Raw genomic sequence first — 68,170 nt, forward strand, 5'->3', positions numbered from 1 at the left:
TGATAATCAAAGTGCTATTCACTTGGCTAAGAATCAGGTGTATCGTGCTAGAACTAAACATATTGATGTAAGGTTCCACAAGATCAGAGAGTTGGTTGCATCTGGAGAGGTTTTGTTTCAAAAGGTACATACTGATGAGAATGCCGCTGATATGTTCACCAAGCCAGTTACGACAGACAAGTTCAAGCATTGCTTGGACTTGTTGAATGTTTCGAGTTGTTAAAGAAGTAAGGTAACCCAACCCACATTGAAGTTTCCAAGGGGCATGATATTCGCCAAGGTGGAGATTTGTTAGGTATGACTCATAAATATACCAGTAAAGAGGACAGGAGATGGAGCGGAGTGAGCGAAGCGAACATCAACTGTCCTTATAAAGAAAGTCTCGTTGTGAGGTTACGAATTATGTGGGTTGGGGGTGCGGGGGCGTAGCCCCGCGGTACGGTACATGGTTGATTTTGTAATTATGTACCAGTGTTTTCTATTATAAATAGAGATGTAACCTAGACCTAAAATATCATTGAATAAAACTTCTAGCGCCGCCTAGGCACCGAGGACGTAAGCACATTGCCAAACCTCGTAAAATTCTCGTGTTCTTTTGTTTTCTTTACCCGTTTTCGTCAACAATTACTCACCTCGTTTTTGGGTTTCACAACATAGAATTGCCGAGATATAACCGACGCCGACGAGCTGCCGAATGAGATTATATGGGAAGACGGCAACAAAGAAGAAGCCTTTGGTGGTGGTGAGATGTGGTTTTCTGTAATGCAAGAGTTCCAACTGTTCGCCTTAAGTTGTTTCATTTGCCTTTTAAAGTCTTCGTCCATCTCATGAGAAGCTCCGACGAATGAATTACCATTGATACATGGATTGCATGCATAGTTTTCAGAGGAGAAAAAGTGAAAATATATCATGCATAGTTTGTAGATGGAAGCTGAGTTTTCAGATAAGTATACCCGATGTTATTATCGCAAACACCTTCCTCTTCATTGTTTTATATATCCTCATGTTCCTCAAAATATAGCAGATCTCAAAGTTCCTGAGTGACCTGATGAATGGTAAAAAAATTTCAATATATATGGCTTGCCATAATTCTACTTTTTGTCAACAGTTTGGGTGTGAAGTTCTATTTCACACAGTGAGAATAACAACCAGTCAAAGTGAGAAAATTTTAGTTTAAAATGACATGTAATAACGCCATTAACAAGTTAACAACGAGGTGACCAAACAAGTTTATTCTATAAAATTCACTTATAAAATTGAAAAATTTTAAATTTGAGTGACCAAAATGTAAAAGAAAAAAGTTGAGTGATGATTTGTGTAGTTTACCCTAATTTCAATATTTTTTATTAAGTTAATACAATTACAAAATGAACGCTCAATCCCTATGTTGCACTCGATTAACTTTTATAAAATGCAATCAAACCAATAAGTTAAATTACAATTTATTTTTAAAAAATAAATATATTTGTGTCATAGAGCCAATAATGATTAAAATTGTTTAATTATTAAATTTAAAAAATCCATTAATCACAATTTATTTTCATAAATATATTGACGAAAAAACAGTCATAAATTATCGAACGCTGTGCGGGACCGTCGTGCACTAACCCATACAAGTATCGTGATTCAAAGTCAAAGCTACCGCTTTGTAGTCTGCAGTGCTACAAGACAATTCAAGAACAGTTGGCGGCCAAAACTACCAGCTAATGTTACAGCAAAAGAAAATTCAACTCTAACCTCAGTGAATGATACTTTTATAACCTCAGATATACGGCAACAATGTATTCGTTCCAATGAATGAAATACATAAGTTTTGTCCCTCATAAATTAGTGAAATCTTATTTTTAATGAGATGGAAGATAGCTTGAAATGCAGCAGATTATGTTTCTCAAGGTAAGTGGTGGCCAAACATTTGTATGTATATTGTTGGTTTGCATCATAAGTAACATCTGAGATCTTGCATTGAGCATCAGCAACTAGCATTCATTCACTAAGAGGGGTGAGTCTTTGTATTGTATGTGCATGATCATTTATTGGTTGAGTCGTGATTATGCTGCATTACAAGACAGGCCTACCAAAAGAAAGAAAGCATCAAATGTCACACACACTTCGTACGATCTCGTTTGTCATACATAACTTCTCATTTCTCTAAAGCTTGAATTTACGCTCCTTGCTATATAAATACTTTGGTTTTAACTATATTTTTACTCCATATACAAAGGTTTCAACCATTAAATGCAATGATCTTGATTTACATTATGTAAACATCATATGGATTTGTTGCTGCTAACAAAAATAATTGATTTGGATCGGTATCCAAGTTAACAGGCCGGGTTTCTAAATGGTCAACTTTGGTGAGCATTTTTATGCAACTTTTATTGAAGGTACCATGAATTGATACAAGTTCATCTCTTAATTTTAATGTTTTTTTTTCCAACACGGATTAGAATTACTTTCAACTGATATTTATCAGAAATCTTCATTGCTCAACATGAAAGAGCTTCAACCACGCAATCCATAACGAGACATGATTAACCAATACATTCCTAACTAGATAGTACAAGCTCTAGGAGTAGGAATCATTTTACAGCTAACTCGAGCCTTTACTGCTGGAGAGTTTTTTCTTTTCCAAAAAATAAAACGAGAACATTTAATCACGAATTTAAGCAAAATAAAGCACCTAACCCAGCAATTTTACACTTGGAACTAGGGTTGTAAATCAGACGAGACAGATCGCGAGCTATCGAGATCGACTCAATCAAGGCTCGATAAATACTCGGATCGAATGGACTCGACTTGAATTTTTAACGAGCCAAAACAAATTACTTGATATTCGACTTGAAAAACTTGTGAGCAGCTCGGAAATATAAAATATTAAGATTTTATTTTTTTTAAATAAATTATTAATAATATTAATATTTATATATTAATTTTTTTAAATATAGTAAGATTTTCATGTATTTAAGGTTCGAGTTTGAGTTTGAGGCTTTAATCGAGTTAAGTTTAAGAATTTTTTTTCATTTCGAGTTGCTCACGAGCTTCGGTTCAAGATTTCGAGTTCGGGTTGAGCTTGAAAAATTTAAACTCGCGAGTTTTCGAATCGAGTCGAGCTCGCTCATTTACACCCGTACTTGGAACAAAATATACTTAATGATCAGCTAAACGAGCACAATCGCTTCTAGAAAATTTCTTAGTCACTATGACATCCCTAAATACCTCCCATGAAGACATCCTAATTTCTTTTCAATAAGATCATGAATGGCAGCAAATCCTTTTTCGCTGATCCCTGAAACGAACATTTCATTTTTACAAGGATTGAACTGAAGACTGAACAACTTATAGAACTCTGTTAACACTCTCCATACACCAACAATTGAGAGATAATTTGCAAAAAAAAAAACCATTATATTAGGTAAATTTCTTCTCTCATACTCTGACCAAATCATGGCAAGCAAAATACCATGGACAACGCACATCTCTTTGATAAATTATCCAAAAAGAACATTATTTTCAGAAAATAGAATCCAGAATGTTATCCGAAGCTAAGTACCCTAGTGTTGTCTTAAATTTAAGTAAAAATATGGACATGTGGCATTTGGATCTTGGACACCAATTCCCTTTACTTTCCCCTAGAATCCTGATTTCCATGATCCATGGAGTCCAACCGAACAAAGCTAACAGAAACCAATGGAAATAAAGATAATATAAAAAATCTCAAGCAAAGCACTGAGTGGACCTCATGCCTTCATTAATTTTTACCTACCACCACCCAACCAAAGTAGCCACCCCCACTCTCTCTTTGGGCGTGTGTGCTTCATCTCTCTATTCGTCGGTATTGATAGTTTTTTTCTGTTTGCCAAAGAGATTATTATCATTATTATATTATTTACTTTTTGTTAGCAGCCACATATTTTTAGTGCATCCAGCTTTCACATTTTGTGAAGAAAAAAGAATGGGGGAGGGGTTGAAGATGCTAAACTGTAATCACTAGTAGTGTAAGCATAATCATTTTTTATATGAACATTTCAATTTCATTCTTCTAAGACCCAGAAACACTTCATATTTCAACAATGGACAACAGGAATTCCTTCATCTTCTCATGAAACTTGTGAAAGCTGAAGATATGGGTATAGTTCTTCGAGCTCATCGAAGAAATCATTCTCTTCTGATTTCGGCGTTGAGGTTGTCGTTATACGAGGGCAAGACAATGGCTCTTCATCCAACAAAAACCCCAGCGAGTCATGAGTTTTCTCTACATTCCCGATGAAAGAATCTTCATTAAATGGGGATTGTAAATAGTGAAAATGATCTTCACCTGCCTCTTCATTGCTGCCTTCGTTTTGCGGTACATCTGGCTCTTGTTCTGAAACATCCGCCACCACCTGTTCTTGCTTACAATCGTCACCGCGGTTGCTTTGGGGTTCTTCCGGAGACTGTTTTATGTCGGCGGATTCGAGATCAGGGCCCGGATGGTTATGGCTAGCGGTGTAAGTGATGATAAGCAACGAAGCATCAGTTTTGCATCTTTCTACTTGCTTCTTGGCCGAACAACCCTTTGATGTGCTGCACCTGTAATACCCCCTGCATGTACAAAACCATCAAAATATTGTGAGGAAGAAAATTGTGTTGAAGAAGAAGAAGACCTGGGATAAGGAGATCCTTTGATAGGCTTTTGCCCATATTTCCTCCACGACCATAAATCCGAAGGTGGCCCTTCGTTCTTCACCTTCCCACCATTTTCCCCGACCTTCACTGTAACCACAGTCCTCTCGACAACCTTCCTGGTAATTACAACATGAACAAAACTATGTTATTTCTAAACTTTAATTATAAGAAATCTTCCTATATATGCTATAGCTAGTCAGCAACCAACCTTCTTTTGGATGCCTGAGTTTCATTTGGTTTAAGTTCTGAATCACCTGAAGCCATGGATTCCAATTCTGGAGGGACAAGACCGGCCATCTACACTTTCTGATCTTATATCATGCCAAAATGATCAAATGAGACAAGCAGAGCTGTTTGGAGATTTAACAAACAAAAGTTAAAGGGGGAAGTTAGGCAATAGGACATAAAGACCCAGCAACTTGCTTTCTTCTCAATCATGTCACTCATTAAATAAAAAGTTATCGGCAACAATGCAGGAATCGCCACTAATATTTGAATAAAAAGTTGAAGGGGGTAAATTATAGTATTTGATTACTTCATTTAAATTTTGTATAATTTATTTTAATAGAATTCAGAAAACGTAAAATTTATTAGTTAATTTTGTTTTTATTTAATTAAAATATAATCATTGAATTTTAATGTAACATAATGAATTTATAGAATTAAAATGGTAAACTACACAAATAAACACTAATATTTGAATAAGTTTCTGTTTGCCCCACTAAAGTTTCAAAATTAACTGGTTACTAAAAACATCAAATAGGTCCTTAAAAATGATTTTATGCCCAATTTATCTCAAAAGCTTTTTAAGTTTCCTAATTTTGTTCAGTTTGTGTATATATATAAATTTTAAAAATAAAACTTATAAATTAACTTTTTGGACATGAAGCAATCGAATATTTCGAATGACAAACAAAAAAATTCGAAAGCTTTTGGAATAAATCAGATATAAGATCATTGTTCAATGACCTATTTGATATTGTATTGACCAATTTATTACTTTTGAAACTTTAGTGGAGAAAAAGAAAATTTACTCAAACATTAGTGACTATTTGTATAGTTTATCCTTTTTAATTTAATAAATTAACTATTTGTGTAGTTTATTTTTTTTAATTTAATAAATTAACTATTTGTATAGTTTACCCCTTAATTACCACGTCTTAATCAATATAAACGAAAGTGGAGGAATATTATGTTTTTCAAATTCAATAAAAAATATACAAAATTTAAGCAAAAATAATCCATCCTATAATTTACCCAAAATAAACCATCGAGAAAGCTACGGCATATAAATGAGTTAGATATTTTGGGAAATGCCGGGGCCCATCCTCCACTTGATCGGTTTGGGCCAAGCTTTCATGTTCCCACACACAATCAATATTTAACAATAATCCAGAAATCCCATCTTTAAACTCTAAATAAATAATTTGTCTTTGTTCTTAATTCATAATAAATTCAAGAATTCAAACTAAAACTTATGTATTCTATCCATTTGTTTTTAATTTAAAAAATTAATAAATCTTAACCTTTTAATATTTAAAAATTCTACAGTTTAGTATTTATTCTTTTCCAAAATTGCTCGTCTTCCCCCTTAATTTTTATATTGCTTAGAATTAATCTCAATGTCTTGTATAGTGTTGAATTTGGACATTGTTTCTATTGTTCTTTGTGATACACCATGCAGGAGAGTTGCGAATAAAAATTATATGTAATTCGTTTTTTTTTTATCATACACTTAGAAGATATCAAATTTTATAATTCGTTAATGCTTTTAAAGCACTGAATGCAAGTTACACTGATTGTAGATCAATCTCATTTTCAGGTCTTAGGTTTTATTACACATGCACTTTTGTAGCGTTGTAAGTCAATCTTGATCAACCATATAATTGGTTAATATTCATTGATGAAATATTTTTATCGATGCTTTATGGTAGAGTACAGTTATCCATTTGCTGTTTTGATATGACAAACTCGTTTGATTTGAGTGTCGTAAAAAATAACTAATTGATGGATTTTTTAAATATCAAAAGTTAAATTTGTTGAATTATTTTGAATTAAAACTAAATTCATAGGATGTACAGGCTTTGAGATTGAAATTATTATTATACCATGTCATGTTAGACTTCTATTTTGATTTAACAACAACATGTTTGTAATAATATTTTAGTTGAGTGACTATATTATAGTTTTTTTTTACATTTTGACCTGTTTATAATTGAACTAATAATTTAGTGGCCTAAAGTATATTTACCCGTGAATTATTTGAAGAATATTGTTTGGTAGATGTCATGTAAACGACTAACGTACCCAATAACTTTAATTTTTTTTCCGAGAAACGTAGCCAACACCTTTCAGGCCTGAATTTACAGGTCAAGCACTGCTACTTTAGAGTCTGATATTTCTTGCCGTCGAAGTGGTTCACCTTCTATTTCAGAGTTTTTTATATTTTGGGGGACATAACTTGCTTTGCAATTTCAATTTTTAATTAATATCACATATATTCAACGCTAACCAAAATTCACCAGTGGTAGAGATGCCCATTTCTTTGACAAGTTCATTCTCCGGCGGGTTAACGTTTCCTTTACTATCGATGGTAATTAAACCGGTAGAGATTGAAATCATTTAAATATAGTAAACGACATTCAAGTAGATGTGTTTTTTGGAAATATAAGTGTATAAAATAATAGTTAGTTAAATACAAATACTAATTCATACGTACAATATTGCATGAATAAAAAAAACTAAGAGGGCCTGGAATAAGATTCCATGTCTTGGTGTCAACTAATTCAAACTATCTGGACGTGGCAACCACTCTATCTTCTTCCTTTCGCAACTACAAATAAATCCATTCTCATAGATGGATCTATATGTTCCTCCGTCACACAAACAACCCAGTTTTTCATATTCCTTCCTTTTGGCTACCGAGAAAAAATCATGGGGTGGAAGAATTTATATCAGAAAGCTACAAATTTCCTGACCCCGAAAGAATTCTTTCACCTCCTGACAATCACCATACTCAGCCTCTTAATTCCCCTCTCGTTCCTCCTCGTCGCCAGGCTTTCATGCCTCAGCTATATCTTAACAGCCATCGCTTCAAATCCTTCATCTTCCCCATCGTTTCTTTTGTCTTTCTACTTCTACACCAACCCAGCTGTTCTATATGTTGTTGTTTCAATCCTTAGCATCGCCACTCTTCTCCATGCCTTGACTGGGAAAATCAAGTTTGCAAGCGACTCACAGGAAGCTGTTTACAGGCCCCGTTTGTTCACCTCCTGGCTCGTTCTATGTACACTGCAGGTTTCCGTCGGATTCGGGATTGAAGGAAGCATAGCATTAGGAATCGACGGCGCCGGTTTCGGCGTTGAGAGGAGTCTGTTCAGTAGATTAATATTCTTCTTGGGTTTGCATGAAACAATGTTTTTCTGGTTTAGAACGGTGGTGAAACCGGTGGTAGATGACACTGTTTTTGGGGCTGCAACGCCGGAGAGGTGGGTTCATAGGGCGGCCATTGCCGTGAGCGTCGGCAACTTGTGGTGGTGGAAGCTGAGACATGAAGTTGAGTCGTTGGTGGTTGTGGCGGAAGCTAAGAAGGAGCTGTCGATGGAGATTGAGATGGCCGACTTTGTTGGGTGGTGGTTGTATTACTTGACTGTCACAATTGGAATGGTTAGAGTTGTCAAAGCACTGCTCTGGCTTGGAATTGTGCTGCTAAGGAAAAACAGAACGGATGGAACCGGGGAGGAAGATAATCAAGACAAGGTCTAAGTTTCATCCTTTCTTAATTTTTTGATTAATTATACAAAAAAAATACCTCGATTAAAATACCAATAATTGTTTTATTACAACCAATTGACTTTTTAAACATTTGCTTTCATTATTTGGACATAAATCCATTAATTAACTGTCACTAGTTGTCGTTGATAACTCAAAACATATGAAAATAGATGTTTGAACTTTCAATTAAATGTGTTACACGAACTGTAATAATTCTCAATTATCAGTACAAAGGAATTCTTTCTCCTTCATTAAAATTACAGAGGTTGTATTTTATTGTGAACTCTAATATTGTATTTGTATTTACGGCCGCTTTTATCCATGATGTTACATTTTCAAACGTAAAGGAACTAAAATATTCTTTTTGACTGGATGAACTGAAATGAATTTTTGTATAATAAAAGATATATAAAATATCTTTTTATTGTAGTGGGATTAAAATGAAATTTTAAATATAATGTAATTATATTAATATAATTTAATCATTAAAATCCTAAGAATGCCAGATTTTCTAAATAAATCTGATAATTGTTTTCATTTTGAGATACATGGAAACGTGGGAAAAAAATACAAAAGTAACCAATTGAAACATGAAAAATCGATTAAAGAACAAACTCAACAATGGCATGTGTCTTCTTGGGGTCCCCATACCAAACATATGGTTAAGATAAACCTTACCATCTTTCACAGTCGCCGCCGTGGCTAAACGATGCATAGGACCTTTGAACTTGGCCACAACAGAAGCCGTTTCCCATCCATCGGAGCACTCCGCCAATCTCCCCAAAGGGTTTCCAGCGGCAACCACAAGCTTAGTAGGAGAAATCAGCTCCAGACCATCACCGAATGATAGCGGACCTCCAGCAACTTTGATCAACTTCACTTGGTTTCCGTTGGTTCAATCTTACAACAAATCGCCACTCAAAGTATGATTCACGATCAAGTAGCCATCGGGATGGTAAACGATGCAGTTCAACCCAAATAAAATTTCAGGATGGGCACATGTCTACCCTAATATGAATGTCGATCCGCCACTTACCCTACCCAAAGCACCACAAATAAAAAAAATCGACGGTAACAGGATTCAACCAGGCTTAGACGAATACAGTTCAAAGTTTGTATTCCTTAATTTTGGTTGGATGAATATTGAATTTGATTATTGTTACAGTTACAGTTGGTGAAAATGTTTAAAAACACATACCACGGCCGCTGAGCTTGGTTAGGAAGTGCCGATCCCAGGTGGACAAGTCATAAGCGGCGAGCGCGCTATATCGGTTACCGAGCAAGTCGGCTACGGCGACGAGCAGCCGGTTTATGGGACGGTCAAGGGCGATACCTAGGGAAGCATTTCGGTCAAGTCAAAGTCTTTTACGACCGGGACCTCTTTTAGTATGACGTCGTTTGTATAATTATCAGGGACGTGGATTTCCCCGACGCCGCCTTCCATGAAAGAGACGAGTAAACGACGGCCCTGATCGTCCCACTTGGCGCATTCGCGCATGAAACCGGCGCTGTGGTAGCGGAAAACGTGGCGGTCAGTCTCTTCACGTTCTTGACAGATGATGTAAGCGATGGGAAGCGCCGATACGATGAAAAGGAAGACAAGGAACCTTGCCGATCAAAACCGAAGCGCCATGGTCTTTGTTTCTTTCTTTCGGTTCGACAATGAATTGTTCGGTTAGGGGGTTGGGTAAAGAAATAACTAAAATGAGTTTAAGCAAGGCTCATTATACATAGTATTAATATATTTTTTCAACCACCAATAAAATTATAACAAATAATATTTAATAACGTCATTATTTGAACTTATCAGTATCACATGAATTGTTTAATTGAACACATATATTAATTTCAATATTCAGTTAAACTAATAATGTGATACTGATAAATCGAAAAAATTAATTGTTTGCTTAATAAAAATAAAAGGAAAGAAGAATGGATATAAGTAGATTAGGTTGGGTGGATAGATAAGGTTGGCGAATTTCAATATTGTGGATGAATTTCGGTGATATACCAATTAAAATGAAAATAAAATCATTGGGTCAATAATTCTACCCTCTAATTTTCATGGGTTGAAGGCTTGAAGCCGAACCGCAAAATCTTATTTAAATAAATACTCAATTATGTATGTAACTTTCTTTTTATTTTAAAATAAATCATTATTATTTAATAAAACCCCATTCTCCCTATTCTCAAATTTTTTTCAGTTAAATTATTAAAATTTAGGTAGGTAAACGGACCGAATTTTCGATGAATAATCCTTGAGTTGTTCGATAGAAAGTTAGTTTATACTTGTTTATTTATTAAACGAATAAATATGAAAAAGATTTTATATTCGTTTAATTAAATGAACGGATATGGACAAAAGACTCGTTCTATAATCTGTTCGTTTATGTTTGTTTATATTAAGTCTAATCTCCAAGCCATTTAAAAATTAAGACCTAATAAATTTTAACCTTTTATCGGTTAATATTTTAAAATTCAACTAGTTTTAAACCCAAATAAAAACCCCCATATCAATTAATGAAAATATAAACCCCTAAAATTATTTGGAAAGAAGAAACTCATCTCATATATAAATCCAATTAAATTTATGTACGTTCGTTTACATTTGTTCATTTGTTTTCATTTATCATTTTAATGAATAAAAATGAACGAACACGAACAAAAAATTTGTTCGTTTAGTTGTTTGTGTTCGTTCATTTGTTCGATTAAAGTTGAACGAACGAACATGAACATACTCTTGTTCATGTTCGTTATATTCGTTTACGGATCTATTAAAGTTGTATGTTTGAGTTATATAATTTAAAATTGTAAATTTATTAGTTTTAATCTTTTTAATTTAAAAAGGAAATCAAAATTAATTCCGAATTCTTTAATATCCGAACGAATAATGATCGATCTTTGCTTTTGTAAGTATATTAGGTTGCACCACCTAGAAAAGGAGGATTTCATTTCAAGTGGAAACCACCAAGAGAGGCTGAGAGTAAGAGCTGCTCCGATTAGGCCGTAATCCAACACAAAGACAACAATCCAAGTGAGAAGAATGTGCACCAGAAATACCCCATCCGCCATATAAACCAAACTGTGAGAAGAACGTGCAGGCTTAGGTGCAATGATCCATTTTTGGAGTTTGACTAACAAAGACAACAGTGATGGCGATAATAATAAGTGGGTGATTGGTCGACAACGATGATAATAATAATGATAACCGATGATGATTGATAATAGAGATTTGAAATTAAAGGTTTTGAAATTTGTAGGTGAATTTAGATAAATTTGAGATTTATTTTAAATATATATATGAGTTTCTCTTAAATAAAATTTTTAAAAATATATAAATGTAACACATATATTACGACGTAAGTACGTAAAAGAGTAATTTCAAAAATGTTAGGTACTTTTTTTAAGCGAAAAATACTTTAGAAACGTGAAGTGAGTAAAAGTTATAATTTGAGCAAAGCATATAGTGAGCGAATAATATTTGAGTTTTGGGGTTCAAGCGTATCATATGTTAGGTTGTTTGAGTGTAGTTGTGAATCTAAAAATGGTTTTTAGAGTGGGCACACACATATATTAATTATTGAAGGGTGGGTACAAATAAATTTCTATATGGACACTAATAATAAAATTTACAACTTTAAGATTGAGCACATGCCTCTCTTGGGGATGCTTTGCTTTCATAACTGTTTGAGTGTTCATGTCAAATGAATTGATACTCTTCTGAACAGATACTACTTCGTAATTACCTTTAGATTAATAAAAAATATTTGTGTTATGATATTATGAATTAAATAAAATAAATTAAAAAATCATTTTATAATAAATATTAATAATATTTTATTTGGATTAATAGATTAAAGTAATGAAAAATTGTGTATAATTTTTTATTTTTTTATGAATAAATTAGGTGTATTTGTATTTTTTTTTGTAATAGTAATATAAGAAAGACAATCGGCAGTGGGGACCACTATATATTTAACATTCCAATAAGTGGTTAGTCGCAATTATTATTTATTAAATCCAAAATTAAGCAAAGAACTGATATTCCCATGAAATATCTCGACTTTTCTCCGATGTGGGAATTCCTTGTTGGTCCAAAGATGATAAGAAATGTGTGTTCAGCTGCTACAAGAGTTTCAAATTAAAAACCCTTCTTCTATCGTCTCATTTCCTTAAAACCTTGCATAACCCTTCTTCTCTCAAACAAGCAACAATGGCAACCCTATCTAGTCTCAGCCTCGTAGCCCCAAGAGCCATAGCCAACGCACCGGACTCAAAAAACGGTGGCCCCGTCAAGATCCCGTACCTTAACCAGCCCTGGAAAAGGGTCTTCCAGATGAGGTCTAGACCGATGCAGGTAATGAGACCAGCGAGGGCTGCCCCTGATAGAATTTCGGAGAAGGTGGAGCAGAGCATCAAGGAAGCGCAGGAGTTGTGCTCCGACGACCCGGCGAGCGGTGAGTGTGTGGCGGCGTGGGACGAGGTGGAAGAGCTCAGTGCGGCAGCCAGCCACGCCAGGGACAAGCAGAAAGATAGCGATCCGTTGGAGAATTATTGCAAAGATAATCCGGAGACAGATGAGTGCCGCACTTACGATAATTGAATTATTATGGTGTCCTTTTCCATTTTAGTTGTGTAAAACGTTTTATTTGTTAATGTGAAACTTAACATGTTACTGGTTTTAAATGATGAAATCCTATACCACATGCAATTAATGGAAGAAGATAAGTTGGCAATTTAAAAGAGATTTTAGATATATGCATACCTATTTTAAGTTTTATCCACCAGCATCATAACAAATTTTGAAGGCTTTAATCCATGGGTTTTATTCTGCAATCTGCACCCATATCCTCTTGTTTTCGGGAAAGATTCGAGATTTATTTGCGGAAATTCCCAGTTATTATATTCAAAGGCAAGGAAGACTTTATTGAAAATCTATGGATAAATTTCATTTGAGTTTACTTTTGAGTAGAAGTGTTTTGAAGATAAGTTTATAAAAAAAAATGTTTATAGAAGATAAAATATAACTTTTGTGAACCTATATATTTTCAAATAGGGTAAACTATTATTAAATTTTAAGTAAGTTTTCGTTTTCTCCATTAAACTTTAGAAAGTTATTAATTGATCATTAGCATTATCGATTTATAATAAATCGATCACTTACCGTTAGTCAATGTTAACATAAGTGACGAAAAGTTGAGCTGGACTGTTAACCGTTGACATGGACCGCTTGAGTGCACTAGAAAATTGGTGAAGAAGAAGAGTTTGACTGTTAACCACTCACATAGAGTCATTGAATTTTCGCTCTCTTCTTTCTCCTTCCATTCCATGTTCACTTCTTCTTCTTCTTCACCCATTTCCTAATGCACAGAGAAAATATATAATGAAATAAAGAAAAAAAAACATAATTGTGTAAGCAGTAAATTAAACAACTATAAGCAATTAATGAAACTGTTGCATTAAAGTGGTTCATCCCACGCCCTTGCACAATCCCACTTTTGGCATTTCCATTTTTATGGACGTGGGGTGGGGAGTGGTTTGGAATTTAAGTGGTTTTTGATGGCCAAACCACATTATAAATATGAGACATAACGAAGGTTCCTAAGCACCAAAAACATTCAAAGCATTTCCACATTTTAAAGAGTTGGGAATTTACTATATCTAAGTGAGGTTTTGAGTGCTTAGAAGATCCTTAGCGCTTCTAGCTTTGTGCAGTCAAGTTCGAAGTGCTTGACGGTGATTCATGGTGGTCGACAGTGGTCCGACGTAATTGTGGTGCATTTAGTTCTTGGATTTTGACATACAGTGTAAGCAATGGTTGAAGGTATTTATAACGATTTCTTTTCCGCTGCGTTTATGCTTAATGTAGATGAAAGCATGTCTAAAAAATGGCTCACTCTTTTTGTGGGTTGTTGATGAGCTTTTAATAACGCCGAGGAGATAATTAACGAGTGGCAAAATCCATGTGACCCTCAAATCAAATGGGTTCTTTCTAGACTGGAAATTTGCGATGGCTGTCTGCTGTCGTGGAGTTGAGGTTCATACAAGAGATATCATTCAATTTGACTAATTTACTTATTGAAGAACTGAATACAAATATCTTCATATTTATTTTTTACTATATTTCCCGTTTACAAGTGTGCCAGCTTTATAGCTGGTGTTGAGCTAATAACTGCTCTAACAATCTAACAAATTCTGGCGCCAAATCTAACCGAAACTAACCGCATGCTATTAGCCATGCTGTTGTACGTGCACGTCTACAGCTAACATTCCCTCTACTCTTTTCTTCTTCTTTTTAACTGAGACAATGTTACAGTCCTGGTACAACACACACATTGCGGCGAAATTCTTCAAATGTAGACTTGGAGAGCGGTTTGGTGAAGCCATCGGCTATTTGATGCCCAGCTGGTATGTAGTTAACCCTCAACTGACCAGCTGCAACCTTCTCCCGAACGAAGTGTATATCGAGGTCTATATGCTTCGATTGAGCATGATACACGAGATTAGCACTCATGGCTACTGCTCCTGTGTTGTCACACCAAAGCACTGGCTCTCTCAACTGCTGAAACCCCAAATCTATAAAGAAATAGCTCGTCCAAGCGACTTCAGCTGTTGCGTCAGCCAAACTCTTATATTCAGCCTCCATTGTGGATCGAGATACGGTTTTATGTTTCTTTGAACTCCATGCAACTAAACATTTTCCAATGAACACACCATAGCCAGAGATTGACCTTCGATCGTCTACGTTTGCTCCCCAATCAGCATCTGCAAATACTGATACAGTCAGTTCTGCATTGCTTGCTTGAAACATTAACCCGTAATCTATCGTACCAACCAGATATCGAAGGATTCGCTTGACTGCAAGCCAATGCGTTTCTCGTGGTGCATGCATAATTACGCCACCTTTCCCACACTATAGGACAAACCAGGTCGGGTGTCACATAAGTATAGTAATAACCCTACTACGCTGCGGTATTCACTTGCATTCGGTAGTAACTCTCCAGCATCCTTTGACAGCTTTGGTGCCAGAATCATTGGTGTATGGCAAGCAGTTGCCCTTGTCATGTTTGTTTTTTCTAGCAACTCTAGCACAAACTTCTTCTGATTCAAGAAGAGACATTCACGGGAGCGATGAACTTCAATTCCCAAGAAGAAATGAAGTGCACCAAAATCCTTAAGCGAAAAAGTAGCACTGAGTAACTAAACTACTGCTTGAATTTCACACGACGAGGGCCCCGTAATGATGATATCATCAACGTATACTAATGCAAACACATTTCTAGTACCTCGTTTACAAACAAAAAGGGATGCATATGCTTGTGATGCTGTAAAACCCATCTGTACAAGGCTGTTGTGGAGCTTAGCGTGCCAATTCCTGGGCGCTTGGCGCAGTCCATACAAGGCCTTTTGAAGCTTGCAGACCAGTGTAAATCCATCTTCAGCAAATTGTTCAAATCCTGGTGGTTGTTTCATGAATACGTCATCAGTAAGATCACCATTGAGGAAGGCATTGTTCACATCAATGTGTCTCAATTCCCAGTTATTAGACACTGCTAGTACCAAGATTGCATTAAGGGAGGCGAACTTAACAACCGGGCTGAATGTATCGAGGAAATCATGTCCTGGTATTTGCGAGTAGCCTTTCGTATCTAGTCGTGCCTTATAGCAGTGTATAGAACCATCTGGGTTACGCTTTAGCTTAAACAACCATTTGCACCCAATAGGAGCGCGACTTTCTGGCAATTTGACCAGTTCCCACGTATTATTCCTTTGAAGTGCTTCGAACTCGGCTTGCACTGCCTCCTTCCACTCGGTCGTCTGTAGCGCCTCTTGTACCGAGGAGGGTATCTCATTATCAAAATGAATAGAATACAACTTGGGTTTGTAAATACCACGTTTACTGCGTGTTATCATCGGATGATGATTTTCCATCACCGGTAAAGTAGGTGCAACAGTAGGTGACACCAATTCTTCATGCTCTCGATTTGAGCTAGTTACTGTATCAGTATCATTTACAACAGGCACATTGAATTCTGCCCCCGAGCCAGCAGTAGGAATTGACCCTTCACCTTGTGAGGTCCCAGCATTGTTGTTATTTGTTTCAACCATATTCTGGTACTGTTGTTCATCACTGTCCTCAGTAACTGCAGTACCCTGATGGTTTGTAGGCATAGTGTCAGGACTCAACTTCCTTACATCAGCTACAATCGGAATTTTTTCAAGCAAACACCCTGCGAACCACGTGATGAGCAGACTACGTTTTTTTCTGCAAATGAAAAAACAGATTCGTTAAATACCACATGCCTAGAGATGTAAACTCTACCATTGTTTGCCAAGCACTGGTAGCCCTTGTGTTGAGGGCTAATGCCAAAAAATATGCAGGATTGTGATCGAAAACATAGTTTGTTATTCTGGAAGGGTTTGAGATGCGGAAAGCACTGGCATCCGAAGACCTTGAGGGAAGCATAATCCGGTTTTCTTTGAGTCAAATTCTCGTATGGTGTAATCCCTCCAAGCACAGCTGTTGGAAGACGATTTATGAGGTGAACAGCAGTTACGAAGGCATACGACCAGTATTGCATAGGTAACGAAGCTTGGGCCAACAATACAAGACCTAACTCAACGACATGGCGATACTTGCGTTCGACCACCCCGTTTTGCTCGGACGTGTGAGGGCAGGTCAATCAGTGCACTATCCCGGATTTAGCAAGTAAGGCAGAAAACACCCGATATTCTCCACCCCAATCTGATTGCAAAGCTTTAATCGAGCCACCGAATTGATTTGCAACTAACTTGTGAAATCCCTTGAATGCTTCAACTGCTTGAGCTTTATCTTTGAGTAGATAAAGCCAAGTAAAACGAGTAAAGACATCTATAAACGTTACATAATATCGATAACCCTTCGAAGCAACATGGGGAGGTCCCCAAAGATAAAAAAAAATTAGCTCAAATGGTGCACTGTATTGGGTACTTGATGAAGGAAACGGTTGCTTGTGACTTTTACCCATAAAGCAAGCCACACACGTTTTATTAATATCAAGGTCAAGCCTTACATCAAGTTCTTTTGCAACTGTACTAAACGCACAATTAGCTGGATGCCCCAACCGTCGATGCCACAGCTCAGATTGAGAGGTAAATGCAAGGTTAGCTTCAGCAGTCTTCTTTTCTGCATCAAGCTCGTTCAGCGAAAACACATATAAACCACCTTTCTCTACGCCTTAAAGTAAGATCGCCTTGGAACGTTCATCACGAACAAGACATCTTTCAGCATGGAATTCAAGATAAACCTTGTTGTCCCTAGCAAGCATGGATACGGAAAGCAAATTTTTGGTTATATAAGGTACATGTAACAACTCATTTAAGATCAGGGTTCTTGACGAGTCAGTAGTAAGAGAAAGTTGAGCAGTACCAATGTTATGAATATCAATGGAGGCCCCATTTCCAATAGAGTGTTTACCTGGACCTCGAAATTCAGTGGTGTTAGAAACATTTGCTGCATCTGGGGTAATATGATGCGTGGCTCCAGAGTCGACTACCCAGTGGTCATTGACTCTAGAAGCAATGTTGGCTTGCATACTGCCTACTTCTTGAGAGTGGCCCTTGCAGCATTCACAGCCGAGGCTCGAAGTATCAGCAGCCGAGTAATGAGCGTTGATAGACTAACCTTTGCGAGTATTGTGAGTTTGAGAGTCAAACGTCACACACATAAATTCCTCATCAAACTGGTGCCAGCAACGATCGACCATGTGACCAACTTTGCCGCAAAGCTGGCATTGAACTTTGGCTCGGCCTTGACCTTGACCACCAGTTCTGTTGGCAGTCGATGAGCGTATGTTTTTAGAGTCTCGACGCCCATTAAAAGACGAGTCATGAACTTCATTTCTTTCAGTTATATTGGCAGCTATAGGTACATGGTCTAATTGCTCATTAAACCCGGTCAGTTGTGCTTCAGCATCTAACAGAACAGTATGTAAACTATCCAAAGATAACGTTTCCTTCATTGTGGTGATGACAGCCATAAATGGTTGATATTCCCTGGGCAGGCCTTTCAAAATGCTTGCAACATGGCCAACGTGTGAAACAGCGCTGCCACACGATGCTAGTGCGTCGCACACTTCCTTCACTCGAGTTAGGTATACCCGCATACTGTCATTGCCTTTCTTGAGTGACTGTAGTTTGCAGTGCAAGCTCATGGCAGCAGTAGTGGACCTGCTCGCAAAAAGTTGTTGAACAACATTACACACATCAGCTGTAGATTCAGCACCCACAAAGTGAGGAAGCAGGGGAGAACTGATGGTTGATAGAAGCCAGGAGGCCAGCGTACTATCCTGCGCTACATAATCTTCGAATGCATCATTGGCGCGAGTTACCCCAGAGTCATCGAGTATTGTCTCCGGTGGTGGCCTGAGCACTCCAGTTAGCAGACGTTCAAGTCGGTGGCTCCTTACCGTGAGCGGGATTTGCTGCTTCCATAGTAGGAAATTCGTCTCATCAAGAACGACATTGATTCTCTTGTGAGAGAAGCCGATACGTGTGAACGACTCCATGAAGCTCCAAGCCAAGATGCACAGTCACAAGGCGTGAATTAAGAAACCCAATATCGATTGGCGAAAGATACCATATTGAAGAACTGAATACAAAGATCTGTATATTGATTTTTTACTATATTTCCCGTTTACAAGTGTGCCAGCTTTATAGCTGGTGTTGAGCTAATAACTGCTCTAACAATCTAACAAACTCTGGCGCCAAATCTAACCGAAACTAACTGCATGCTATTAGCCATGCTGTTGTACATGCACGTCTACAGCTAACATTACTGCACTAGTTATGGGTTAAATGATGATTTCTTCTATGATCCTATATATTTGATTTATTTCTAACTATATCGCCATCAAAGTCTACAATACTGTAAAAGCTCAAATAGTCTTCAACTTCATGTTTTCATGTTCTCAAGTAATATTTACCATGAAAACATTCAGCTCAAGCTAAATATCATGAAATGAGGTTGCTTATTGTAAAGCTCAATGGTGTATAGACAATATCAGTTTAAAGATTTAAGCAGTAATCTTAAGACCTAAAATCTTTCATGTACAACACTCATCGATATTGGGATCCAAATGAGCAAATATTTCTTTTGCAAGCAGACGAGGAAAAATGCACTTTTCATTCACCAAATATATAATAAGGGATTATGGAAGCTATTGATTTTATATTTATTTGTTAGATGTTTGATTTCATCTCCGACCATTTGAGTAATGACTCTTCAAAACTGTGGATATGTCAGCTTCAGAAGTACTAACAAGCTTGAAGCGTTCAACTGCGGTGTCAAGATTCTCTTTCCAACCATCCATTCTTAATCTGCAATCAACTCGAGATCGTTCAAATAGCATGTTACCCGGAAAATATGTATTTGAGATCTCACCACAGCTGCTTGTTCAGCTACTTACCCAGTGGAAAGCTCACCTTGATTTCCAGTTCCAAGGATCTCATTTTCGACGGTGTTTCTGGATTTCTCTCTTCTCTTTCACAACTCTTCCTTCTTGCTTGAATTTGGATCTGTCAACTCATTAAATGTATGCTGCTCCGACTACTCCCATATTTCTGTTGTGTGTTTCATCTTCTCCTCCACACCACACTGTCGAACATTTGAAATATTTCTGCAAGATTCCAGGTCGAGAGGTCTATTTTCTTTGCAAGTGTAATAAACCAATTAAGCTTGACCGTTTCGAGTTGTTGTCGTCCCAATGTCAACCTCTCTTCATAAAAGTCAAGTTCGATTAATATTGCTTCAGTTAGCATACTTCTCTTTGGCCACATAATACTTTTCTTGAACCCAATCGTAAGTCATTTGAAGTTTTTCTAACAGTACTAACTCCTTTCCTACAGATTCATCTAACAGAATCTTAATCAAACCTGACTCTTAAGTGGAGAGGTAAGAGAGATGAAGTAGAACGTGGAAGAAGAACGAGAAAGAACACTATTCAAAAGCTTTGGAAAGTCAAACGTGTGGTAAAATGGGCTCAAGTAAGCGGTTCAGCATTCTGTCACCTACATTAACGGTGACTATCAATGAGTTCGATTTGTTATAATTCGATAATTTTAATGATCAATATGTAACTTTTAAAAGTTTAGTGTGGAAAATGAAAATTTACTCAAACTTTAATGACATCAGTGTAGTTTACCCTTTTAAATATTTCTTAAAATAGATAACATGATCTATATAAACTATAGACAATTATAAATTATCAAATAAACTCTGATAACAAATTAAAGTTAAAAACGTAATTTAAATTTTAACCGTAAAATATGTTAATTTTAATTTACATTTGAGTTAAAAATCATATATTTTTTCTTCCAAAGCTTTGTCTCTTTAATATTGTTTATTATCCAAAAATACTTTCATCCTTAGGAATATTTTTCAAATATATTTTCAATATTGTTTATTATCCGAAAATACTTTCATCCCTAGGAATATTTTTCAAATATATTTTTTTTAAATAGTTTGAATTGATTACAATGTAGTATCTATTAAAAATATTTCTTAGTACGTTAATAATACACTCTCTATAGATATAATTGCTTAAAGAAAACAATATTCTTTTTTGGGTAAAGTACACAAATGGTCCACCGGCTATAGCATACTACTTTATTTAGTCTCTCAACTATTAAAATGTACAAAATCATCCCTTAATTATAAAGAGTTATTTTATTGAGTCCCTTGATTATTAAAAGTTACAAAATGGTCACCTCACTATTCATTATGTTCTAAAGTCGTATTTTTCCGTTACAAAATTGACAACAGTTTGAATTAGACGTTAACCCATTGATTGAGATGTGATTAAATCTAATTTCATAATCTCAAACGACTATCATATCTCATTCTGCATGTTAGCATTAAGCTCAAACGATTGTTAATTTTTTAACGAAAAATGACAAATTTGGATTAATAGTCGAGGGACTCAAAGCAACTCTATATAGTCAAGGGATCATTTTATAGTTTTTAATAGTCATGAGACTTAATAAGATAATATTATATAGTCAGGAGACCATTTGTGTATTTTACCCTTCTTTTTTATCACCAAAAACGTTGATTAAATATAAAACGAAATGAACCTTAAATGCAAATACATTTATCATGAAAATAATAAGAGACACATTAAAGATTCGTATAGAATGCTGATGTGGCTCAATGATTGTGGCAGTTCGAGGGAGAAAACAATTATTGAGATTATATGAAATCTGCATTATTGTGAAGATAAGGCAAGATCCAAAATTTTATTTTATTAGGAGTTGTCGAAATCGTTGAGTATGGGTAGTGATCGGAACAGTATGATAATTTTTTTTAATCAACGCACTTGTCCGTCACAGCCATGTTCTATTAGTTTGTGGATGAGAATTGGGAACTTAAAACCAGAGCATAACAGCTGTTATCCTGATGTTCATGAACCGCCACCAAGCCGATTGATCACCTTCTCAATCTTAGATCCGTTCAAAAACTTCCTACCTAATGGTTGATCCGTAAACGCCATTCACCACAAAAATGACAGTCCCCTGCGCATGTCAGCTTGAAGAGCTAAGACAATGTAACCTACAATCGCCTAACCCATAATCCTCCAAGAATCACAACATCCGAACGACCAAGCAGAACAAGCAAAACAACATCCACCTTACCATTATCACACCATAGCAAATCATAAGCTTAAACCTACGTCTCACTCAACAGCAACCTTTTTCAAGTTAATATCATTGTTCAATCATCAAAATGAACAGGTAATGACAAATATTTTGACAACGATGAACAGCCATTGCATTTAAAAACTACATTTTTGACACCATGATCGTGCATCTCGTAAGTAGATATAAATTGACAATTAGTGGATGACGTATGATAAAAAAAATAAGCTCACCCCATTCTCATATGTAATAGGGTAAGAGAAAGTAGGATAGAAGGCAATTATGAATTGACCACGACTCGATCAACTATAAGGTTAGAAGCCTTGTGTTCTACCAACTGAACTAGACGGCCAATTATGACGTATGATAAAGCAATGTATATAATTTATTCTCAAGCAAACTACATCCAAATTCATGTTTCCACATAGTACAAAAGCTTTTCTACAAAACCCAAACTCTCGGTTCAGTACACTGCAAATTGACATAAACCTAATAATAGTAACAGAAACAGAGGAAGAGAGAAGGAAAAGATAACATTAAGGAACAATAAACAAGTACAGACTCCAACAAGGAAGAAGAGTCTATCCATCAACACTCGAACATATCAACCGAAGCCATAACTGGCTGTATCGGACAGGGGAGTTGCCACGGCTTCAACAGAGGATCAGGAATTTCCGGGATATCAATGTCGTAACCCCCTACTTCTTCCACTATGTGCAGCACCGAATTCAGGGACCGCAATCTCTCGGTCAATTCCATCGCCTGAGCTCTTAAAACGTTGTTGGACGATTGCATCTCGACGTAGCGTTGAGTGGTGACGCCGATCTTTTCAGAGATCTGCTTGTTCCCTTTCTGCAATGCGCTTACTTCCTCAACCAAATCTTCGAGCTGCTTTTGCTTCCTCATCCGTGATCGCCGTGCTGATTCCCGGTTTGAAAGCATTCTCTTCCTTTTCCTCTCATCGATGTTCACATATCGCGGGTCTGAATCGGATGAAGTCGCTGATCCTTGCGCAGAAGCCATCTCAAGAGAAGTGTTCAGTCTTTCTTTTACCCCGGAGAATATTTAATATGAATTAACAATTAGAATGATGATGAATGATTTCTAATTCTCAGTAGCCAGAAAACCTAACTAGAGGTTAGATCCAAATGAAGAGATTGATGAACAAGGAGGGTGAGCTAATTCATGAGAAAACGTAGAACCAGTAAAGGAAGACGACTGAGAACGAGTGAAGAATACGGATTCGACGCATCATTGGAATGATTTCATAAAATGATTTGGACTAGTAATCCGCAGATTTGACATGAACAAAACAATCGAAAAATAACAAAGGAAAAACACAAAAAAAAATCCTAGATCTAAACCATAACTACAGATAAAATTAAAAAAGAAAAACAAAGATAGCGAAGAGAAATAAGGAAGAAGAAAGATTAAGAAAACAAATAAGAATACTTATCTGGATGGAGATAATAGCACACTGGACGGGAGCGAATGGAAAGAAGGCTTAAAAGGATGGGGGAGGGGGCATTTTATAGGGAAATGACGCGGGGTTTGATTAGGTTAAGTGGGTAAAAAATAATAATTAATATGAGGCAGAGGGGTATTTAAGGTATTTTAACTATTTACCTTTTGAAACAAGATGCGGGTTCGGTGTCACCGCTGGCGTGCAAACTGACGCCAGCTTTACATTCTAACGCTTTCTTTGCACTTTCCAGTCTCTTTTGTTTTTTGGAATATTCCATGTGGATATTCCATTTTACTTGATTTTTAAAAAGTTTAATAGGTAATTTTTTGGGATAAATTACACACTTATTACTAAAGTTTACTCTTTCTTCTATTTCACTCTCCCCACTTTAATTTTTTCAATTTATTCACTAAATTTTATTACATTTAATAAAATAAAATTCATCAAACATTAATATTAATAAAAAAATGAAAATATATATACCATATAAAGGGCTCGAATCCCAGCAGGCACATATCATATTTTTTTGTTTCTTGCGGCAGAATCGCAGCCTTAGATCTTGATAGAATCAGAGCTCAAATTGTGCAAAATCCATCATGAACGCAGATCACCGTTCAATCAATATCGCGAAGTTATGCCTGGCTACATCGTATTCATTGAATCAACATTTTCCCGCCAAAAACACCCTTCGTTCCTCATCTTGTTTCCGCCAAAACCTCACTTTTCTTCACCGCCTAATACCCATTTACTCCCTCACATCTCCTTCATCCCTCTGTTGCTCGCTTCCTCTCTATCTCTTTACACACATTCAGTGAAGTGGAACTTGAACTTGAGCCATGAAGGGCCTCGAATTCAGTGCAGATGAAGGTACTTTCCTCCCCTATCCCTCTTTCAATCTCTTCTGCATTACTTGTTGCCTGATTTTCGGCTCCCCCCTAATGTCTTCACGGCTCTCGCCAAAGAATTCCTATCAAATTTCGCAGACGCAAATAGCGAGGCAAAGTACAAGAACATCCTCGTGAGTCTCCCCCTTCCTTTCTCGTCATCCTCACCAATTCAAAACCCTAGATCTATTTTTTCTTCTACTTGAAAAAAAGAGTATTCTTAGTGTGCATATTTTTAGTTTTCTTGCCTTATTATCTTTTAACCCTAATCATTTTCTCAATTTCAGAAAGAAGTCGCGAATCATAAAATTAAAGCAGTACAGATCGATCTTGAGGACCTATTTAATGTATAATTTTTCATATTTTCCTTTTAATTTATTATAGGATTTATTTATAAGAAAGTACTAATTTAGTTCATTGAATGCTAATTCCGTTTTTACAGTATAAAGACTTGGACGAGGAATTTCTGAGGCGAGTTACGGAGAACACTCGAAGATTACATTGAAATTTTCGCAGGTGCAATTGATGAGCTTTTGCCGGAGCCCACTGAGACCTTTCATGATGATGATCATGATATATTGATGACACAGAGTGGAGAGGACGCAACCAATAATCCTGATGGGTCTGAACCACGTCAAAAGATGCCTCCGGAGATTAAACGTTACTTGTAAGCTTCAAGAACAAACTTGTTCACTCATGATGCATTTAAACGTGTCCTAAATTCTTCAGTTGGAAAATAACGCATATTTCTGAGTTTATGTTGGTGCTTTAGTTTTGTAGGTTCTTCAATCAGATATCATTCTATTGTGAGAAATGATCCATAGAGTTGAGGTGTAGGAAAGAGTTTATATAATTAAACCATTGGAATGAAACAAGGTTTTCCCCTCACTTTTTTGTCCGCTTACATTGTAAATTCAAAAGTTTGTTATGGCAATTGATAGCTACTTATTCCCTTTAAAAGTGGACGCCGAAGAATTGGTGTGTGTCGTAACCGTCTTTCGGTTGGGTCCCGGAATTGGACTTCGACTTGAAAAATATAGATTGGAGTCGCCACCGATCATTTATTTAAAAATAAATGGGTTGATCGGATATCCTATTTCTTACCTGATCTGCGTCTTAACAGAAATATGTCGGGCTCGGGAGTCGGTTACGGTCAAGGAAGGATTAGCACCTTTGAATCGTCCTTTTGGTATTACATAATTTCCAGTTGTCTTAATTAAGAAAAATAACAAGTTAAATTAAAAGGTAAAGTTTCGATCTCAATTACTTATCCTTGATTGATTTGAAATTACTACTAAAAAAGGTCTAAATATGTTAGATAATAAAATAAAAGAAATATTGAACAAAGATTAATTAAATAAAAAAATCAAAGGAGGGAAAAACTAAAAAACTAAAATAAAAATGTTAGATTTAAAAGGGAAAAACGTTTAGGAAATAATAGTAATTTTATATAAAAAAGAAAATTAAAAAGGCTAAAAGAAAAAGGTTGAAAAGTTGAAAAAATTAGAATAAAAATTGAAAAGGTTGAAAAGAAAGTTAAAAAAACGTGTAGAACATATATATATATATATATATATATATATAAATATAAGAAATCTAATAAATAAATTTAAGAAAAACAAACAAAATACCATCACTTCACGGAAACGTGAAGTTTTGGTCAGATAGAAGACAAAAGGGAGATCCTAGAAAAATGGTATTTCAAAGGTTAGGTTAGATATATATATATATATATATAATAATAATAATAATATAAAATAATAATAAAGACAAAAGACTAAAAAAGAAAAATAATATAATATAAAAAATAAAAAGAAAAATACACTTATATATAATTATAAAATATAATATTTAAATAAAGAAATAAATAAAATAATTAAAAATACATATATATTAATAATAGGTATATAAATAAAACATTTAAAAATATATGTATACATAACAAAATAAATAAAATAATAAAAATAATATAAGGGTTAAATTGAATAAAAAAGAAAGTTGGGTGGCGAAATTGAGATATAACTGGCCTTAAAATCGAATTAATGGAGCGAAAAGAATGAATTAAAGCGAAGGGGGACTAAAACTGGGATTAACCCAGTTTTGTTCGAAAACGTGCGGATCTGGCCCCTGGGTCGGGTTAACACGCGGACCCTGAATGGGTAAATGGGTCACGTATATAAGCCATTGTTTTGGCTTGATAGTTTCATTTTCTCTCCTCTCGCTGAAGCTCTCGTCTCCTTCTCTCGTTCCCTCTCGTCTGTTCATCAAGCAGGATGAACACCGTCGCTGGTTCCCAGATTCCGGTGATCCCTCCGCCTCGCCGCCGTCGTTGGTCGGCGGCGACCGTCGTTCATCGGCGGCCAAACACAAAAAGGTAAGCTTTTTCCGAAAGTTTTCGGCCCCCTAGTTTCAAAAATGAGTTTTGTTTTCTTAAAATCGTGCCTCGGGAGGCTAGATCTGAGTAAGATCTTTCGACTGCCCTCCTTCGTTCATCGGCAAAATCTCATTTTCCCTTTGCGTTTTTGACTAAAAATCAAGAGAAAAAAAAATAAAAGAAAGCCACTTGCAAGTTGAACCGAATCAGAGGTAAAAAGAAAATAAACTTTTTATTTCTTCTGTTGTCGAGCGATTACAAGACCTGTACTTTATGTAGTATGCTCTCTGATATCTTCATACGTGATATTGTATGTTTGTGTGTGTGGTTGTCACGTAGTGATCTTGTGTTCCAATCCCCCCCAACTGTGTTCTGATTACATGATTTTATAGTCAAAACTATTGGCTCTTTTTTAGAGTTTAATCTCGCGTAGAACATTAATATTGTGTTTGTTGTTTGCACGTTTGTTGGAGAGGCCCCACGTTCGCCGGGGTTGTTGCGTGAGAATCTGTGTGGACTCGTGAGGCAAGGGATGCGGTGCTCTCATGGAAAAAAAAGGGAACCCTAGCTGACTCCTATTGTGGACCGTTGGATCACATCTTGATCCAACGGTCAAGGCGTTTGGCGGCTGGGACAGCAGATGTTTGAGTTTCTGGAAACCCTACCCGATTTGGGGCTTGGGCCACCTGTACTGGGCCTTCTGGTCTGTTGAAGACGGGCCATTTGTAAGACCTATTGTGTTGTAAAGGCCTGTTACACAAAAAAAATGTAAATGTATTAGTTTAAAATAATAATACTGATATAATATATATATATGTAATATATAATATATAATATATATATATGTTCTTTCGATCAAGAAAAGTGTGTCTACAGCTGCCTCTCTTTGCCCATAGTCGTGTAACGAGGATAGGGCAAAGATTAAAAGACACACTTTTCGGCCACATCGAATATCCTCTGCCGTAGAGTTGAAATCCGATATGAGAACTGGTTTGTCAATATGAATCACGAGATGACCCCCTCGTCGTGAGGTTGAGTTAAAACTGGAAAATTTTGAGCCTGAATCCTTCGTCGTGAAGTTGAAATCGAACTCAGAGTACTGGAGGTAGCTCATGGATTGTCTTCTAGCCAAAGATACTTCGTTGTGAAGCTGAAACTCGACTTGAAGACTTCGGTGTTGCTGTTACAGATGACTCCTTCGTCGTGAAGTTGGGTCAATCTGTTTGTGAAATTGAGCCTTGTAATTGGATATCCTTCGTCCTGAAGTTGAAATCCAATGTAAGTTGTGCTGTTTCGAGGCCAATATCTTTCGCTGTGAAGTTGAAATTGGCTCCGAAATTGGGAAATTGTTTGTTGACAACCAGCGGTCCCTTCGTCGTGAAGTTGAACTTGCGTTGTCTGGAGTCTAATATCCCTTGCCGTGAAGTTGAAATTGGCTCTGAAATTTAGAAGTTGTTTGTTGACAACTAGCGGTCCCTTCGTTGTGAAGTTGAACTTGCGTTGTCTGGAGTCCAATATCCTTCGTTGTGAAGTTGAAATTGGCTTTGAAATTGAGAAGTTGACAGTCAGCGGTCCCTTCGTCGTGAAGTTGAACTTGTACTGTCTTGAGTCCAATATCCTTCGTTGTGAAGCTGAAATTGGGAAATTGTTTATTGACGACCAGCGGTCCCTTCGTCGTGAAGTTGAACTTGCGTTGTCTGGAGTCCAATATCCTTCGTTGTGAAATTGAAATTGGCTCTGAAATTGAGAAGTTGACAGTCAGCGGTCCCTTCGTCGTGAAGTTGAGCTTGTACTGTCTTGAGTCCAATATCCTTCGTTGTGAAGTTGAAATTGGGAAATTGTTTATTGACGACCAGCGGTCCCTTCGTCGTGAAGTTGAACTTGCGTTGTCTGGAGTCCAATATCCTTCGTTGTGAAGTTGAAATTGGCTCTGGGTAAAACCTGCAAAGATATGCATATATGTGATGTTATGGATGTCATGCTCTTAGGTATGCTTAAAATGCATATGCAACATAAGTTATTCTGGGCTCTGGAGAGAAATCTCGATCTCCGGTGGCCTGTCGTTGTTGACTCTTGGTTTTGAAATCTGATCTTGAATTCTTCAAATGTTTAAAATTGATGTGCACATTCTATTTTTTTTTATTTGGGAGACGCCCCTCAACCATCTCAAATATGTGCATGAGCCTTGATCGGCTTTTGGATACCTGTACTTTTTAATGAATCTTTGTACAGTAATATGCGATTATCTTTTGCAGAAGTAAACAAATCATTAGGTTTAAATCCAACTCAAGATGCACAAAAGGAATTGATTTTGAGGAAAGATTGTCTTTATTCATAAGGGAGAAGAAGAACAAATAATACATGACGAACATTCTAGAAAGTGAATACATGGTGAGGTGTAAATGGATGTCTTAGATCTCGATAATGTAGGCACTTCTGAGCTGAAAAGCCGTTTGGTGACCTTGAATGCAACATTTGCCAAAGGATCTTTGAAAATGCGACAACGTTCAAGAGAGTGCAACATTCCTCTGACTTGTTGAGTTCGTAGAAGATTCATGTGCCGGGATGTTTCCACTGTTAATATCCAAATCGCCCTTTCCAGGTTTTCAACTTGGACTCATCCTTGGTTGCAAGACGCCCTTTGCGGGTTTTCATCTTAAACCCACCTTATTTTCTTTCCTTTTGTTTGTTTTTCTATTTTTTTTTATTTTTTTTTAAATTTAGGGCGCCCTTTCGGGTTTTCACCTTAAACATTTTTTATTTTTATTTTTCAACTTAGGACGCCCTCTCGGGTTTTCATCCTAAGCGAAGTATTTCTTGACTGCGTCCGAGTTGATGGGACGTGGCAGGTCAGGTCCATCTATTTCAGCCAGGACGAGGGCTCCTCCAGAGAAAGCCTTTTTTACAACATAAGGTCCTTCCCAATTTGGCGTCCATTTTCCTCGAAAATCCTTCTGGACTGGCCAAATTCTTTTTAGCACTAGATCTCCTTCGCGGAACATTCTCGGGCCCACCTTTTTGTCATGTGCCTGGATCATTCGTTTCTGATAGATTTGACCATGATGGATGGCTTTCAGTCTTTTTTCATCTATCAGATTAAGCTGATCATATCTGGATTGTACCCACTCTGCATCGTCTAGTTTGACTTCTGTCAAGACCCGAAGAGACGGAATCTCGACTTCAATGGGTAGGACTGCTTCCATTCCATAGGCTAGTGAGAACGGAGTTGTCCCAGTCGAGGTTCGTACCGAGGTTCGATAAGCGAACAAAGCAAAAGGTAATTTCTCATGCCAATCTTTGTAAGTTTCAGTCGTTTTCTCCACTATCTTCTTAATATTTTTGTTTGCTGCTTCTACCGCTCCGTTCATCTTTGGTCTGTAAGCAGTGGAATTATGATGTTTTATGTTGAACTGTTCACAAGCAGCATTCATCATCTTGTTGTTCAAGTTGGTTGCGTTATCGGTAATAATCCTTTCAGGTAGACCATACCGACATATAATTTCTTTCTTCAGAAACTTACAAATAGTGGATTGTGTGACACTGGTATACGACGCAGCCTCTACCCATTTCGTGAAATAGTCAATCGCCACGAGAATGAAACGGTGACCATTCGAAGCCTTCGGATGGATTTGCCCGATAACGTCCATGCCCCACACAGAGATAAGCCATGGTGACGTCATTACATGAAGCGGATGGGGTGGAACATTTATCTTGTCTCCATAAATCTGACATTTATGACATCTTCTAGCATAGTTGATGCAATCGCTTTCCAGTGTAGACCAAAAATATCCGCATCTCATTATTTGTCTTGACATCGTATGTCCATTTGAATGTGCTCCACAAACTCCCTCGTGTACTTCTTCCACTATCATTTTTGCCTCTTCAGCATCGACGCACCTCAACAGGACTTAATGATGGCTCTTCTTGTATAAAACCTCTCCGTCAAGGACGTATCCATCTACCAACCTTCTAAGGGTTCTCTTCTCGGTTTCAGTGGTTTTTTCTGGATAACTCCGATGCTTGATATACTGCAGAATGTCGTAGTACCAAGGCTTAATGTCTTTCACTTCTTCAATTTGGTAACAATGAGCGGGGTACTCATACGACTGCATATTAATTGCCATCATTTCAGACTCCCCACCAGCCTTGAATGCGGCTGCCAAGATAGCTAAAGCGTCAGCCATCTGATTTTCTTCTCTAGGCACGTAGTGGAAGGTGACTTCGTCGAACTCTTCGAGCAAATCCAGCACTAGTCTTCGGTATTCTAACAGTTTTATATCCTTAGTTTCCCATTCTCCTCGGAGTTGATAGATTACTAAGGCTGAGTCACCATACACCCGCAAAGTCTTTATATTTTGCCCCAATGCAGCCCGAATTCCCAAAACACATCCTTCATATTCTGCCATGTTATTGGTGCAATCGAAGTTCAGTCTGCTAGTAAATGGGTAGTGATTCCCTTCTGGGGAGATTAAGATTGCCCCGATGCCATGTCCTAGTGCATTTGATGCCCCATCGAAGTGCATTCTCCAGGAATTGTCATCTGAAATGCTTGCTTCTTCTAAAGATATGGCCATTAAGTCTTCGTCTGGGAAATCAAAGTCCAGCGGCTCATAGCTCTCATCAGTTCTGCTTGCCAAAAAATCGGATATGACACTGCCTTTTACCGCTTTTTGGCTCACATATTCGATGTCGAATTCAGACAAAAGCATCTGCCATCGGGCTAACCTTCTGGATAGAGCAGGTACACCCAGCATGTATTTTAATGGATTTAACTTGGAAATCAGCCAAGTAGTGTGATACAGCATGTATTGCCGGAGTCTTTTTGTAGCCCAGATCAGAGCACAACAAACCTTCTCAATAGGAGGATATCGGACCTCGCCATTGGTGAATTTCTTGCTTAGATAATAGATGGCTCTTTCCTTCTTCCCGAACTCGTCATGTTGACCCAGGACACACCCCATGGAGTTCTCGAATATGGAGAGATACAAGAACAGAGGTTTGCCTGGGATAGGTGACATCAGGATAGGAGTGCGAGATAAGTACTCTTTTACCTTCTCGAATGCAATCTGACAGTTTTCATCTCATGCTCCAGGGCTGTTTTTTCGAAGAAGGCGAAAGATTGGATCACACTTGTCGGTTAACTGAGATATAAACCGAGCTATGTAATTCAATCTTCCTAAAAGCCCTCGGACCTCCTTTTGTGTTCGTGGTGGAGGTAGACTCTGGATAGCCTTGACTTTATCAGGATCAACCTCAATGCCTTTTCTGCTGACTACAAAGCCTAATAGCTTCCCGGATGTCACCCCGAAGGTACACTTGCTAGGGTTCAGCCGTAACTGGAATTTCCTCAATCTCTGGAAGAGCTGTGCCTTGACAATCATGTCGTCGACATAAGCCTCGATTTCTTTGTGCATCATGTCGTGGAACAGGGTCACCATAGCTCTCTGATATGTTGCCCCAGCATTCTTTAATCCGAAAGGCATCACTTTGTAACAGAAAGTGCCCCACATTGTGACGAAAGTGGTCTTCTCCATGTCTTCAGGATGCATCTTGATCTGATTGTACCCCGAAAATCCATCCATGAATGAAAAGTAGGCGTTCCCGGCTGTATTGTCCACCAGAGTGTCTATGTGTGGCAGAGGAAAGTTGTCCTTGGGACTTGTCTTGTTAAGGTCCCTGTAATCAACACACATGCGTACTTTCCCGTCCTTCTTCGGCACAGGCACTATGTTGGCCACCCACTCCGGATATTTGGCCACTTGAAGAAAACCGGCATCAAATTGTTTTTTGACTTCTTCCTTGATCTTAAGGAGCATTTCTGGTCGCATTCTTCTCAGTTTTTGCTGCACAGGTTTGAATTCTGGTTTGATTAGCAGTTTGTGAACTACCATATTTGTGTCTAGTCCTGGCATGTCCTGATACGACCAAGCGAACACATCTTTGTATTCCTGAAGTAAGACTATCAGGTTTTGTCTTGCTTCAGTCGAAAGAGTTGTGCCGATTTTAACCTCCTTTCGATCTTTCTCAATGCCTAAATTTAGGATTTCGATCGCCTCATGTGGCAGTATTTGCTTTTCTTCTCATTCTATCATTCTCAACAGTTCAGTAGGCAAGTTGCACTCCTCTTCATTATCGCATTCATCAAATTCCCCAAGACAAATGGTTGATTCAAAATCCACATCCGGATCAGGATCATTAGTGCCTACATTATCGTTATCTGGGGACCTGAAAGGGGAAAAATGTGCATGCGTGAGAGGATAATATCCCACACGGAACAGTCAAGAATTAACTTCGAGAGTAACTGGAAATGAAGTACTGGAATGAAGGAGATAGATAACGAATTCAAAAAAATAAAAGAAAAGTTTGTTTGTCATGGAAAAAGAAACATGCATCTTTTATTAAACTTAAACAAAATGTTTATTCACCCTTACAAAAGATCACCTATTGCCCCGGGTATAGGCAAATAGAGATTGTTCGAATATTACTCTGAAAGACTCTTGTAAACCACAGGTAGTTCTTCCACCGACCAACTGCTAGGCACGAATCCAGGTGGCAGAGGGCATATCCTGGATCTATTTCCGTTGTCAACATCTTCTGTGGTCACAGCATTGATGTTTAGATTTTCCAGAGCCGTTTCTAACTCGGATATGGTGGTCTCAAACACATAACCACCTGACTTGAATGTTTTGAAAAGAGGCGGGAATGTCATAGGCTTCCATTGGAGTTTGTTTTCAGTCAATCTGGCTAATCTTCTCTCCCGGTTCTTTTGGATCTCCTTTCTCTTTTCATGATAACTGGGCTGAAAACCGAGCCCAAATTGGTCTAATTTTGAGATAGGAAGGACAGGATTGATCATTCCTTGCAAATATTTCCCCAAACCTCTCCCGGTTCTGGCGCCTCGGCCCAGGGTTTGCTTGATCTCCATCTTTGTGCATTTGGAGAGTCGGGGTCTTGGGATCCTCTTTCCTTCTGCCACAAATGTGGCATTCACAAACTCCAAGGAGCGGAACGAACATTCTACCGCTTCCTCGTCTACTTCGATGTATGGAGCCTCCGTGGTCACGCTTGCCACGATATCTTCCTCAGCGTTGATAATTACTAAGGCCCCGTCAATAACAAATTTAATTTTTTGGTGCAACGTGGAGGGTACTGCACCGGCTTGATGAATCCATGGCCTTCCCAAAAGACAGCTATAGGACGGCATGATATCCATCACAAGGAACTCAACATCATAGGTGGCTGGTCCGATGGTCAATGGTACCTCGATCTTTTCGATTACCTCTCTTTTGGTCCCATCAAATACTCGAACCACATTCTGACAAGCTCTCATATGAGAGGTATCTATTGGTAGCCTCTTCAATGTAACCAAAGGCATCACGTTCAGGGCCTTTTCAGTAGGTAGTAATGTGTAACGCCTTTGTTCGGCCTCTTCCTCCAGATGGAATCTCATCATCTGAAAACGAGATGAGATTATCAGCTTGAATATTGTTCACCAGTCGATCCATCTTGCTGACTGGTATGTCTTGTGGCACGAACGTTTGATTAAGGACATTTAACAGCGCTTCTCGGTGTGCTTCCGAGCTTAAAAATAGTGCTAGCATTGAAGTACGTGTAGGTAAGTTGTGGAGCTGTTCTACAATGTTGTACTCGCTGTGCTTCAAGATCTTGATGAACTCTTTAGCTTCTTCCTCCTTTATAGGTTCATTGACAACTAGCACATCTTCTTTGAACGGCTCAAGTGGTCTTTGCCCCACTTTACTATTACATCTTCCGGAAGTACTCACCTGACATTCGTACTTCCATGGCACTTGTCGATTGTCCTTATATTGAAAAGGCCGGGGTGCTGAGATTACCACCTTGGCTGGTGTTGTTACTGTCATGCTTGCCTTAGGGGTAATTATCAAAGGACTACCCCTACCAAATCTTCTGTATGATGATTCTCCAGTGGCACAAACATCTGCTTCCAAAGACTCTTGAATTTCTTCGTAAAACTCCAGCTCATTCCGATCCATCATGAGTTGGACTAACAATCTGAACTCTGGGCAATCTTGCACTTTATGCCCTTCTTTGTTGTGGTAACAACAATGGTTACCGTCTTCATTTTCTGTCGTATCTAGATATGGTGCAAGAAATCCTGCTTTTACCATTTGGCTCCATATCCAAGCCAAAGGAGATTTAATTTCCGAAACACTTGTTTTAATTCTCCTGCCCCCTTCAGTAGTAATGGCATTGATTCCTGTCTCCTGATGATTGGGCAAGGGATTCTAGGCGACGTTTGGTGCTCCGGAGTTGAAAGTGATCAAATTCTTGTTCTGCATTCGTTGCACAAGTCTCTTGAATGCGAGACAACTTTCAATCGAATGCCCCTGCACACCGCCATGGTATTCGCAGTGAGCGCTCTCGTCATACCATTTCGGGTAAGGGGGATTTATTGGATTCATAGGATAAGGCGACACTGCATGAGTGTCGAAGAGCTGTTGGTATAATTCTTTATATGTCATGGGAATAGGTTCGAACTGCTCCCTTTCCCTTCTTAGTTCTCTCTGGTTCTGTCTAGAAGTACCGGATGGTACAGCTGCTGTGGAATTTGAGCTTGAGATCGTAACCCCCTTGCTGACGCTGTAGGTGTTTACATTGTTGATCTCTCGCTCTTTGTTTTTCATGGGAGGTTTTTTACTGGACTCTCCTCCCTCAATCTTTCCTTGTTTAATGGCCAACTCGATCATTTCACCGGCCATGACTAAATCTGAGAAACTTCCCGACGTGATTGCTACCAATTGCCCGAAGTAAGGTGCCTTCAAGGTCTGTACAAACAACTTTCTTGTTTCCTTTTCATCCAAGGGTGGATGAACTTGCACAGATAAATCCCTCCATCTCTGTGCGTACTGTCGGAAACTCTCATTGTGTTTCTTCTCCAGGCTTTGTAACATAACCCGGTCTGGTCTCATATCATTGATATGCTTATACTGCTCCAAGAAAGACTTGGCTAAGCCTTTCCACGTCTAGATATGAGTTCGGCTAAGCTGGTTGTACCACCGAATAGCTGAACCGGACAGACTCTCCTGAAAGCAATGGATCAGGAGTTGGTCATTCCCGCCATCCTGTCATCTTTCGACAGAACATAGTGATATGGGCTGAAGGGCAGTTGTTCCCGTCGAACTTCTCAAACTCAGGAACTTTAAACTTTGGTGGAAGCACCAAGTCTGGAACTAGGCTCAGCTCCATTGCGTCCACTCCATAATAATCATGGTCTCCCTGGACCATCTTGATTTGATCTTCTAATATTTTTATCTTTTCTTCCATCTTTTTGGCTTTATCTTCCTCATTAAAGTCTGGGACATGATAATCATCCGGATGATCGTCAGGGATGATCGTAGAAGTTTGTATCTTCACAGCAGGTGCAACTTTCGCTTTAGTAACGAATGAGTCCCCGGGTAGTGCTGTTTTCCCTTTAGTAGCAGATGAGTCCCCGGGTAATATTTCGGGTGAGATAACCACTTGCGGGGTTGGTGGTATGGCCACCCCCTCGGAAGAAATGCCCCCTGATGCACTAGCTTGCTGTAGACCCGACAACTTGGCTACGATTTGGTCTACCAAGGACTCCTGATTTTTCTTGATGGACTCTAGAGTACTTTCACTGTTCTGAGCCATCTTATCTTCTAGTTCCTTTTGAAGTCTTGCCATGTTCTCTTCGTTCTTCTCCATTCTGGCTTCCATTTGTCTCTTTTTTGCTCGAGTATTGTGCGGGTGATGTGTATCTGATGCTTGCGGTGGTAAGCTCGGTGTCTGAGACATGTTCTGTTAGTTAATACGAATGTAAAAATATGGAAAATATAAAATAAACAAACATGAAATATAAAATGCAAGAAATGCAATGCATGATGTATGCAATTGGAGGCATTGATCCAGAAAAGTGTTCATTATTATAAATAACCCTTATTCAGACAAAAATGTTTTATCTTTTAAGAGACAAAAACAAATTAAAGGTACATTCGGACTAAATCCTCTAGACCCCGAACAACTTCCAATAGGTTGACAAGTCTTCTGCCTTCATCTGTCACCGGTTGAATGCCTTGTCGAACCACTCCAGCTTCCCTTGTTAGGCCGTGAAGATGACGTGCTGCTTTTTGCACTTGATCCAGGAAATCTCGGATGGTTGCATCTCGGGCCCTCACCCTTTGCTGTGCTTGTTCCCAACGGAAACGCCATTGTAATCCTCCGTCGAAGGGCATCATCTGAAGCTCGTTTGCTTGCCTCTTGAACCCATCTACAATAGCTTCTAACTCAGCTATCGTCTTGCCATCTTTCTCATGCTGTTTCTCTAAGTCAGCTACCCGAACTCTCAAGCGCTGGTTCTGATATTGACTATCTGCCAAGCGTCTTTGGGCAGTCTTCGTTTGTTCTTTCCAAGCTCTCTCATCAGGCCCCTCAAACTTCCTTTTCAGACTATGGAGCTTCATCTTTCCAGTATTCAGAGGTTACCTTCAACTTGGAGTTATCCTTGACCTTATCTTGATACCCCTTTCTCAAGTCTTCGAGCTCAAAACGGACTCTTTTTTGCTCTCTTTCCAGTTTATCTGCCTGATCTTTCTGAGAGTCAGCATCAAGCTTCCACTGATAACGTTCAGCTTCAAGCTCCCTTATCCTCTGCTTTAGCTCATTATTCACAGCTTCAAACTCGGTCTTGGCTATCTCGAGTTCAGAAGAGACATGCCTGAGATGTTCTTCCATGGTACGGGTGTCTTCATAGTCTGGTACCGGAATATTGTCATTTTTCCTTAACTTTCGCTACTCCACATAATCAGGAGTAAGTATGCTTCTGGCAGCTACAACATCCATCCGGAATACTTTCCTCCATGAATCAACTACTCCCTTGATCATCTTCTTATAGTTGTCACCGTAATACTCAAACTCTGACCTAGCTAGTCCATATGTTGCTGGGACAAACTGACGTGCCCCATACTGTCTAAGTGCTAACAATGGAGCATACCCAACTGCACCCCAAAGTCCAGGTAAGGTCATAGTGTCGGAGTCCCCATATCGAAAAAGAACGTCACTGAGGAATAACTAGGGGGCTCTCCAGACAATATCCCGGTCCTGAAGATGCGTAAAAACCTTCATCCATTTTTCCTTTGAGGCGTCTTCATGCCATTTCATGGTGATGAATTCACCTAGAGGTGAATATGTGGTGCTGAAACGGCGGTAGGCAACCCCGTTAGTCTTCCAGAAGTGGCTATGAATCCAGACTTGAAGGAGCTGAACACACCCAGTGAACCTTCCTCCGCCAGTTCTTCTACAATGATTGAGAGATCGGAAGGTCTCGGCTAAGATGGTCGATGCTGGATTGACTCTTCTCGAGAGTTGTTCGAATAGCTCCACTACGGCGGCATCGACGTATCCCAATGTTTTTGGGAATATAATTAGACCATACAGACCTAATGCAAACAGGTCTATTGTCTTCCACTCATCGGGATGGTGCTTCATTAGTTGCTTAAGGTAGGCCCGCTCGAGTTTGATGTTTTCACAATGCAGCAGTGTAGTGTACTCTTCTATGGTGGGCACCATGTCTTCCCGGTTAAAGGTGAAGCAACTGTATACCAGGTTCCAGAATTGAACCAAGGCTCTGATTAGGGGCTCATCAGTCTTAACATGAAGCAAAAGTGCAACATCACCGTACTGTTGGCTGAACTTCTGTTTCACCTCATTCTTCCAACTGTCCCAGATGTCCCGAAGCTCTTGCACGTCATTCTGCTTTAGGCTGATCGAGGCGTAGCTAACCAGCTCTGACACATAGTTGTCTTGAAGACTGTCTCCTTTTTCCTTCTGAGTCTTCTCGGACCATAGTCGTACCTCGGGGTTTTTAATCTCTTGTATTACAACACATTTATCCATTAATTCAGATTATTTTGTGCGTAATGAACGTCTTTTTAGGGATCAATGGCCTCTTGTTATGATGCAAATGCTAAAGAACAAACACAAAGGCAAAAAGTTAGTAAAAGCAGAAATAAATAAATGAAAAAGAAGAAGAAAAAATGGCAAGGGAAAAAACATAGGGACAAAAACATGGTTAAGTAAACAATGTCCTAGGTTTTGGAATATGGTTTTGGGGTAGGCTCTATTTCTTCAAAAGTCTCCCGGTTTAGGTTCTAAAAACGGTACTCGAGTCCTCCTTGCCGGTGCCCCCTTGGGCTTGCCAGACCCTTAGTCCTAAACCCATCACAGGCTTGTGTGGACTAAGTTAAACTCGAGGGGACACATTCCCTTATGTCTATGCGGAGAATAAATTCACACGAAGACATAAGGTATATGAATCCCGAAGGCTACTTGCTAGGCATATGCGGTGAATAAATTCACACGAATGCGTCGCTTTCACCCCCACTTAAAGGGTTCAGAGCTCGGGTATAGAGCCTTTGGATGAAAAAGTTTAGAAAGCTGAAATCATTAGAAAACGGTCAGTCCAACTATTTACTCGAAAAAAATAACCAAAAATAAGTAATAAGGATCAAAATGTTACCTTAAAGTTCAAACTTACCCTTTTCATTAAAAAGACAACTGGAAATTATCTTAGCCTGACTCACTTACCTGGGTCCCCAGCGGAGTCGCCAAGCTGTCGTAACCGTCGTTCGGTTGGGCCCCGGAATTGGGCTTCGACTTGAAAAATATGGATTGGAGTCACCACCGATCATTTATTTAAAAATAAATGGGTTGATCGAATACCCTATTTCTTACCTGATCTGCGTCTTACCAGAAATATGTCGGGCTCGGGAGTCGGTTACGGTTAAGGAAGGATTAGCACCCTTGAACCGCCCTTTCGGTATTACGTAATTTCCAGTTGTCTTAATTAAGAAAAATAACAAGTTAAATTAAAAGGCAAAGTTTCGACCCCAATTACTTACCCTTGATTAATTTGAAATTACTACTAAAAAAGGTCCAAATATGTTAGATAATAAAATAAAAGAAATATTGAACAAAGATTAATTAAATAAAAAAAATCAAAGGAGGGAAAAACTAAAAAACTAAAATAAAAATGTTAGATTTAAAAGGGAAAAACGTTTAGGAAATAATAGTAATTTTATATAAAAAAGAAAGTCAAAAAGGCTAAAAGGAAAAGGTTGAAAGTTGAAAAAATTAGAATAAAATTGAAAAAGTTGAAAAGAAGGTTAAAAAAAAGTGTAGAACAAATATATATATATATATATATATATATATATATATATATATATATATATATATATATATAAACCTAATAAATAATATTTAAGAAAACAACAAAATACCATCACTTCACGGAAACGTAAAGTTTTGGTCAGATAGAAGACAAAAAGGGGACCCTAGAAAAATGGTATTTCAAAGGTTAGGTTAGATATATATAATATATATATATATATATATAATAATAATAATAATATAAAATAAAATAATAATAAAGACAAAAGACTAAAAAGAAAATAATATAATATAATAATAATGAATAAAAACGAAAATAATAAGAATATAGAAAATAAAGAAAATACACTTATATATATAATTATAAAATATAATACTTAAATAAAGAAATAAATAAATAATTAAAAATACATATATATTAATAATAGGTATAAATAAAACATTTAAAAATATACGTATACATAACAAATAAATAAAATAATAAAAATAATATAAGGGTTAAATTGAATAAAAGAAAGTTGGGTGGCGAAATTGAGATATACTGGCCTTAAAATCGAATTAATGGAGCGAAAAGAATGAATTAAAGCGAAGTGGGACTAAAACTGGGATTAACCCAGTTTTGTTCGAAAACGTGCGAATCTGGCCCCTGGGTCGGGTTAACACGCGGACCCTGAATGAGAAAATGAAACTATCAAGCCAAAACAATGGCTTATATACGTGACCCATTTACCCATTCAGGGTCCGCGTGTTAACCCGACCCAGGGGTCAGATCCGCACATTTTCAAACAAAACTGGGTTAATCCCAGTTTTAGTCCCCCTTCGCTTTAATTCTTTCTTTTCGCTCCATTAATTCGATTTTAAGGCTAGTTATATCTCAATTTCGCCACCCAACTTTCTTTTTTATTCAATTTAACCCTTATATTATTTTTATTATTTTATTTATTTTGTTATGTGTACGTATATTTTTAAATGTTTTATTTATATACCTATTATTATATATATATTTTAATTATTTTATTTATTTCTTTATTTAAGTATTATATTTTATAATTATATATATATAAGTGTATTTTTCTTTTTATTTTCTATATTTCTTATTATTTTCGTTTTTATTCATTATTATTATATTATATTATTTTTCTTTTTTAGTCTTTTGTCTTTATTATTATTTTATATTATTATTATTATATATATATATATATCTAACCTAACCTTTGAAATACCATTTTTCTAGGGTCCCCCTTTTGTCTTCTATCTGACCAAAACTTCACGTTTCCGTGAAGTGATGGTATTTTGTTTGTTTTTCTTAGATTTATTTATTAGGTTTCTTATATTTATACATATATATATATATATATATATATATATATATATATATATATATATATATTTGTTCTACACGTTTTTTTAACATTCTTTTCAACTTTTTCAATTTTTATTCTAATTTTTTCAACTTTTCAACCTTTTCCTTTTTGACTTTCTTTTTTATATAAAATTACTATTATTTCCTAAATGTTTTTCCCTTTTAAATCTAACATTTTTATTTAGTTTTTCCCTCCTTTGATTTTTTTTATTTAATTAATCTTTGTTCAATATTTCTTTTATTTTATTATCTAACATATTTGGACCTTTTTTAGTAGTAATTTCAAATCAATCAAGGGTAAGTAATTGGGGTCGAAACTTTACCTTTTAATTTAACTTGTTATTTTTCTTAATTAAGACAACTGGAAATTACGTAGCACCGAAAGGGCGGTTCAAGGGTGCTAATCCTTCCTTGACCGTAACCGACTCCCGAACCCGACATATTTCTGGTAAGACGCAGATCAGGTAAGAAATAGGGTATCCGATCAACCCATTTATTTTTAAATAAATGATCGGTGGCGACTTCAATCCATATTTTTCAAGTCGAAGCCCAATTCCGGGGCCCAACCGAAAGACGGTTACGACAGTGTGCAAACTGAAGTCAAATACAGCTAGCTTTAGATGTTGCCTGCTTCTGATCACAGTTTATTATTTTCTAGTCAGGCTTACTAATTGTAAGCTGGTATTAGAGAATAAAATTGTTGCAAAACCTTTTATAGTGTATGTATAATTTGATCTTAAGATATCCGTTTGATATATATTATTTAGTATGCTCTATTATGCATTATCATTGCTTAAATTGTGTAAACATCTACTCTATTCTGGATAAGTATAACTGCACTGGCTGATGCTCGCTTAGTTTTTATTCAGTGAAGTTTATATCAGAGCACCTTCAAAGGGGAGACCATTCACTATTAGGGAGGTGAAGGCTTCATATATTGGCCAGCTTGTAAGAATAGCTGGTATTGTAACTCGTTGTTCAGATGTTAAGCCTCTGATGCAGGTGGCTGTATACACATGTGAAGAATGTGGCTGTGAAATTTATCAGGTAACTAACTATTTTCAGATTTTTTATATAAATATTAATTGTTCTCTTTGTCAATGGTGATGGGCTGACTTGCTAAGGGACATATACATCACTTGTAATGCCTACTTTTTTCTCTTTCCATTTGTGTGCCAAACAGGATGTAACTGCTCGAGTGTTCATGCCATTGTATCAGTGCCCATCAACGCGTTGTTCAATAAACAAGACAAAAGGGAACCTTATCCTTCAACTTAGGGCATCCAAGTTTTTGAAGTTCCAAGAGGTTATAGTTTAATATGGTTTATTAAGATAACGGTAATAGCAAGGGATCCTGGTACATTCTCGATAATGTGTAACATTAAATTTTCCAGGCCAAGATTCAAGAGTTGGCAGAGCATGTTCCCAAAGGCCGCATTCCGCGGACAATGACGGTTCATTTTAGAGGGGAAATAACAAGAAAGGTTGGTTTTCATTTTAATTACCTGTGATCAAAGTACCAAAAGATTGATTTCATAAAATTCCTGTGTAGACATCGCACCTGTTTCTTTTTCCGCTTCCCCTCCTTGCTACATTACATTGCATGGCTGGAGACATCACATCCTGTTCATAATGAAATCTAACTGCATTGTGCTAACAATGTGTTTGTGTTACCTTGCTTATCTAATTCAGGTTTCACCCGGTGATGTTGTTGAATTATCGGGTATCTTTCTTCCTATTCCATACACCGGATTTAGGGCAATGCGTGCTGGATTAGTTGCAGACACATATTTGGAAGCCATGTCTGTCACTCATTTCAAGAAAAAATACGAAGAGTATGCCACTTTCCTGATATAATCACTGGAGGAATACATATAATATTCAATATGAAAAATATCCATCTTTATGCTTTCTAATGTCACTATGTTAGCTTGCAAAGAAGACATCTGATATGGATGTCTCAGATCTCCATTCACTGAAACAAATTAAGTCCCAAACAATATGCATGTGCATGTATTTTCACTTTATTATGCTCAACGGCTAGCTGAGGATGGTGATATATATAACAAGTTGGCACGCTCATTAGCTCCTGAAATTTATGGACATGAAGATGTTAAAAAAGCTTTGCTTCTTCTTCTTGTGGGTGCTCCACACCGTAAGCTAAAGGATGGGATGAAGGTAATATGCCATCTTGTGTTCTATTGTGTTTGTTGGCCGGCATTTTCTTATTATCATTTATCACTTCTACTAATATGACTCACTACAGAAGTTGGCCAAATCATTTCACTGTTTACTTGGATAGTTCAAGTTATGCCCATGAGCAGTATAGCACTAATTTCATCACTCCCTTTTCTTTCCTACCGAGGAATCCTCTTTATTTTATACTTACTATTTGCTTCCTTTCGTATTTGTCATTTGGACCGACTAATAGCATTTTAACGAATTACTTGCCTATATTGCAGATCAGAGGAGATTTACATATTTGTTTGATGGGTGATCCGGGTGTTGCCAAAAGTCAGCTTCTCAAGCACATTATAAATGTAGCACCCAGGGGAGTCTATACCACTGGCCGGGGAAGCAGTGGAGTTGGTCTAACTGCAGCTGTGCAGAAAGATCCTGTCACAAATGAGATGGTCTTGGAAGGAGGAGCCTTGGTTAGATGTGTTCTTTTCTTGTATTATAATTTATTGTATTTAAATGAATATGTTTATGGCAAGATAAGACAGAAGAATGTGGCAACAACAATTGTGTACATTTCATTAAGGACCATATAGATCTTGCCAACCTTTCTTTTGTATCGTCCGTGTTACAAGTTATGCTTTGTTCTGTTAATGGTTATAATTTTGAATTGGTTTCTGTTTTACATATGCATTTAGTATATCTAAACTCAAATACGGTCCATTACATCTAATTATTATTAATCTCAAATATGACCCTCTTTATATAATTGTTATCTTCAAGGTTCCTATGGTTTAATAGTGACATCTTGATTCTGTTTCAGGTGTTGGCGGATATGGGTATATGCGCTATTGATGAGTTCGACAAGATGGATGAATCTGATCGTACAGCAATACATGAAGTTATGGAGCAGCAGACTGTCAGTATTGCAAAGGCAGGGATCACAACATCTCTGAATGCAAGAACTGCAATTCTTGCTGCTGCGAATCCAGCCTGGTAAAAATGATTTAGGTCCTTCAAAGTTGTTTCTATATGCAAAATCAAATTTATTAACTTGAGTCATTTAACTTGTTTTGAAGGGGAAGATATGACTTACGCAGAACTCCAGCTGAAAATATCAACCTCCCTCCAGCCCTTCTGTCAAGATTTGATCTTCTGTGGTTGATCTTGGATCGAGCAGATATGGATAGTGATCTTGAGATGGCAAGGCATGTTGTTTATGTGCATCAGAATAAAGAATCTCCAGCTCTTGGGTTCACTCCACTTGAATCATCTGTCCTTCGGTAAGCACAGTAATTGCTTTTCCATGGAAAACTTGGCCTCCTTTTTCTGGATTTGTAGAAGCTATATTCTGTTTCATAGTTGATAATGATACGTGTGTTGTGTAAGTAGCTTTTCCTGTTCTTATTACACATATTTGGTATGTTAAAGTTGTTGATTTTCATTTAGGTTCCTGTACTTATATCTTGTTTTATGGCTTTTCATTTGTAGAGCATATATTTCTGCTGCGAGAAGATTTTCTCCTTGTGTTCCAAAGGAGCTGGAAGAGTACATTGCTACAGCTTATTCCAGCATTCGGCAAGAAGAAGCTAAATCAAATACACCTCATTCATATACTACTGTGAGGACCCTGCTAAGCATTCTTCGAATATTAGCAGTAAGTGCCAAGTTCCTTTTTTTTCTTGATATAATAGTACTTTACTTTCTATTGGTCTGCTTAACGGGTTGGATTGGTTTTCTTTGGGTTGGACAAAGGGAAGGGTGAAGGATGTAGATTGTCTGGCTCTGAAATGTAGGTGCAAGTACAACACAGCACTCTCAGAGTTATTGTTTGCTAATATGAAATTTTTTCATGTAGATTGACTATAATAATTTCTGGTGCAAAATATCTGCCCCTGGGTGGAGCATTTTTCTTTCATTTGAAGTGCAATTGACATGAAGTTGATATAATTTTGTCACAGGCACTAGCAAGGCTTCGTTTCTCTGAAACTGTGGCCCAGAGTGATGTCGATGAGGCTCTTAGGCTGATGCAAATGTCAAAATTCTCCTTGTATTCCGATGAACGTCAGAAGTCTGGTCTGGATGCCATATCTGATATATATTCAATCTTACGAGATGAAGCGGCAAGGGCTAACGAGATGGATGTGAGATATGCCCATGCATTGAATTGGATTTCTAGAAAGGTTTGTTCTCCATACAAGATAGTTGAACTCGTAATTGTTGCTTATTGTCTGGGAAATTGAAATGTTATCTAACACTAATGCCAATCATCTTGCAAGGCAATATCATTATTATTGCATGGAGTAACTTGACAATTAAGTCTTCTGGCCTCTTGTTGGAGTCTATATTCTAGGATTTCTGTACTTGATGGGAATAAGTTTGGTCTTAACTTGAAAGCTGTGACAAAATATAAACACTTGATTATTACTAGCAAGCTGTTGTTAATCTGTGAGCCTGTATTACAAGAGATTCAACCAAGTGCTACTGAGGTGATTTAGTTCATCTAATCAAACAACCCTAGCATTTGACCTTTCTGGAGGTTGCTGATGTATTATTATTGTTCTTGTTTTAGCACCAATAACTGCAAATACAATGCATGGTGATCTTAGAAGCTAGACCACAAAAGTTAAATGTTTGTTCTTAGTGCATATATTTGGATAAGTAGTGTTTTGGCATATTAGTGAAACTGAAATATTGATTTTTGGTTGTCAAGACTACGTAAAGATTCTCACTGCTTAAGGTTTATTGTTTGGATTTAACAGGGATATAGTGAAGCTCAATTGAAAGAATGTTTAGAGGAATATGCTGCCTTGAATGTGTGGCAGATACATCCCCACACCTTTGATATTCGATTTATAGATGCCTAAAGTTGCTATAAATCAATTGGAGGCTACCCGTGTCAGCTTCATCCATCTGCAGGCTTTTATAATCCATATCCTAAGGTAGTTGAATTTAACATATAGTTGTCACTTGTACCATTTGAAGTTATGTAGGTAGTAGTAGTAGTCGGAATTTGCCGAGACTTGAATAACAGTTAAGTTTGAATCTGAATTGAATGTGAGATTATGTTATTGGCAGCAGCATGCTAAAAACATTCCTGTTTTAAATCATCTTTTGCTCTATAGTCTGATGGGGGAGTCACTCTTCTATTTTTGTCTTCTGATAATCCTGTTATGTTCAGAAATGACAATGTCTTCACTTAATATTAGCAAATTATTAGGAACTTGGGGCTCAGCTGTGCAATTTGATGAAGCATTAGAGAACAACTATTTAGAAGGTTTGACATGGACTTAATGGTTCCAAAGGTGAAGAGTTATTTCGGTACAAGTGGTTACCTATCTTCTAAAAGCTGAGGCATTGTTGAAATAAATTAATGAGAGATTTGTGGGGATTGTAAGTAAATTATTGAAAATATTTTTGTATCAACGTTATTACCAACAATAAGGGGAGGGGGGGAAATGTTGGTACTTATTCTTGGATCACGCCATCCCGGTATAAAAACCAGCCCAGCCAAAGCTGGTAAAGAATCTCTGATTTCATGGAGTCCATGTTTCAGTGTGGGCATTGTAATGGATAATATAGAAAGAATAAGGCCCAAATCATCTAATATACATAAAGAAAAGAAAAATGAATAATGGAAAATGGCCAACAATGACAGCATAGGAATGCCCACAGCTACAGGGCGGGCTAGTTAGTTAGTTATGCTATCAGGCAGAGTGAATGAAACAACATTGCATGGTATTGGTTAAGATGTTTGCGTCCAATAATCTTAAACTCCAAGCAATTGAATGTATGTTATTTGCCAACATGTTTGTTGTTGTGTTCTTCTAGTTAAGATTTAGGAAGCAATTACAAAATGCAAGCAAAGGTTATAGGACAAGAGGGTTGTTAAAGGGAAATTCGACAATGTTGTTACAACAAGACTGAATGACTCTCCTCTCCTGTTGAGGTAATTTATAAATGATTCAATTAACTGGGATTTGCAAGTAGTAATTAAATATTATTATTTTGGAAAGAAATGAGCAACAGTCCAAGCAATGGACTAAATAATTGTTTAGCTTTCAAGGCAATCACTTGGGTCGTTATTTTTCTATGGACGAATGTTGTTTTCAGAAGGAATGTATTTTATTTCTCTGGTAAGCAATCGTGCACCATTTTACCCTCCACTATGGGATCAACCTGAAGTTTGTCCCGAACTCTCTTCAAAGCTAAGCCATTCTTTTTTTCTTTCTTCCTTTTAATAATGAAAAGAAAAAGGAATAAAAAATATTAGAATCAAGCACGAAATCCAATGTTATCTAAAATTTTATTTTAATAATATTTTTACCATTAAACCATTAGTAAAATTAATATTCATATTTATAGATATTGCATTTATTTTTATTTAATAATTGTAGTTAAAGACTATATATATATATTTTTTTGGCTAAAAATTGAAACTAACATCATTCCTCCAGAGTTATCAGACCAGCTACTTGTCTTGGCGGATGAGCAAGTGTTCGTTTTCAATAGGATGTCTTCGAGCCACTAATATTAATAACACATCAAATATAAACATGTTCTTATTTTATGTTTAAAAGAAAATGCTATTAGTTTCTTTGTTATTCATTGAAGAACAATTAATATTTAGGTAGAAATTAAAGCGGAAAAGGACGCAATGAATCATACTTTATTTTGATTAGGCAACTACAGTTCATTCAGTTAATACTAATAACTACCACAACATCACATTTTAAAGCCAAAACGAGCTCGGATTATCTACCTCAGTACACTTAACTACCTAATTCGTTGGAACTGGGCTAACTCACTGTTGATTAACTTAAGAGTTTTGACATCTATGGAATTATAGTCTCAACCAACTTAATCTCCCGCCCACCATGAGTAATATATTTCACCTCGTTATTATTATTATTATTAATATTTTTAAACAAAATAATAATAGAAGTAAAGAATAGTGTGAACATGCAATGATCAAAGTGGTTCTTTCTGCTGCATCGTCGCCATTTCAATTCTTTGCAGAAACTTCATCATTATGTATATAAGTACTAAACAATCTTCTTCCTCACCCATTGTTCCATCACAAAATATCCAAAACAAAAATGGCTTTCGCCAATTATAGCGCCACCTTCTCTTTTGCCTTCTCCTCTCGGGTGGTTTCAGTGGAGCCCGTGATCCGTTTGCTTGCGATCCCAAAAATGCAATGACGGCGAAGTTGTCGTTCTGCAAGGCTTCGATGCCGGTATCGGATAGAGTGAAGGACCTTCTAGGAAGGTTGACTTTGCAGGAGAAGATTAGGCTGCTTGTGAACAATGCTGCAGTAGTTCCCCGGCTGGGGATCAATGGCTACGAATGGTGGTCCGAGGCTCTTCACGGTGTCTCCAATGTAGGACCCGGAACAAAGTTCGGCGGAGCCTTCCCTGGTGCCACTAGCTTCCCTCAAGTAATCACAACCGCCGCTTCTTTCAATGCCACGTTATGGGAAGCCATTGGAAAGGTAAGGCTTACAAACCTAAAACTAAACCATTATACTTATCAGGTCATAATGTATATCACAGTAGAACACACTGAATGTACACACATAAGTAAAATCTCTGGTGGCTCAGGTTGTGTCGGATGAGGCAAGGGCCATGTACAATGGGGGAGCGGCCGGACTCACTTACTGGAGCCCCAATGTCAACATTTTTAGGGACCCACGGTGGGGCCGAGGACAGGAAACTCCCGGTGAAGATCCAGTGGTGGCCGGTATATATGCAGCCAGCTATGTTAAAGGTTTACAGGGAAACAACGGTGACCGGCTGAAGGTGGCGGCTTGTTGCAAGCACTTCACGGCCTATGATCTTGATAACTGGAATGGTGTCGACAGGTTCCACTTCAATGCCAAGGTAAGCAAACAGGACATCAAGGATACATTCAATGTTCCATTCAAAATGTGTGTGAAGGAAGGTCATGTAGCCAGTGTTATGTGCTCTTACAATCAAGTCAACGGTGTCCCCACCTGCGCTGACCCTAATCTCCTACAGAAGACTGTACGAGGTCAATGGAAACTCAACGGGTAAGATCTATGTTCAACGACATTTGATGATCGTTATGATTTCTTGATGACCGCTGGATGTTGGTGGCACACAGGTACATTGTTTCAGATTGTGATTCAGTTGGGGTCTATTATAATACCCAACATTACACTTCAACACCTGAAGAAGCAGCTGCAGATGCCATCAAAGCAGGCTTGGACTTGGACTGTGGACCTTTCTTGGCGCAACACAGTGAAGGTGCAGTGAAAGCGGGTTTGTTGAAGGAGACCGATGTCGACAGTGCATTGGCAAATACGCTCACGGTCCAAATGAGACTCGGCATGTATGACGGTGAGCCATCCGCACAACCATTCGGGAACTTGGGGCCGAAAGATGTGTGCACCCGGTCTCACCGAGAGCTTGCTCTCGAGGCTGCGAGACAAGGCATTGTTCTGCTTAAAAATCGTGGTCCTTCGTTGCCTTTATCACACCGACGGCATCGGACCGTCGCTGTTATCGGACCAAACTCTAATGCGACTGTTACCATGATTGGAAACTATGCTGGTAAATTGTAATCAAAATTAGTTTTTCTTTGAACTTCTTTTTTGTTCAGATGGTTTAGAGGGTTTTCTTCTTTATGGACCACTAGGTGTTGCGTGTAGATACACATCTCCTTTTCAAGGAATAGGAAATTACGCAAAGACAATCCACCAGATGGGATGTGCGGATGTAGCTTGCGTGGATGACAAACTATTTAGTGGAGCAATTGAGGCTGCTCGTCAAGCAGATGCAACGGTTCTAGTGATGGGGTTAGACCAATCAATTGAAGCAGAATTCAAAGACCGGACAGGGTTGCTTTTGCCGGGACGCCAACAAGATCTTGTTTCCAAAGTATCCATGGCTTCTAAAGGTCCAACCGTATTAGTTTTGATGTCCGGTGGGCCTATTGATGTGTCTTTTGCTAAAAGCGACCCACGTATTGCTGCAATTGTATGGGCCGGATACCCCGGACAAGGCGGTGGAGCAGCCATAGCTGATGTACTATATGGAGCAACTAATCCAGAAGGCAAGCTGCCTATGACATGGTACCCAGAAGATTATGTTTCAACTTTGCCAATGACAGACATGGCCATGCGGTCAAGCCAAAACAGAAACTATCCTGGAAGAACCTACAGGTTCTACAAAGGACCAGTAGTGTACCCATTCGGGTATGGATTGAGTTACACCAACTTCGTTGACATCATCGCTGGTGCACCCAAAGTTGTGGTGGTCCCTCTAGACGGCCGCCATCATTCAGGGAACACTACCGTGTCAGGCAAGGCAATCAAAGTGAACCATGCAAAGTGCAACAGGCTCTCTGTTGGGCTTCAAGTAGACGTGAAAAATACGGGATCAAAGGACGGCACTCACACAATGCTTGTATTTTCCACCCCACCGGCTGGTTCTTGGGCACCACGAAAACAGCTGGTGGCGTTCACGAAAGTGCATGTCCCGGCTCGGTCTCAGCAGCGAGTAGGATTCAACATCCATGTCTGCAAGTTTCTAAGTGTTGTAGACAGGTCTGGGATTCGAAGAATTCCTATTGGTGTACATCATCTCCATATTGGTAACGTTAAGCATTCCGTATCCCTTGAGGCTGCAACTTTAGGGGTTATAAGATCCTAGTTTTTTACAGCCAAAAGGGGTTTATACATACATACATAACGAGTGTGTCATTTCTAGACAAAGGAATTGGTTTGAACATCCCTCAATTTAGTTGTAAGAGAAAGAAGCATACACCCCAACCGGGTTATTAGATTTCATTAATCAATTGCATAATTAGTTGGTAATCCTCTTTTGTCGTGTAACACTTATTCTTGTTAATTTGATTGTTATAATGAATACTTCCTTTCTTTCTCTTTTACTCTCTTTGATTGATCTTTGGAATTTTTTATATAAAAAAATTAGAGTAAATTACGCGTTTAGTACTTAAACTATCATTTTTGGTCTGTTTTATTACTTGAACTTTCAATTTTTTCTTCAAAACTATACCTAACGTTTAGTTTTTGTTTCATTTTAGTACCCGTTATTACAATCTTAATGCATTTAGACCTAAACTATCAGTTTTGATCCGTTTTAGTACTTAAACTTTCATTTTTTTCAAAACTTAACGTTAAGTTTTTAACGTGGTACTAATATGAAATAAAAACTAAATGTTATGTATGGTTTTGAAAAAATTAAAAGTCTAGGTATTAAAACGGGCTAAAAATGATAATTCAAATACTAAACACATAATATACCCAAAATTTTACTTGATGAAATTCACGAGTGTCAACCAAAGACTTATGACGAATCACTCATCACTTTCTTCATGGTTCAATAAATTTAGAGGTTCGAAATTATGTGCTGTGGTTAATACAAAGAGTGTGGACTAATTTTAGAAAACGAGTGACTTATATATAAAGAGAGATTGAAATGGGTAATTGTTATTTGACAATTTCAATATTTTTTTATTTCTCATATAAAGATCGGATAGTCTCTTTCTCTCTAAATAGGACACACAATTTGATGATTTTACTATTTCCAACTCATAATTTTTTTTTGTTGAATAGAATAATACCAAATTATACTTTCTCACTTCGGGTATATGTCTGAAAGATTGTGTTAGCATCCATGTCTAGAATTACATCAATTGAGACCGACAATTATAAATTTCGAAAACGTACGAGACGCCATAAAATGAACATAAACCATATCAATTGTTGAATCTAAAGGAGCATTTTCAGGCAAGGAAAAATGGAGGATCTTAGTGTTATTGGGTGAAGATTCACACTCCAAGATTCACACTCCAATAATCATATTCCATGGAACAGAAAATGATTTTCACTATCAACTGTCGAAGTTGCATTTTTCAACTTCATTCCAAATATTTTTCCAAAACCTCTTGTGGAACAACGTTCGTTGCACAAAACATTATTAATTTTAGCCAACGTATACATCTATATCATTACTTATGAGGTAGGGAGGCAGGCATTGAAGTCTCGTCACTCATGAGCTGGTTCTCGATCAAATATCAAACAGCTACATGAATCGGGCTGTGATTTTTGGATGCTGGCGTGCCGAGATTACATAATGCATGCATCATGTTTGTTTCTGTAAATAGAAAGTTCGACCCAAAAAGAGTAAGGCCGACCCCCGAATATTAGGATCCAGCCTAATCCAAGTCCTAGTCCTCTATATGCGAGTCCTCTGCAAATCAGCACGTTCCATGTGCTTCGTGTTCTCATCATTATCCTAAACGCTAATCTTTAGCATATGCCGAGACAAAAAGAAAATAATATAGCAGGCAGTAATGCTCTGGTTTTGACATTTTTTAAATGTATCGATTAAATCATAAGTAGAGGGTGGATCCTAACTCTTAAAAGCCAGGCATGGATCGTTTCTTTTAGCTACTGTCACGTACTTCAACTCACCTCCCCTCCCCTCTTGTCACACACACCGTCTCATTGGCCCAACATAATGCAGAAGCGATATTGTTTTTCTTTGGGCATTAGCAAAAGGGAGGGATAAGGAGTGAAAGGAATTTTAGTTTTATGCCTTAGGGCGTATATGAATAGAGTTTGAATGAATATGACTATGCTTATTTTTTTTATTTTTAAAGATGTTATTATTCTGTTCATATTCATTTAAAATTTTAATATCATATTCCCATTTATTTATTTATTTATTTTAGAAGGTATTCGTGTTTATTTATTCATTAGTAACGAGCGAACATGTTCATTTAGCCAGGACTGTGGGCTCAAAATTTCTATTATGTATTCATATTTATAAAAAAAAAATGATTTTATAGTAGTTAATTTTAATACTTGTTATTAAAGGTTTATTTTTTCTTTAATATTTATTATTATGGGCTCAATATATTTTTGTTGTAATATTCATTATTAGGGGTCTACTCTTCTAATTTATTGTTCTTCTGATATTTGTATAAGTATTCATTTTTTTCTCAATATTTGTTCTAACATTTGTTATTAAAGGTTCAATTTTTTAAATACCTATTATTAGGGCCCCAAAATTTTCAATATTTATTATTAGGGGCACACTTTTAAAATTCAATTTCTTTTTTAACATTTATTTTTTATTCTGAGTCTAATTTTTTCATTATTTTTTATTAGAGTTTTAATTTTTTTTCAATATTTGTTATTACGAGCATACTCTTAAATTTTACTTTTTAATATTTGTTATTAGGGACCTATTTTGTTAAATACTTGTTATTATGGATTTGTCCTAAATTTTTTTTTCAACACTTGTTATAAGGAACAATTACTTAAATAACGATCTGTAACCATAACAATGATCGTTATATAGTGGCAACGACATTGTCCAAAACCGTAATATCCACAATTGTTATGTCAACAATAGCTTATGTTATTTAAAATTCACAATGATGATACTTGAAATGATTGTGATTTCATTTTGTAACATCATAAATTTTGGACTAGTGACTGGAATGTAAAATTTTGAAAGTTTGGGACTAAAGTATAAAATTTAAAACTTCAAGGACTAAAAATGTAAATTTTCAAAAAATATATTTTGGGTTAGTAAATAAGTAGTTTAGCCCAAGACAATTATTTTAGTGGGTTTCAGATTTTTGACCTGGAGTTTGCATAAAAGTTTAGTAAATGATAAGGATCTGTAAAATATTTGAAAAATCATATCTAATCGGAAGTCTAAAATTTTTGATGGAAGGTGGTTTGGGGTTAAAAAAATTATATGGATATTTTTAATTAGTAGAATTTAAGTTGAATTGGTGGAATTTGGTGAGAGTTGCACTATAAAACGAAATAGTGTAATTTAATGACTAAATTAAAATTTTGGAAAATTAGAAGGTTAAAAAGGGAAATTAATAGATGATATTTTTATAGCTATTTAATAATATTAAAATAGAAATAAAGGAGTGTCATGGAGGTAAAAATAAGGATTCATTAAGGGTAATTTAGACTTTTGGACCAAAATGAATTAAAAATTCATTTTAAATTAGCTTTTAATAGTTAAATCAAGAGATATTTTGATAGAATTTTCTTGAAATTCTTCTTCTTCTCCGGCAAGCTGCCGAAACACCATAGCCCAGGTGAACCAACTTTTCTTTTTCATTTTTTTTTTCAATTTGAGTAAGATTTAGGACTAAGATGTGAAATAAGAAAATAATCTACATTAATTCCTCTACAATTTGACATAATTCTTTCTTGGTTTCATGCTTGAATGGTGAAAGTTAATGATTTATGTGGATGAAGGGGAGACTTAAATTCATTGAAATTCATTGAATTAAAGTTAGAAGTGAATGTTAAGAATGTTGTAGAACAATATACCAACATGAAATTGGATTGAAAACCATTAGAAAACAAGAGTGAAACATTCGGCCATGAATTTTTTTTTATTAAAGGCCATGAACTTGGTTGGTGAGAATATGATTGAATTTGATTTGTTTTATTTTAAATTTGATTGGAATGGATTGGAAATGGGGTGTTGATGATTAAATTGTGATTGAATCAAATTGGAGACCATTAGAGTAAAGGTTACAAAGTTTCGGCCAAAAGAAGAAATTAGGAGGAAATTTTGTAAAAAAATATTTAGGGTTTAGATTGAAGGTAGGAATAATTCTAAGTACTTGAAATGATGTTTGGGACCAATTTGCAACTTTGTTAGGTTTTGAGGACCTTTGCGCAAGACTTGATAACTTAAAGGATTAATGTGCAATTGTTGAGAAGTTAAGGTCCTATGTTGAAATTTAGTATTAGAACATTGAATTGGACTGATTTGGAAGAGTTTATAAGTCTAGGAATCTACTTGTAAGTTTATTTAAATTAAGGGAGAGAAATTAGCATCGACTATATATCGCTTGTATTTTTAGAAATTTGTTGAGTATGGTTATAATATTAGTTAAAGTACTAATGTACGTTGAAATTTGTTTATGATGGGGAAATGATCATCTTGAAGATCGCGATCGAAATTCGAAAATGAGCGAGTTGAAAAATAAAGAAGTTCGAGAGTAAGCGGTAGTAACAATAAAAAACTAGCGAGGCAATTAAACTTATTACAATAGATAATACGAGGACGACTTGCGATGAGTCAACCTCAATCGTTTTTATTAAAAAGTTTTTTTAAAGTAGTATTTGAACATGGATTTTATTAAGTTGTTATATTACAAAGTATATGATTGAGTTGGGAATGAACTGCCCAATAAAATACTTATGGGATTTTATTCGAATCGAATGTATGATTATATTACATGCAAAATAGTATATGATTTTTAGTAAGCCCATTGTATGTAAGTGAGAATTAATGGTACAATTGCATGCCAAGAGGTGGAGTGAACAAGTATAAGCTTACGAGTTGCACCAATATAAATTGCTCATACGAGACTTGTAACACTCCTAACCCGCACCCGACCCAGATCCGAGTCCGAGTGTCACATTAACTTTTCAAAACATTTTCTTTATAATTTGGTAAAAATTTATATCCATAGTTGAGGAAAATGAATAATTTTCATTAATTAAAACATTTAGTTTCACCAAACCTATCAGAGCATATCAATACAATTTTCTTAGTACATGCCAACTAAATATAACAATGTACACATGATTCCAAATTCTTTTCTGATATGAATTTCGTAAAGGAGTGTCTAACCTATCTCGCTCCTCTTAACTTCACTTCTTGCTTCCCGGACTTACGTGTGAAACAATTACACGATAAGTCGATGACTTAATGAGGCATATAAAACTTATGACATAACTCTAACTTCTAATAATGCATGAACATGCAGTATTATAATATCACATCAAATCATATATGAATTCATACATACTCATATATAATCACTTTCATTGTTACCGATACACACATATACCTATATCATTAACATGCTTATCAGTACTTATATTACAATCACTAATTCCTTTTTATTATATAAGCATAGACTTAACATTTCTACACATATATCACTACAGAACGGAACACACATAATATCATACCAATTGATTTATTTATTCTCTTTAAAGCCTATGTACATTTCTGAGAACTTAAGGTATGTGAGTACATAGAGGTTGTGCACATATGTTGTCACCGCAACTCATATAATTCCCACTAGGGGTGCGTAGAATTTATCCCGAATGACCACTATGTCCCGAAAGACCACGTAGAACCCTCGACTCTTGGTATGCCAACTATACACCTAGCTCTTATAACACATAACATGGGAATTATTATTTATGTTATCACATTTTCACTTATTTATATCATATACACATGTACGCTCATAGCTTCTTATCACATATATCATGTATTTCATATCACATATTCTCGCTTGCATATGATCACATACTTATGTTCACATATCACATTCATATCACATGATCACATTTTATATAAAACTTCTTGTATTTGTATAAACATATATTTACATATATTACTTTCACATATCTTACTTTCACATATCTTACTTTCACATATCTCTTGTTATATGTCTTATCTTATAAACATATATTCAAATATATATGTCCTCATATAATTCATATCATTTCTTATACAATCACATAATGCAATTATATCATTTAACATATATAGCATATCATGTAAAATTCTAATAGAGTTATATCATTTATCACACATACATACATTCACATAGATCACATGTACATATGCACTTAACATCTAGATATATGCCTTTATTCCGACACATCTAACATCATAACACTACATGCTTATGTTCCAATATCCATATAGCCTACAATCAGAATTAGACTTATCACAAGTCTTAATTCCCTTACTTAACTCAATCTTAAAATCATGTTCTCACCTGGGTCTCAATGGACACTACCAATCTCTTATTGATGACTATTACATGTCGACTTGTCAGGACATTGCTCTCGATCGATATCTACACAATTATATGTATTATATACATTTCAACATTCTCAATATCATGATTCTAATCCTTCATTTCTTAACTAAAGGAAATGATACTTTCATTTCTTGATTAAAGTAGGTATCGATACACTCTATAAGGTATCGGTACATCCCTCAACTGGGGTATCGGTACACTACCTAGGTACTGATACCCAAATTACATTCGATAATTTTTCCGTTTCAAGGGGGTATTGATACTATCCTTAAGGTATCAGTACTCTTTGAATATCTTCATGAATTTTACTCTTGAGGTATCGGTACCTGTTGAATTGGTACCGATACCCATTGCCCATAAATTACATTTTAAGCATGAAAATTACTTCATTTCAACTCCTAACACTTCATATTTCATTCCTTCACATATACTTAACTCACCTACCCATACTTAAACTCATTAATACTCATATCTTTAATCTCAAAATCCTATCTTCCATATGTAATTCAAGAATTGCATCAAATTTGCAACATGTTCTAAATCCACTTCTAACACTTCATATCTTTTAATTTAACCATTGACAAGTCAAATTCAACTTCAAAATCTATTAACTCCTTCTATTTCAATAATTCACTCAAAAACTCATTTTACTAATTCACCAATAACTCCCCATTCCTTTAGCTTCTAATTATCTTTAAGCTTCCTTAAGTTTCCATACCACCCAAGTATTAAAACTCAACTCCAAAAATGAAAGAAACCCCAACTTTAAAGGTAACTTACCTTAGCATGGAGTTTCACGGGGAAAAGAGGAAGAAGAGAAGAGAAGAGAAAGCTTCCAGACTTTTCATTCATTTCTTTCTATCCCATATATAAAGCCTTAATAAAAGATATTTTAAGCTCCTTTATGCTAAAAGATCATTATGCCCATATATTTATCCATCTTTGAAAATAAATCCTACACAAAAATTCCTAAATCAGTCATTAAACTTTTTAATTTATTAAAATTAAACCACTAATTTTTCAATCTTTACACTTTAGTCACTGACCCAAAGTTTAGGATGTTACAAGACTCGTGTGCCTTAATGATATCGAGGTGGAGTGATCTGGTGCAATCCACGAGATGTTACATGTGTTATATGATATGGCACCAATTGTTTATATGTGACTCGTGTATCTTAGTGATATACGAGGTGGAACAACTCAATACATTCTATAAGTAATACGAATAGCAGTTTTGACTGCATATTGGGCCACACTCATATGACTCACATACCATATATAGATTTTCTCATGATAGTAAAGTAGACAATGATATGAACTAGAGTAGAATAGAATAGATTTAATACATGGTTTAAAGTAAATAATTTTAAATTACTTTTATTTTATTTTAATCATATCATATGTTATTTAAATGATGTGTTTATGCACTATTGTTATTTTATATGTTATTTACCTTATAAGTTGTCTCACTAAATAGAATACTTAGCATGTGATTGGTTCACGTAGGGAAAATGAAGTCAGCATATTAGGGAGCTAACCTACATTTTGACATGCCAATTCAGACATCCATAATCAATATGACATCTTTCCAATATTTTTTTATGCTCTGATTTGAATATGTTTGAACTTTTTTTATCATATGATGAATGAATAGTATTTATATGTTTTATATTATAGTTTTAAATGCAATTATTTACTTTAATGTCGATTTTAAACGAAACAATTTTTTTACTGATTTTCGAACAATATATGTTTTATACTATTGATGTGACATTTCTACCTCGTATACGAGGCCGTATACGGGATAGGGGTGTTACACATTCATTATGTTCACAATAGCGGTAAATACAACACTACTGAAAACGCAAATGCAAACTGTAATTTGAGTCCTTGGTTAGGGGAATATTTTTTTTCACTCAAGGGCCACTAAAATCTCATAAAATGGGCTTGCATTTAGTATTTGCGAACTTGTTCGTTTATATATTTAAAAATGGTAAAGTTACACCACTAGTCCTTCGCTCCTTAGAATTCACATTTTGAATTCTAAAGTTTACCATGTATTCAATTTAGTCCATATCTTCATCAATATTTAAAATATAAAAAAAGAAAAGGGAAATTGGATAAACGGGCTTATAAACAGATCAATAAACGAGCTGAAAATACATTTATTTGTGTTCATTCGTTTATTAAACGAACATAAAAATTGTATTCATACTCATCTATTTAGCTTAATAAACGAACAAAAACAAATATTATATAAACAATTCAAAAACAATTCATTGAATGCTCTATTTATTTACGCCAATATTTATACTTTTGTGTTTTGAGCCATAATTACTATGGTAAACTATGCCAATGGTCTCTAATGTTAGGGTAAGTGTTCATTTTTACCACCGATGTTTAAAAAGTCACAAATTGATCACTAACGTTATCGTTTGTTACAAAATGGTCACTCGACATTAACAACCGTTAATAGACGTGACAAAAAATACAATTGGATCGTTGACTGCCATTGGTAGACCATTTTGATTGGCTTTTTTTTTCAATATGTTCCCTATCTTCTTCTTCTTCTTTTTTCACTTAAGTGTTACCCATCTTGCACTTTCATCCTTCTTTTTTCAATTTTTCTTTGAAAACATATGTAAAAACTGCCACAATCATTCCTCATGTTTCTGGAAAAAAAAATAATGAACGACATAATGTTCATCGTCTTAAATTTTTGGAAAAAAATAAATGAAAACTTAATGAACGGTGAGTAATGAAATTTGAAAAAACGACTTACAGATGAAGGTAGAAGGGACTTGATGAATTCAATACTCTTTAAAAAAAACCTTGAAATTCTGATCACAATCGACATTATCAGTTGTATGTTCGACCGCATAAACAAGCATGCCTCATAAATCGACTTCCTGGATTTTCTTCAAGCACTCTACGACCTCCTTCAGGTTTCATTGGCGCAAAAATGATCAAAGAATGTGTGTTTAACAGTTTTCCATATGATATCACGTAGCAAAGACGTTTCGATTGGGCTAGAATTCATAACCCACGTACTAAAATCAACGAAAGTCTCATTGGAAGCCAACCCGAGGTTAACCGATTAACGTAAAAGCTTCAACATTGAAACCGAAGCAAAAAGCTTTTGATGATCATCAAAGTCGATGGGATTGTTGGTGGTGGTGGTGGTTTCTCGACGGTAGAATGTTCAGATTTCTCATCGAAATTCAGGGGAGAAATAGCGACTCTTCTTCTTCTTCAACTCAGCCCCCATCTTCTTTATCTTTTTTTCTTCTTCACAAATGGTCACGATGTTGACATGTTTTGGTGGTAATGTGATGTTGATCGGTTTTGTTTCATAAAGGTGTTTAGCCATAATCGAAGAGCTTTAGTGATGAAGGAATGGGACATATTCCATTGAAGTGGCGAGGAGAACAAAAGTGAAGAGAAAGAAAGAAGAAGAAAAGAAGAAAATTGAAGAAGAAGAAGATATGGACATATTCCATTTGTGGCTGTCAACGATCCAACTCAATATAAAACGGCCCAACTGTGTTTTTCATCACGGCTATTAATGGCTTTTAACGTCGAATGACAATTTTGTAACAAATAATAATGTTATTGACCGATTTGTGACTTTTTAAACACCAGTTGTAGAAACGAACACTTATCCTAATATTAGTGACCATTGGTGTAGTTTACCCTAATTAGTAAAAGATAAAAGCTGGGGTTGTGTGGTATGCCGGGTGAAGAAGTGGGAGGTTCTGCGCTCTGTGTGTGTGGAGCCAAAACTGACACAACATCAGAACCATCGCCACATTTTCACATGTTCCCAATTATTTCCAACTACTTTACCTTTCCCTTTTTTCCACCAAAATATCTATTATTTGCTTCTCAATTTACCCGTTTCTAATTCGTAATTAGCCAATAAATCTGCCCCAATCACGGTCCAATAATGCCCTCAATCACCCTGCCTTCTGGGGTGAACATCTTACATGTATGTCTTATATTTGAGATGCAACTTTTGATGTTATAATTACCCAACTTAAGGATCAACTTTTTTAAGTGATCAAATAAGTCTTAAAACTTTTATTATATATATATATATATATATATATATATATATATATATATATATATTGTTGATTTAATTTTGCGTCTGCCTCTACTAGTCTTTAATCATAAATTATACGTATATATCATAGTGTATATAGTTTGAAATTAATAAAAGGTTGTCGACGTTTAAATTAAACTTCAAACTATACTAATCTGTGCGAACAAAGAACCATTGACTTTCTTCCAATGTTGGTGGGATGGCATGCCATGGGATTCAAAAATCATAAATGACCCCACGTCAATTTCATTATATATATGTTAGATCAATTAAAATATAATTTTGTGCTTAATTAAGTAATAAGATGAAGTCCATCTGGTAGCTTAAGCCTTATTTGTACACGTAATTTAGTTAAGCAATGTGTTTCGAATGCACTTGTTATATTAGTTTCTATGATTAAATTCTTTTTATTAGAAATGTAAGATTGTTAAAATTATATTTGAATAAAAAATATAAAAGATACGAAATAAAGAGTGGAAAAAGAAAGAGAAAATTATAATAAAAATACATTTGTTAAAAAAAATTATAAGAAAAAAAAACTCTAAAAACTTGTTAGCATTTCCAATCTATATATATTTAAGCTTTATTTTCATTATTATCCACTTTACAGAGCGAAGCATCCCAACCAAATGAAGTTGGCTTTGTTTGGGGCATTTTAATCTGGTGATTAACACGCTTTTAGCACATGGCCACGTGAAATTTCATCCACAACATACGTGCCTCCCTCAGATTTCTGCACACAAAGAGAGTCGCTCTCTCGTTGGATGAGATCGAGTCTAACAAAATGAAAAAGACTAAATTAAGAAGCTTTAAAACTTGTATTTTATTTCAAAAGAATCTGCCTCCTCGGCTACAGACATGTCTACTGATACGGGTTTAACCAAACCCATTCTTCATTTAAATAAAACCCTGCTTGAAAGCACTGATCGTATAATGGGTTCATCATTATCTCTTATCCTTTTTAATGTATAAAAAGAGTAGATTAATTAAGTTGGAACCAGTGATAAAAGGTGGTTGTTCCCAATTACTTGAATATTCATTAGTGATGCGGTTAATATGAAGGTAACTCTTGATAGGATAGTTGAATGAATATGGCATTGCAGGTGATAGATAACGTACATGGAGTTGATAAATGGATCAATAGAACAGAAGGCGTTAGTTAATATGGAATGGCGCCAAATAAAAGGCGCGCGTTGGTTATTATTATAGAACAATTACTATAGTTTGTATCAAAACTGTGCTTGTTCGATATCATATGAAAAAGATATTGTGCGGACAGACAAGCCAGCTAAGCTAGGTGGGCAGGAACCAAACATAACAGGTGAAAGTAGTTTAATGCCTCGTGTCAATTAATTTGGTCAAAATTCCATTTCGTAAAGAATTGCCAAACTGAGACGACACATCATGTGTATTCTATTGATGATAAATGGGAACATGATAAGTTGTTCGAATATGCAAAATATATCACCAATTCCAGCCACTAAAACCCTACCAATAATTTTTGGTACCCAATTTTTAGTAAGAACATGTTTAAGGGGTATGATTATTACTATGAAACTAGCTAAAATATGCCTTTTCCCAAGGTTTTTTTTTATATCCATAACTGTATGTAGCAGAACTCGAGTTCTATATGTTCTATCAAAGGAAACCAAACCCCACTCCTCGATGGCCCTAACATGTTTTTGTCTCTTTCTCGGATGATCAAATAGTCCGTTTCCGAATTGTGAACGTAAAATTGATTCGGATTATTTAATTGTTGGAGATTATTTATTTATTTTTGGATAAGCCATTATCATGTTTGGTGATATCTAAATTACTGTTTTTTTCTTACTAAAAAATATTGAAATAAAGATTTACCATTGTGTTTTTTCAACTTGGCGAATTCCCATACCTAACAACTTACAACTATTTTCTTCAATTCAATATATAGGCACGATGTACGTGAATCTGAAATAAATAAACAAAAAAAGATGCACGGTTTACATGTAGATTCATTTTCATATTTATTTGGGTACAATATGGAGTAATTAATTGGATGCGTATACATGGGGGAAACCACATTTGGTATGGCTTGCAATTATTGGTCTCAAATATTTATCATTGCGTCTTCTGTTAAAGCTCATTAAAACAATCCAACAAATCAAATAAATGATTTGGTAAGAAGTAAATTAAATGTACATCTTGCTTCATTGATTCCTCGCTAGTAACCTATGCATCTACTCTGCTCGTTTGTAGGGAAATGTAATTATAAATTTATAGTGGTGCATGAAATGAGGGGAAGTTTATCAATTAATGGTTAATGGATAAGAGTTATTTATTTATTTTCCATGAAACCACATTGATTGCATTGTTTGTGAGTTGAAAGATATAATACAGTAATGTGCATCCCCTAGAATATGACTTGAATTTATTCACGCGTTTGCAATAATACGTAAATAATAAGCCACGTTCATCCAAATATGCTAAAACAAAACTTATCAAATTTTGATTTAATACAAGCCATGTTTCCATTGTTTGTGTTACAAATCCCATAACCACGCACGTGATCATTAAATTTCCTTTTCATTGTCCGTCGAAATATACTGAGACCATTATTAAAAGATAATACGAAGTTGGGGTTTTAAAAACTATAGGCCAACTCCCAAAATTCTCTTGCTGACAAGGAAGCCAAGTAATACTGGACCTCATATCAAGAGATACCACGTGCATTCAAGCCATGGCAACAAATGACATGGCGTGAAAGAGGGCGGAATTGGCAATTTTATTCGGTTTAACTCTGCTTTTCAGATGAGAAAATTTGAAAAAAGAAAAGAGAAGAAAAAGGGGTCGCTAGGGAGTAATTGGCAAAGAAGGAAAGGGAAGACGAGTTAGATAGGATAGGATTTAAGAAGGGGGGGGGGAAACCATCCATAATAAACTTCATGTGCATTCATTAATCAACGTGAGCGATAGGAAAATAAATACAAAGGAAAGGCAAAAGCATGATTCTTGTGCCTTACCATCCAACACTCTTTTTTCCTACAAATTCAATGCATTAGTAACTCCTCCTCCCTCACCATTGTACCAAAATTACCATTTTCTCCTCTCTTTTTTGCTTTCGTGACGTAACTATTTCATATAAATTATTGTTTATTAAAATAAACAATTGCTATTAGAAGATGAATAAATGATAGTATAAGAAATGCAGGGCGAAAAGAATATGGTTGAAATTGAATTAAATGGATCTAATCATAATCGATAAATTAAACAGTTCAATTAATATGATTAAATCAGATTTTTGACTCCTTATCGACCACACCCAAATAGTTGAATCCGTGAGTCCACCGGTCATTACCGGTCAGAGTCACCGGACAAACCAGTTCATCATTTTTACATCTTTTAAATTTGGGATATAGTCTAGTAGTCATAGGCCACATAGCGTAGCTAAGAGAGAGAATCTAAAATGGTATGATGCCAGCTACGAGTCTGAGGGACCAAAGCTTTCACTGAGGTCAAAGCTGGCAATATCCTTTATTATTATTTTTCTTTGTTCTCTCCACTACCTTCCCTTCCCTCATTTACTACTCTCTGAAGTCTGAATCTTCATTTCAATTTAGATATAAAACCAACGTTTTCTCCATTCTCCCCACCTCACTTTCCATTTTCCCACTGTTCCTTTCTCTAAATTTCTCCTCATATATATGCATGCTCTGGGAACAAGGAAATAAAAGTGAGACAGAGGGTAATGGTTGATCTTTTTATTTGATTATTCTTCAGCAAGGAATTAAAACGGCCATGGCTGTTTCTCCATGTTTAGGTGTTAATGATCAGAAGAAACACTGGTGGGTTAGCAATAGAAAGGTAAAACAAAAAGGAAAGTCATCCGTCTTTTTATGCAGCTTCTGCAAAGATGATCGTTTTCCTGAAATATTTGTGTTCTTTGTGCAGCTTGTGGAAAAGTATGTAAAGGATGCAAGGATCCTCATCGCAACGCGAGAACAAGACGACATCGTTTCCGCTCTTAATCTTCTGGAAGCGGCATTGGCTGTCTCGCCTCGTTTAGAGACGGCTCTTGAACTCAAAGCTAGGTCTTTGCTGTACCTGAGGCGTTTCAAGGACGTTGCTGATATGCTGCAAGAATACATTCCCAGTCTCAAGATGTCGGCCGACGACTCTGGGTCGGTTTCCTCCGATAACTCGTCGCAGCCGCTCTCGAGGGAGCGAGTCAAGCTTCTCCCTTCTAATAACTCATCCTCCGACTCACCTGCTCGCGACTCATCTTTCAAGTGCTTCTCCGTCTCGGACTTGAAGAAGAAAGTGATGGCTGGGTTGAGTAAGAACAGCGACAGAGAAGGGCACTGGAGGTAATTTTCACTCTTTTATCTTTTTGCTTGATTTTTGTTTACTTGTTGTCATCAGAGTCGAACATGTTCTGTTCTATTGGCATTGAAGTAAATGCAGAGCCAACCTCCATGGAATTTCCAACTAATTCACCCTTAAATATACCCATTTTTTTATATTTTTTAAATTATATGAAATCTCTTACATTATTAAACGTAAGATTATCTCTAATTTTTTATTTTTAAAATGTTATTATTGGTTGACTGTTAAGTACAATATCTTATAAATATAAACTTTGTATAAATTATAGAAATGAATTAATTTTGTGAACCCAACTTCTAAAAAAATGAACAAAAATCTGATTAAAAACTAAAATAAACAATAAGTAAGAGAATCCAAAAATATTTAAAACAAATCTATAATTTAGGGAACCAGCCCTCTTAAATTATGAGACAAGGGTATTTAAGTAATTTCGATGTTTGTTGAATTCTAACGTACTTGGAACTCGATTTTGATGCAGGTACTTAGTTCTAGGCCAAGCATGCTGCCACTTGGGACTAATGGAGGACGCCATGGCACTCCTCCAAGCCCGTAAACGCCTAGCCTCCGCCGCATTCCGCCGTGAAAGCATATGCTGGTCTGACGATAGCTTCTCTCTCCCTACCACCATTAATCCTTCAGAAATCTCCTCAGCCGCTATGTCGCCTCCTCGTAATCCCACATCTCTCTTTGAATTGGAAAAAATTTCCCAGCTTCTTTCATATATCAAATTCCTCATCCGCCGTCGAACTGCTGCCATCGCCGCTTTGGATGCCGGCCTATACTCCGAAGCCATACGCCATTTCTCCAAAATAGTAGAGGGTCGCCACCCTGCCCCTCAGGGCTTCCTTGCAGAGTGTTATATGCATCGAGCCTCCGCTTACAAGGCCTTGGGTCGAATAGCCGAGGCGATCGCCGACTGTAACAAAACGCTTGCTCTGGATCCATCTTGTATCCAAGCGCTCGACACCCGGGCCATGCTTTTGGAAACAATACGATGCCTACCTGATTGTTTACACGACCTCGAACACTTGAAACTTCTTTACAATTCCATCTTGCGAGACAGGAAACTTCCAGGTCCAGTCTGGAAGCCTCACAATGTTCGGTACAGGGAGATCCCGGGGAAGCTTTGTGCATTAACGACTAGGATCCAACGATTGAAGCAAAGGGTTGCCTCTGGGGAGACTGCAAATGTTGATTATTATACATTGATTGGTTTGAGGCATGGGTGCTCAAGGTCTGAACTTGAGAGAGCTCATTTGCTGCTGTGTTTGAGGCACAAGCCGGATAAAGCTACCAACTTTATTGATCGATGTGAGTTCGCCGGCGAGCTCGATCTCGACTCCATTAAAGACAGAGCCAGGATGCCGGCTTTGCTTCTTTACAGATTGCTTCAAAAAGGGTATTCCAGCGTGATGTCTACAATTATGGATGAAGAGGCAGCTGAAAAGAAATGGAAGAAAGCTGCTGGTGCTTTACAACAAGCAAAACACTTGACAATTCAAGTGCCGCTAACCCAAAATCCAAACTCTAAGTTAGAACAGGAAGCCAATCTCGCTTCTTTAACAATTTTTTCAGATGTTTTGGCCGGTAATAGTTCCAATTCAAATGCGTTTCAAGGTGTATTTTGCAGGGATCTTGCTGCAGTTGGGGATTTGCTATCACAAGTTGGGTTTAATCGTCCACTTCCAATGAAGTACGAGGCACTGAGTTGCTGATTGTTATTTAGAAGTCTACCCTACTGTCATATCAATGATTAAAAAGTTACCGGGGATGTTTACCGGCAGATGAATCTCTTTACAAATTTACCTGTTTGTACAAAAAAAAGTAAAATTTGTAACCTGTCGGAAAATTTTGTCATCCCCTTTCTACTTTTACATTTTTATCTACCACGTGTACAGAAAATTTCATTTCTGAATTACTACTTTTGGCTTGGCCTAGAAAGCTATTTTTCCTTTAAAATTCAGTTTAATGGAGATTATTGTTAGGATTTACACTCGATTCTTTGATTTAGCATATGAAGAAAAGCTTTTCTTATATATATTTTATCTGCAGCAGACTGATATGTCTGACATTCCACTATTTCTTTTGTTTGCCAGCTCCACACCGAATGTTCTACTTTCTCCACGAGTGTGGAGACGTGGTCATGGCTTTGAGTGCATCATCGTTGGAAAAATTAATATAATAAAAAGACAATGTGAAGTCAGATAGGTTTCTGCCAAATGTGTAAGAAAACAAAAGCAAATGGGCTTTTGTAAAGGGGTCAAATCATGCT

The 68,170-nt window shown here is 36.6% G+C and overlaps 5 protein-coding genes and 1 pseudogene across 5 annotated transcripts; 4 read left to right on the plus strand and 2 right to left on the minus strand.

Moving 5' to 3' along the window:
• Positions 1–4,048: 4,048 nt before the first annotated feature.
• On the minus strand, positions 4,049–5,073 carry LOC120206172 (probable WRKY transcription factor 35). Its single transcript, XM_039205894.1, has 3 exons — positions 4,874–5,073; positions 4,644–4,781; positions 4,049–4,581 (listed from the first exon to the last, which is right to left on the minus strand). The coding sequence occupies exons 1-3, from the start codon at positions 4,960–4,962 to the stop codon at positions 4,098–4,100; spliced, it is 711 nt and encodes a 236-aa protein (XP_039061825.1). The 5' UTR covers positions 4,963–5,073; the 3' UTR covers positions 4,049–4,097.
• A 7,492-nt stretch (positions 5,074–12,565) lies between these two features.
• Positions 12,566–13,159, plus strand: LOC120206205 (calvin cycle protein CP12-1, chloroplastic-like). The gene has a single exon (XM_039205921.1). It carries the CDS (start codon positions 12,653–12,655, stop codon positions 13,040–13,042), a length of 390 nt encoding a protein of 129 aa, XP_039061852.1. The 5' UTR covers positions 12,566–12,652; the 3' UTR covers positions 13,043–13,159.
• A 9,366-nt stretch (positions 13,160–22,525) lies between these two features.
• LOC120206204 (bZIP transcription factor 53-like) lies at positions 22,526–41,177 on the minus strand. Its single transcript, XM_039205920.1, has 2 exons — positions 41,137–41,177; positions 22,526–23,146 (listed from the first exon to the last, which is right to left on the minus strand). Exon 2 carries the CDS (start codon positions 23,134–23,136, stop codon positions 22,702–22,704), a length of 435 nt encoding a protein of 144 aa, XP_039061851.1. The 5' UTR covers positions 23,137–23,146; positions 41,137–41,177; the 3' UTR covers positions 22,526–22,701.
• On the plus strand, positions 24,287–46,457 carry LOC120206206 (annotated as a pseudogene).
• Positions 46,458–48,638: 2,181 nt separating this feature from the next.
• Positions 48,639–51,324, plus strand: LOC120206207 (probable beta-D-xylosidase 2). Its single transcript, XM_039205922.1, has 4 exons — positions 48,639–49,038; positions 49,148–49,596; positions 49,671–50,119; positions 50,205–51,324. Exons 1-4 carry the CDS (start codon positions 48,745–48,747, stop codon positions 51,218–51,220), a joined length of 2,208 nt encoding a protein of 735 aa, XP_039061853.1. The 5' UTR covers positions 48,639–48,744; the 3' UTR covers positions 51,221–51,324.
• Positions 51,325–65,173: 13,849 nt separating this feature from the next.
• On the plus strand, positions 65,174–67,752 carry LOC120206208. The gene is made up of 3 exons (XM_039205923.1): positions 65,174–65,376; positions 65,464–65,879; positions 66,377–67,752. The coding sequence occupies exons 1-3, from the start codon at positions 65,311–65,313 to the stop codon at positions 67,611–67,613; spliced, it is 1,719 nt and encodes a 572-aa protein (XP_039061854.1). The 5' UTR covers positions 65,174–65,310; the 3' UTR covers positions 67,614–67,752.
• The last annotated feature ends 418 nt before the right edge of the window (positions 67,753–68,170 follow it).

This window comes from Hibiscus syriacus, unplaced genomic scaffold (assembly GCF_006381635.1).
Source record: "Hibiscus syriacus cultivar Baekdansim isolate YM2019G1 unplaced genomic scaffold, ASM638163v2 tig00013386_pilon, whole genome shotgun sequence".
In the NCBI taxonomy this organism is placed as follows: Eukaryota; Viridiplantae; Streptophyta; class Magnoliopsida; order Malvales; family Malvaceae; genus Hibiscus; species Hibiscus syriacus.

What these genes read in the sequence shown, in the direction of transcription:
- LOC120206204 (XM_039205920.1), bottom strand. Translation starts at nt 23,136, where the DNA reads ATGGCTTCTGCGCAAGGATCAGCGACTTCATCCGATTCAGACCCGCGA.
- LOC120206205 (XM_039205921.1), top strand. Translation starts at nt 12,653, where the DNA reads ATGGCAACCCTATCTAGTCTCAGCCTCGTAGCCCCAAGAGCCATAGCC.
- LOC120206208 (XM_039205923.1), top strand. Translation starts at nt 65,311, where the DNA reads ATGGCTGTTTCTCCATGTTTAGGTGTTAATGATCAGAAGAAACACTGG. An exon ending in GGTGGGTTAGCAATAGAAAG is followed by an intron (nt 65,377 to 65,463) that starts GTAAAACAAAAA and finishes TTCTTTGTGCAG; the next exon opens with CTTGTGGAAAAGTATGTAAA. An exon ending in GACAGAGAAGGGCACTGGAG is followed by an intron (nt 65,880 to 66,376) that starts GTAATTTTCACT and finishes ATTTTGATGCAG; the next exon opens with GTACTTAGTTCTAGGCCAAG.
- LOC120206207 (XM_039205922.1), top strand. Translation starts at nt 48,745, where the DNA reads ATGACGGCGAAGTTGTCGTTCTGCAAGGCTTCGATGCCGGTATCGGAT. An exon ending in TATGGGAAGCCATTGGAAAG is followed by an intron (nt 49,039 to 49,147) that starts GTAAGGCTTACA and finishes CTGGTGGCTCAG; the next exon opens with GTTGTGTCGGATGAGGCAAG. An exon ending in GGTCAATGGAAACTCAACGG is followed by an intron (nt 49,597 to 49,670) that starts GTAAGATCTATG and finishes GGTGGCACACAG; the next exon opens with GTACATTGTTTCAGATTGTG.
- LOC120206172 (XM_039205894.1), bottom strand. Translation starts at nt 4,962, where the DNA reads ATGGCCGGTCTTGTCCCTCCAGAATTGGAATCCATGGCTTCAGGTGAT. An exon ending in ACTCAGGCATCCAAAAGAAG is followed by an intron (nt 4,782 to 4,873) that starts GTTGGTTGCTGA and finishes TGTAATTACCAG; the next exon opens with GAAGGTTGTCGAGAGGACTG. An exon ending in AAAGGATCTCCTTATCCCAG is followed by an intron (nt 4,582 to 4,643) that starts GTCTTCTTCTTC and finishes TTGTACATGCAG; the next exon opens with GGGGTATTACAGGTGCAGCA.